The 72,089-nt window shown below is 35.2% G+C and overlaps 2 protein-coding genes across 3 annotated transcripts; both read left to right on the forward strand.

Moving 5' to 3' along the window:
• Positions 1-4,565: 4,565 nt before the first annotated feature.
• LOC114277335 (protein RTF1 homolog) lies at positions 4,566-32,886 on the forward strand. 2 transcript variants are annotated; one of them, XM_082888569.1, is made up of 3 exons: positions 4,566-4,816; positions 23,228-25,130; positions 32,489-32,886. In XM_082888569.1, the coding sequence occupies exon 2, from the start codon at positions 23,234-23,236 to the stop codon at positions 25,112-25,114; it is 1,881 nt and encodes a 626-aa protein (XP_082744695.1). In that variant the 5' UTR covers positions 4,566-4,816; positions 23,228-23,233; the 3' UTR covers positions 25,115-25,130; positions 32,489-32,886. The 2 variants fall into 2 exon arrangements, with proteins under 2 accessions (XP_082744695.1, XP_082744694.1); XM_082888568.1 differs by lacking the exon at positions 32,489-32,886 and adding an exon at positions 28,456-28,884.
• A 20,966-nt stretch (positions 32,887-53,852) lies between these two features.
• LOC114277353 (uncharacterized protein At4g19900) lies at positions 53,853-55,738 on the forward strand. Its single transcript, XM_028219246.2, has one exon. It carries the CDS (start codon positions 54,152-54,154, stop codon positions 55,499-55,501), a length of 1,350 nt encoding a protein of 449 aa, XP_028075047.2. The 5' UTR covers positions 53,853-54,151; the 3' UTR covers positions 55,502-55,738.
• The last annotated feature ends 16,351 nt before the right edge of the window (positions 55,739-72,089 follow it).

The raw sequence follows: 72,089 nt of genomic DNA on the forward strand, positions 1-72,089 counted from the left end.
CAGATGCCGCGCGCAGAGCTCCCTCATCCACAATCTTCACCAGGCGGTCGGCTCCCGCCCTGGCTGGGCCTTCTTCTCCCTCTAACCTTCCAGCTACCGCGCGCGCATGATAAATCGCCGTGGCCACACGAACCCCTCCTTCCTGGGGGTCGGGCCTCCTCTAGACCTGTTCCCTCCCGCTCGGCGCCACCTCACCCACCCCAGCCTCCACTTGTACTGGTGGAGCCATCTCCACAACCTCCACCGTTGGGATGATCTCCACCACCTCTAGGACGTCCTTTGCCGCAGGGACCTCCACATCCGTTGGGGCCACCTTCGCCCTCTTGGCCCCAGACTCCTCTGCAGCCTCCTCTGGGGCTCCCCTCTTCTTATTCTCCTTCTTTTTCTTCATAGCCGCCACCGCCTCTCTGGCCTTTTCTTTTACAGGGTCTACAGGCGGCGGCCGCGGCTCAAAGCTGCCTAAGTCTTTTTCCCTCAACGGCCTGGGGCGCGGTCGGATCCTCTCCCGCGAGATCGGTTCAGGCGGTCGGTCCCTCTGCGCCTCTATCAACTTCGCAGCCTTGGCCATAATGGCTCGATCCTCTACCTCCTGTGCTCTTCTCCTCTCTTCCAACTCCGCCCGGCCGAGGTCTCCACCTTTCGGCTGCGGTCCCAGCCCCGCCTCAAACAGTGCAGACGGTTGGACAAGATCGTCCCATCTGGCTTTCTCTCTCTCTTTCCACTCCCTCACTCTCTTCACCCTCTCTTCCGCCACCGCCCCCAACCTAGACTCCATCGACTGAGTTGGCACCTTCCAGATGGTGCGCACCCCCATCCCCCCATTAACTGGCACGAAGAACCACCGTGGCCGCCACCCCTTGATCGACGTAGGCAGCCCTGCCACCAACCCCCTGCCCATCACCGCCTGTAGGGTGACCCAAGTTTCTTGCTGCCCCGACGCTTTGTAACATGAGAAGAACTCGTCGATTGTCATGGCCTCCCCTCCATTCGCCTTAGGCCACGCACTCGCACAGGCCATCAGAATCTTCCACGCATTGGGCATCAACTGCCCCGGCGCTACCTCTAGGCGATTTAGCACATCAACCACCACTTGAGGCAATGGCAGCCTCAGCCCCCCTTTCAGCGCCTCCTCGTACAGGGAAAACTCCCCTGGCTTCACCATAGACGGCCTTTCCTCTGGTGTTGGCAACCGTAAATCTACCTCCGCCGGAATCTGGTACCGCTCCCTAATCGCCTCCAAATCCGCCACCGTGAGTGTGGATTTGTCCGCCTTAGTGTGCCACTGCTCCGACTCCACCTGGTTTAGTGGCTTTGGGGCCAATATCAAGGCCGACGCCTCCGTCCTGTACTGCGCTGCTAACTCCTCCCCATCATCATCCCCCAACGGGTCCACCCTCACATTAACTACTTCTTCTTGTGCCATTTATAGGGCTTGCTCACAAAACACTTCTGACGCAGACGCAAGGAAGTTGAGAGAATGCTACACAGATATGTCGCACGCCGTGAAGGAGTTGACACTTGGATATTTTGAGTTTTTGTACCAAGGTAGGTGAAACGCATTATACCCAAAACCTACGGTTTTACCTGTATTCCATGGATCCACATTAATTTTCGCCCGTTTCAAAACCTTTCAAATCAACCGCCAAAACCGCCTTTTCAAAACCCCCCGTGACCTATCGTTTCATTTTCTGCTCCAACGCTTCATTTCCCCCCACGATACTGCCACGTGTGTGGCCATGATGCACTGTCCCCTTCCCTTACCCTGTCATTTCCATTTTCACATCAGCACATTTTTTAGCCCCGCGCCGTCCTGGTCGGCACGCCTCACGGTCGACCCCTCCCGCTCGGCCACCCTCGCGGTCGGCACGCCTCACGGACGACCCCTCCCGCTCGGCCACCCAAGCGGTCGGCACGACTCACGGTCGACCCCTCCCGCCCGACCACCCTCACGGTCAGTTCCTCCCGCCCAGTCACCCTTGCGGTCGGTACACCTTCCAGTCGGCCTCTCCACTCGTTTCACACTTCTCTTCCTTCTTACTATTCCCTTCGTTGGTCTAAAGCTGCACTCGGAAATGGGGGACTACTGACATGGATAGGCCCACAAGGCATACGGCCCACAGTAAACCACCCCAAACTTATCGCTTGGGACCAATGGCATAACCCGGTTGGCAAAGCCCAAGACAGCTGGAGGCCATCTAGACATGAAGGGCCAATGGCATTTGGGCACATGGCAGGTGGGACACGGGCCACATCAGCAGACAAAGATCTGCAGAGTTATTATCACAACACATCACCATTAATGCATCCCATCACAGCATTTATTACGACAGCACCCCCCGCCGGAACAGAGCCTCCATCACCCTGAACAAGGTAAGCTACGGCACAGGCTTTCGGCGAAGGAAAGCACGTCACAAGAGACAGGAAAAATGATAACTAAAGAATATAAGCAAGGATAGGAGGACAAAAATAAGGTTAAGCTATCTCTCTCTCTCAATCCCTCTCTACACAGTTTTTCTCATACTCTACTCTACTAATTCTCACACCGGAGGGTTCACTGGGGGACTACCCCGTTCCCCTCTGGGCTTGCATGCAGGTCACCTGACGGAGTCATCACCCTGAGCCGGAGTCTGAAGAGCCTGGACCGGTCCGACCCATCCACCCGGGAACCAGAACCTTATCACACTCCAATAAAATCTTTCAAAAAAATATATATGCATGAAAAATTTATAATTTTATTATTAATATTTATAAAATTTCTTACTAATTTATAATTATTTTTTCAAAAAATTACTATTGTGATATTTCCTCAAGTTTAAATCCTCTAACAAATATTGTTAAGATTCATTTGAGAATTAATTATTTCAATTAATATTTTATTTTTTTATGAAAAACATAAACAATAAATAAAGAGAGCGATGTTACAAGACTTTTTTTTAAAAAAATTTTGGCTTCATTTGGAAACTTTATTATTTTAGGTTTTTTTTGGCAATTTAGTTATTTTTGTTTGGCTAAAAAAATTATATTTGAGATATAATTGATATTTTTTTTAATTGATTTGATAGTTGTGAGAGAAAAAATAAAATGAAAAGGAATTACAACACAGTGGGAATAAGAAAAAAATTATAAAAAACATGTGGGGTGTAAATGATTTTGTGATAGGGTGCAAGTGAAATATTACCCCTCCATGTTTGTGTAAAAAAAAACAAAAACTGTCATTCTAGGATGTAATTGCCTAAAATGATTATAGTTTGAATGTAATATTTTATTTTATTAACTATTGGAGCATATTTCATCTTTGGGTAAATTATATTTTTAACCTCTTTATGTTTGGTCACTTTTTCACTTTAGTTCTTAAAATTTATTTTTTTCTCACTTTGACTCTTCATGTTTCAATTTTTTTACAGTTTACTCTTAAAGTCATTTCTGTTAAAAATTTAACAAAAAATGACACATTGACAGTCACATGACATAAAAATATTTATTATATATAACTCAAATCTCTGACATAAATTTAAATCTAAATATAATAATTTTTTTTCTGTTATGTGACAATTATTATGTCATTTTCTATCTAATTTTGAACAGAAATTAGTTTTAAGAATAAATTGAAAAAACTTGAAATATAGAGGACGAAAGTAAAAAAAATATAAATAAATAAATAAATAAAAATTAAGAACCAAAATGAAAAAGTGATCAAATATAAAAGAGAAAAAGTATGATTCAAAATTTATCTTCATGGGTAAATCACGTTGACACCTCCTGAAATTTGGTCCAATTACATTCTGAGCTATTTTGGAAAGATGGTTTTAATCAGCTTTTTGTTGAAAAACTGCTTATAAACATTTTTTTGTGAGAAAGAAAGTGGGTTATAATCTTCCCAAAATAGGCCTCTATGCCCTAACATTTTAGAAATTATATTATCATATTTGTGATTAATAGTCTCATTTTACCAATTTTCTATTTATATAAAATGTAACAACTCTTAATAAAAAAAAAAAACATAAAAAATTATATTGAAAAAAAAAGCAGTGTGTTTGGTTTGAGTTTTTTAGATTAACTTTTTCGAAAATTGAGTTTTTTTGTTTTCGTATTTTTTTGTTTTTAGTGAATATTTTTAAAATTTTAAATATTTTTTTTTTATTTTTTTAGATGCACCTTACTTAGATGTATCTAAAAAGTAAAAAAAAAATTGAACATATATTTTAAAAAATTAATAAATACATAAAAATACAAAAAAATGTACTGAATTTTTTGTATTTTTTATATTTTTGGTATTTAGTGAATTTTTAAAAAGTTTTTCTCACAAATTTTTTACTTTTCAAGTATATTTATGTTAGGTATATCTAAAAATTTTAAAAAATAAGATCAAGAGTAATATGTATTAACTATTTGGAAAATGTTTGGTAATCCAAAATTTTGTAACTTAAATGACTCAAATCTATCAAAACGACATCATTTTACACTTAAAATAACGTCATTTTAAATGATTTAAGCCGTTTAAATCACGAAATTTTGAACCGCCAAACATTGTTGTAACTATTTTAGCCCTCCAAACGCGCGCCACAAAAAAAAAAAAACAAAACAAAAAGCCCATATCCCAAACAGGAACATAAACCTCTCTCACCAAACATGCCTAAACCCCCATCGAGCTCGCTTCGATTTTTCGGCTCTCTGTCACTCGTATTCTCACTCTCCTCAAAGTTCACTTCGAAACCTAAACTCTGATTGTTCACTCTCCGTTCTTCTTCTGCATTGTTTCATCTAAGTCCTTGTTGCTCTGTTCAACTTCACCGACTTCTCATCACAAATTTCTGGGGTTAGTTTACTCTTCTTTCTTTTTTTCTTTTTTTTTTTTGTTGATAAATAGGGGTTAGTTTACTTCTCTTGCCTTAGATTTTCAATTTCTATTTTGTTGTCATTTTACGCTGAAATATTTGGAAACCCTACCCTAATAATCTACATAATTCTCTCTTTAAACTGCTTTTTATATGATAGTATCGATAGTAAAGATTGTATAGAATGTAGATGTTGATTCCCTGTTTGAATGATGTTAAAATTGATATTTAGGTTTTATATTTTAAATTTCTTTGTTTGTTTCGTGTTCTCTCTCTGTTTATATGAATTCTGAAATTCTAAATTCTGAGGTGAAATTCATATTATGTGTTACATTCCGTTTGTTTGGGTGGGAAAAAAAAAATATATATATATATATATATATTTTTTTTTGTAATTTTTGATGTTTGGTACAATGAAAAATAAAAGTCTAACGGAAAAATGTTTTTCACTTTTAAGGCAAAAAATGTTTTACTAACTTAAAGTCTTACGAATATCACCGCAATACCACCACTCTCACCTCCACCACCACACCATCATCACCATGGCCACTACCACCGTCACTATCACCGCCGCTGCTGCCCTACCACCATGCCACAGCCTCTATGGATTTCAAAAATAAGAAGTGTTTTGAGGTTGAATTTTATGAAAATATAAGATATTATTATAGGTGGATTGAGAAACGAAAAGTTAAATGTGAATGAGAGATAGAAGATAAGTATTTTATTACGATGTGCTTGGTGCATGGATTTGGAAAGGTATAGAGAAAAGGTGTATGAAATGTAGGTGAAATGTATCTATATTTCATTCACATTTCACTCACTTTTTCTATTTTACTTTCTAAATTCCTATCCAAATCCATGAACCAAACACAATCTTAGGGTAGTTGTAGAATTACAACCTTTAACACAAAGGATTTTCAAATAATTACTTCTACATTGTTATTTCAAATGTGTCATGACAAACTCTCAAATTGAATCTTAAAATTCACATCTAAACAATCAAATCTAAAATTGTGGTATTCCCTTTGAATTAGTAGTGTCAAATCATTTCATTTCAAATTCATAAATCCAAACACAATCTTAACTTCTTCTTTTGTTTTTTTTTTCTTTTTTAATTTCATTTATTTGTGATGCATTTGATTATAAATGATGCACGACAGTGATTTTGAACTCATTAACGTATATTTGTGTAGTCTATTTGTATTTTTATTTTTGGACCTTTGCTTTTATTTGTACCAAAAATTGCAAAGGATGGATATTTTTCTTTTTATAATTTGTTTGCATCATTGTATGTGACGTAGCGGTAGTGTAGGAAGGAACTAGATATCGTTCTAGTAGATAAAATAGGGACTAAATATCGTTCTAGTAAATGAGAATTTTTGAATCCACAAGAACACCCTTGAATCCACAAGGAAGATAGAAGCAAAACTCGTTAAAAATATTATTGATTGAATGAATCAATTACAGATGCTTGTAGGCTTATTTATAATAAATTAAACTTAATACTTGTAGGAAAAGTAATTCTAAAATAAATTAGGAAATTTAAATCAACACAAATTAGGAAACCTAAGAGAATAGGAAACTAAAATTCTAAACTATTTAAAATTCTAGTCAAAATCTAATTCCATAATAATAAAATTAAGAAATAAAAAAAAATTATAGAATTTTGTTCTACATCATACTCCCCTTTGTAAAAAAAACTTGTCCTCGAGTTTCACAGGAACGGCAGTAGATGGAGATGCATGAAACTTGAATAGATCTTGAATGTTGAAAGTTTTTGAAATAGTCAAGTCTGCAGGAAGGTCCGCCACATAAGCATTATCATTAATTTTCTGCAAGATGCGAAAAGGGCCAATTTTCTTTTGTTTCAGCTTGTTGTATGTACCCATTGGAAACCTTTTGTTAAAACCTATCACCTACTTCACCCACTTAAACCTACTCCACTAAACCTAACCCACTACACCACTACCACCTCACCTACTCCACTAAACCTAACCCACTACACCACTACCACCTCCACTTCACCTACTCCTTACCTACTACACACTCACCCTCTTCTATATATAGGAATCATGAATCATTGTAATAAATATAACATTATATCAATCAATAATACATAAATTCTTACATGGTATCAGAGCTAGGTTAAGCACTTATTATTTTTCGCTTCACCGGCGGGCGGTGCCGCCCGCCGGACTTCAACCTATTCCGCTTATTTTCTACACATACCTGCCATCACGCAAATTGAAGAGCTTAGTCAACTTCCTCAATTTTGGGACCAGCACCACTACCTCCAGCAGGAGGAGCATCATCATCATCCATAGCAGCACCACCGGCACCCTGGTACATCTTGGCAATGATGAGGTTGCAGATGCCTTCCAGCTCCTTCATCTTGTCCTCAAACTCGTCCGACTCAGCAAGCTGGTTCGCATCCAACCACTGAATTGCCTGCTCAATGGCAGCTTCAATCTTCTTCTGGTCATCTGGGCCAAGCTTGGAACTGATCTTCTCATCCTTAATGGTGTTCCTCATGTTGTAGGCATAGTTTTCCAATGCATTCTTGGCCTCAAACTTTCTTCTTTTTTGGCAGCAGCAGTAGTTTTCCTCCTGCGACCAATGTCAACTCCATAGTGCTGAAGATACCATTGCTTAAATGAAGCTGCATCAACCTGAATAATTGCACTCTTCACCAATGTCTGGGTACGAACCAACTCATTATTTGATGCATTATAAACCACATCCAAAAGACGAGTCTTTCGTGTCACAGCCTCACTTCCCCAAGAGAAGTTCCCAGTTTCCACATCCTCTCAGTGCTGCGATATCTTCAATTCGCTTTTCGACAACAGCGGTGCCGACTGCCTCTGCTACTTTGTGCGGCAGCCTCTGATCCTCGGCTTCCCTCTCAACTCGATGAGACTTCTTTCTCTCTCTATGAGACTTTTTTTTTGGGTGGAAGGTGAAGAAACAAGTGGGAATATCTTGAAAGTGAGAAAGCGACAGAGAAAAGGGAATTGGGTTCTTGGAATGAGAGAGAGAAAGAGAAAAGGGAATTGGGTTCTTGGAATCGGTTCTTTCTTAAAAAAAAAAAAAAAAAAAAAAAAAAAAAAAAAAAAAAAAATCAGACTCTCTCTCTCCATGGACCCAACATCATCATCATGCACCCACTCAATCTCCCTCTCTCTCATCTTTTCCCACTTTCAAACCCACTTTAATCATATTTCTCCTTTCTCTTAATTTATTCCACCCATGTTCTTTCCCCCTTTTCTTTTGTTTTAATATATATATATATATATATATTTTTTTTTTATTATAATATATTTTCCCTATCCTTTGTTAGTGAGCATCACCCGTTTTCCATTCTCTTATTATTATTTATTTTATATTCCACACAAAAAAAAAAAAAAAAAAAACACCGCTGTTTTTCTTATCACCCATCCACAACTATTTTTCTCTATTTTCTTTATCCATTGTTTTCTTTTATTTTATTTTTCTTATTAAACAAAACAACACCACAAAATAACACCCACAACATGCCACCACCTTGTCATTTTATTCATATCAGGGGATCAACCCCGTTCACAATTTTACAACAAAAAAAAAAAAAAAACAAAAAAACAAAAAAAAAAACAACAACAACAAACAAACCGATTTGTTTTCTTTTCTGCAGACGGCCACCCACCGACCTCACTTCCTCTACTCTGCCGCTGGTCTCTTCTTCTTGCCTCCGTGTTTCCCACTCCACTGGGCACGATCACTACTCCCTGCTCCTCCACTACAGCATATGGTGGACCTCCAAATCGGAACATCACGGTGGCCTTCCGTTTCAGCTCCTTATTTTCTGCCTTTAGCACACTTATCTCTGTTCGCGCATCCTTATACATGCGTTGGAGCAGAGCTAGCTGAGAGTTTAACTGTTGCACCTCATTTGTTCTGCTCTGCAGCCGGTGCGACAAGTTTGTGACCGCAGTCATGGTTTCCACACATGACTTCAGAGTATACTGATTGGCCTCAATATCAGTTTGCACCGCCATTTTTTGCTCAACCGACCTCATCGGAAAGTTCAACGGAGCAAACACAGAGGTGTTTGGTTGAGGTTCACTGGCCACCGCACCAGTTCTCTCTCTTGTTGACTCATTGAGGTCGGGAAAGAGAGTGAGCAGCCCACGGGAAGACGAAGCCATTTTCTGGGCAACAGAGTGTTACAGCGTATTACAGAGTTTCTCTCTCAGCAAAACGAAGAATTTTTCAGAGGTTTCTCTCAGTTTTTTCTGTCTCAGCTTCTGCCTCAGCCTCAGCCTCCGTCTTGGTTAAATAGCCGAGGCAGCCACGCGTATCGCGCGCCACTTGACGCCAGACGACAAACGGGCGTGCCAGCCAAGGCACTCATGTGCCTCGCCATCATATCTGGCACGCCTTTTTATGGATTGGGCACGCCTTTTGATGGCACGCCTTTTGATAGATTGGGCACACCTTTTGAGGGTGCGACTTTTTAGGGGTCCGACAAGACTCTGTAAACTGTCCCGACATTGATTCCGGTTAGCTCCTTCATGGGTCCGACAAGACTCTGTAAACTGTCCCGACATTGATTCCGGTTAGCTCCTTCAAGGGTCCGATAAGACTCTGTAAACTGTCCCGACATTGATTCCGGTTAGCTCCTTCATGGGTCCGACAAGACTCTGTAAACTGTCCCGACATTGATTTCGGTTAGTTTCTACAAGGGTACAGCAAGACTCCGTAAACTGTCACAACAACTATCACAACATTGTCTGCTACAACGGTCCGACATGACCCCATAAACTGTCTTCTACATCGGTCTGACATAACCATCCAGTGTCCTCTACAACGTTATGACACCACCATACAGTGTCTTCACCATCGGTCTGACACGACCATACAGTGTCTCCTATCCTCTTTTCTTTTATGTATTCGTCTATTTTCTTGTTTTATTACTCTCTCCAAACTCAAGTTGGCTAGTTCCTATCCCCCTTGAGTTTGCGGGGGCTGTTAAAACCTATCACCTACTTCACCCACTTAAACCTACTCCACTAAACCTAACCCACTACACCACTACCACCTCACCTACTCCACTAAACCTAACCCACTACACCACTACCACCTCCACTTCACCTACTCCTTACCTACTACACACTCACCCTCTTCTATATATAGGAATCATGAATCATTGTAATAAATATAACATTATATCAATCAATAATACATAAATTCTTACACCTTTCCTTCCTTAGATGTACCATCACCATGTCTCCTACCTAAAAAGTTTGTTTCTAGCGATGTTGATTAGCAGCCATTTTATATTTATCAGCAGACTCTTCTAGCTTCTGTCTAACCTCTAAATGAATTTTAGCTACCTTTTCTGCCATATGATCTGCAATGATACTCATACCAGGAAGTTTGGGCAATGGAACTAAATCCAAGTTGTGCAAAGGCGGCCGAATATAAACAATTGCAAATGGGGATTTGCCACTCGATCTGTTAGGACATTGTTATAAGCAAATTTAGCTTGAGATATAGTGAAGTCCCATTGTTTTGGACTGTCTTGGCACAAACTGCACAAGATATTTCCCAAGGTTCTGTTAACTACCTGTGTTTGGCCATCAGTTTGTAGATGACATGTGTTACTGTACTGCAAAGTTGTATCCGGCTGCTTCCACAAAGTTCGCCAAAAATGGCTCAAAAATCTGCTGTCATGATCTGAAACTATGGTTTTGGGCAAACCATGTAATCAAACCACTTCTCGAAAGAACAATTGGGCAACATGAGTAGCATCAGATGTCTTTCTGCAAAGAATAAAATGGCTCATTTTGGAAGATCTGTCAACAGCCACAAATATAGAATCCATATCGCGCTGAGTTCTTGGAAGTCCTAGAATGAAGTCCATAGACAAATCTTCCCATGGTGCTTTGGAATGGGGAGTGGAGTATAAAGACCAGTGTTCTGTGCTTGTCCTTTTGTAGTTTGGCATGTATAGCAACGTTGAACATACTTCTCAACTTCACGCTTCAGTTGTGGCCAGTAATAACGGGATTCCACCAGTGCGACACTCTTATCCTGTCCCATATGACCTGCTAATCCACCAAAGTGTGTCTCACGAATAATGTACTCTCGTAGAGACCCTCGAGGAATACACAAATGACTCTCAAAGAACAAAAATCCATCTTGTAACTGTAATTTGTCTGAACTTGGCAACCCAGAGTTACACTTTGCCCATGCCTCCCTAAAGTCCTCGTCATCTACATAGAGCTCCTTTAGATAATTGAATCCATAAATTTCATTCCAAACAATGGTAAGCAACTCAACTCGGCGACTCAATGCGGCAGCTACTTTGTTCAATTGACCAAACTTATGTTTGATAGAAAAAGTGAATTTTTGAATGTATGCGATCAATCTAGCTGCATGCGGTTTGGTTTTACTGAATTTTGGAGAAATTTGAGAGCTTGGTGATCGCTATTCAAGATAAACTCTCGTTGTATTAGATATGGTTCCCAATAATGTAGTGGATATTTGATGAATGTATTCATTCATGTAAGACATGAAGGAAAGATTAATGTTACCTGTGTCATCAGATGTTGGGCCACGCCGGCGAATCCTTTTTCTAGGCAGTCGGTCTTTTGAACTGGAGGAGGCAGCGGTGGATGCGATTGGGCGCCGGAGTTTGTCGATTATGGAAAGGGGTCAGGGGCTCAGAAGGTCGGTCCTGCTTGTTGGCTTCGAAGTATGTTGGCTGGTGGCGAAAATGCGGAAGGCTTCGTTGGATCCCGAGACCCTTCGATTTATGGGACGGCTTACTAGCGGCTGTCGTAGTGTAGCAGTTTGGGTTCACGGCGAGGAAGAGGGTGGGTCATCCATCCAAATAGTGGTGACGGAAGGGAAGCGGAGGGCTCAGCTTTTCTTTCTGATGTCTGCCTTTGGCGATGGGTGGGGGGATTTGGCTTTGGTTATTGAAGGGTTTGGATTAGGTAATGGTTGGGTAAAGCATCCTGGTGGTGTGCGGGGGATGGGGCTACCTATTTCTACGCCTATGGCAGTGGCAAATCGCGGCATGGCTACAGTGGTTCAAGAGGTACACACAGCACTGGAAGGTGAGTGGTTTCAACTATTGGATAGGGCTTTGGTGGGCCATCTGAGGGGCGTGGGTGGTAAAGGCTTGAGTTTTGCGGCTATGTCAGACTGGGTCTGTTGATGGTGGAAGACGTCGGGGTAGGTGGAGGTGCGGCCACTTGGTGATCAGGCATTTCTGTTTGTTTTTCTCTTCTAGACGAGAGGTGGAAACTTTGTTACGTCGGCGATGGACTCTTGATGGTCAAGATTTGCTGTTGGAATGGTGGACACCCTTGGCCCTCTATGCATCGGGGACAGAATCACCACCAGGACCAACAGAATGGATCCGTGTGATGGGCTTGCCGCTTCATCTTCGTGGAGAGGAGGTTTATCGTGTGATTGGCGACCAGTGTGGTGGCTTTCTAGAGGTGGACGAGTCATTGGCGGATCTCGGCTCTCTTCGACTGTGTGTGAGGGGTTTGGAGAAGATGCCGACGACTGTCTCGCTCCGGTGGGGATCGTGGTCATATTCCTTACCAATATGGGTGGAGGTCCGGCCGTTGGTTGAGCCTGTGCCGCCGTCCGCCGGCGAGGGAGGTGGTTCTGGTTTGGGAATGGAAGGGCGTGATCTGCGGCGGAAGAATCTGCGAATTGCGAAAATCGTGGGGGTCAACGAATATAAACAGAGATTTGGGCGACCCATTAATTTTAAGGGTAAACCGGTTAGGGTTATTCCTAATACCCAAGGTGGCTTTGTAGTGGGCTCAATAAGGGATTTACAAGGTCCACAGTTGGGCCATTCTGAGGCCCAAAAGGCTGTTGGCGTTTCTTTGGGCCGGCAAAGGTGGGCTCCGGTCCATCACCATCCAGAAGTAGGCCTTGATTGTGGAAAGGTTATTTTCAGCCCCCTTGGGTGTGGTTTAGGCCTAGTGGAGAAAGATCCGGCCCTACCCAACTCAAGTCAATCCAATTCAGACCTCAGTCGGGTTTGTGCTTCCCTTCGCGACAGCTTGGAGCTTCATCAAGCCTATTCTGCCATGGAAGCGTCGCCGGAGTCTGTGCAACCTCAGGCGAGTGCTGATCTTGTGGCGGACGAACAACGTTTGCAGGAGTTGAGCTGCGGGGAAGGATGCGACACAGAGGGAACTGACGATAAAGGTTGTTGGGCCACAGAGGTAGATCAGCTGGCATTGGTGGTCCGACCTGAGGTGGTGAATGCTGAGGTAGACGTGGGTGATGTTGCGGTTGAGGAGGGCCTCTCTAGCCCAGTAGTGGATTTCTACGAGGATGTGATTCCGAGTTCCGATGAGGTATCGACGTGGGTCCTTTCTCGCATTACTGAGGTTAGCCATTTTTTTGGGGTATCTTTTAAAAGTCATGAGCATGAGGCTTTTGCTTTATTTTCTGCCATTGAGGGCTCCTAGAGGAAGAGTGCCCCGAATTGTCAAGTGGTGACACCTATGAAACAGAATGAAAAGAGTGTTAGGGAATTACGAAGATTGGAGTGTTCTATCAATTATGATCGGAGTGCAGATGGGGATGGACGGGCTGCTAGGAAGGGTCGTGGTACTCCATTGTTGTTACAATGTGGTTAAAAATGTTGTCTTGGAATGTGCGTGGTTTAAATGATAGGGGAAAATGGGTGATAGCGAAATCTTTGTTAAAAAGCGCGCGTGCGGATGTGGTTTGTCTACAGGAAGCCAAGTTGGAGAGTTTGGGGGCAGAGATGGTTCGGGAATTGTGGGGTGGTCGGTTTGTGGATTGGACTTTTTTACCTGCCCAAGGGGTGGCTGGGGGAGTTCTTCTTTGTTGGGATAGGAGGGTGTAAGTAAAGGAGGAGGAGGAGGAGGTGGGGGCTTTTCCCGTTTCTTGCCTTTTTCGATGTATTGAGGATGACTTCCGCTGGGCCTTTACAGGTGTTTATGGGCCGGTTCATGGAGGAGAGTGGATTGGTTTTTGGGAGGAGCTTCACTACATTGCCTTTCGGTGGGGGGTTCCATGGTGTGTCAGTGGTGACTTTAATGTGGTGCGGAGTTTGGAAGAGAAAAGGGAGGCAAGCTTGGTAACGGCTTCTATGCGGATGTTTTCATCATTCATTGATGAGGTGGAGTTAGTGGATCTTCTGATGCAGGGTGGTGTATTTACATGGTCTGGAGGTGGAGTGATATCTCGGCTTGATAGATTTTTGGTCACAGGGGACTGGGAGGAGCATTTTTCAAACGTCACCCAAATACGTTTGCACCGTCCAGTTTCCGATCATTGGCTAGTATTATTGGATAGTGGGGTAATCCGGAGTGGATCGACGCCGTTTCGGTTTAAGAACATGTGGTTGTTATCTGAGGGTTTTTTGGAGCGGATAAAGGGTTGGTGGGATTGTTATGTGATCTCCAGCTTGCCTAGTTCTTGTCTGGCACAGAAATTGAAACTTCTTAAGTTCGATTTGAAGAGGTGGAATAGGGAAGTGTTTGGACGCTTGGAGGTCCAGAAGGCCGACGTGCTTGCTGTGTTGCAGGAGTTGGGCGTCATAGAGTCCGAGGGGGTATTGTCTACGGCGGATCTTTGTCGTCGATATGATGTCCGCAAGGAGTTTGGCCAGATTGCTCGTATGGAGGAGATTAGCTTTCAGCAAAAATCTAGATGTCTGTGGTTAAAGGATGGGGATCGAAATACAAAGTTTTTTCATCGAATGGTGAATGCCCATCGGAGGGTGAATCAGATAGGTCGTATGCGTGTAGATGGTGTGGAGTTGTCTTCTTCAGATGCGGTCAGGGTCGGTATTGTGGGCTTTTATTAGCACCTTTTTCGGGATGAGGGGGAGGTGTGGAGGCCAAGGCTGGATGGTGTTTCTTTCGATGTTATTTCGGACACGGTTAGTTGTAGGTTGGAGCGCCTGTTCGTAGAAGATGAGGTGTTAGAGGCTTTGCGCAGTATGCCTGGGGATAAGGCGCCGGGTCCAGATGGTTTTACATTAGCATTTTTCTAGCATTGTTGGGAGGTGGTGAAGGCCGATGTAATGGCAATGTTTGAGCAGTTTCATCAGACTGGTGAGTTTGAGCGTAGTCTTAATGCCACGTTTATTGCTTTGATCCCAAAGAAGGGTGGAGCGGAGGATATTCAAGACTTCCGTCCTATCAGTCTACTGGGTAGTATGTATAAGCTTTTGGCGAAAGTGCTGGCTAATAGGTTACGAGGTGTGTTGGAAGGGGTCGTTTCTGAGTTTCAGAATGCTTTTGTGGGTGGGCGGCAAATTCTAGATGCGGTCTTGGTGGCAAATGAATGTGTGGATTCTCGACTCCGCCAAGGGCTGGCGGGGCTTATTTGCAAACTTGATATTGAGAAGGCTTATGATAATGTTAATTGGAAGTTTTTACTATATATGCTGGACAGACTCGGTTTTGGAATTAGGTGGAGGCGGTGGATCCAATTCTGTATTTCCACGGTGCGGATGTCAGTTCTTGTGAATAGATCTCCAGCGGGTTTCTTTCCTACTTAAAGGGCGCTCCGACATTGAGATCCTTTATCTCCTTTATTGTTTATATTGGTGATGGAAGCGCTGGGGCGGTTGTTATCTAGGGCGGTGCAGGGAGGACGGTTGCAGGGGTTTGCGGTGGGAAAGGCTCCTGCAATTTTGTCGGTTTCCCATTTGTTCTATGTAGATGATGCACTTATTTTTTGCGATGCGGATGTGGATCAAATTGGGTATTTGAGATGTGTGTTATTGTGTTTTGAGACTGTCTCAGGTCTTCGGGTGAACTTAGCAAAGTCAGAACTGATTCCAGTGGGGGAGGTGGCTACGATTTCGGTGTTAGCTGCTATTCTGGGGTATAAGGTGGCGACTTTGCCAGTTACGTATTTGGGATTACCTTTGGGGGCGTCTTTTAAGTCTAAAAGAGTGTGGGATAGGGTGGTGGACAGTGTGCAGCGGCGGTTGGCAGGATGGAAACGGCAGTATTTATCAAAAGGAGGGAGACTTACGTTGATTAAGAGTGTTCTCTCTTCCATCCCGACATATTTTATGTCCGTCCATGTGATCCCGGTGTCAGTGGCCAAGCGTATAGAGCAGTTGCAGAGGGATTTCTTGTGGGGTACTGGGGGGGAGGGTTCCCATTATCACTTGGTGGCCTGGGATCGGATTTGTCGTCCCAAGGTGCAGGGGGGTTTGGGGATTCGAAGGTTGGTCTTGTTCAATGTGGCCCTGTTGAGGAAATGGTTGTGGTGGCTTGTGGCAGAGCATGACCATTTCTAGAGAAGGGTGGTGGTAGCTAAGTTTGGTGAGGGGCATGGCGGGTGGTGTTCGGGGCGGGTAGGGCATTCTCATGGTTATGGTCTATGGAAGGGGATTTGGTTGGGGTGGGAGGAGTTTTGGAAGCGGGTAAAGCTCAAGGTTGGGTTAGGGGATAGGGTTCGGTTTTGGCGCGATCGGTGGTGTGGTGACCTCACTTTAGAAGAGTGGTTCCCTTTAGTTTTTGGTATTGCCGTTGACGCTGAGGTTTTGGTGGGTGCTGTGTGGTCTGGCCATGGGGTTTCGACTTTTTGGAATGTGGCCCTGCGCCGTGCTGTTCAGGATTGGGAGCAAGGTCAGTTGATGGAGTTATTGGCTTTTTTATATGAGTTGAGAGTGGGGGAGGTTGGACAGGACTCTTTGGTTTGGGAATGTCCTGGGGCTAAGGGCACTTTTTCCGTATCCTCTTATTATCGTGTGCTTGCTCATGTGGAGGAGGTTGTTTTTCCTTGGAAGTGTGTCTGGGTTCTGGGTACGCCATCTAAGGTGGCCTTTTTTGTGTGGACGGCTATGTTGGGGCGTGTTTTGACTTTGGATAATTTAATTCGATGTGGCCACATATTGGTTAATTGGTGTTGTTTGTGTTGTGGTGCTGTAGAGTCAATGGATCATTTGTTCATTCATTGTCCGGTATCTTCGCCCCTTTGGATGTTAGTTGTTGCGACTTTCGATTTGGCTTGGGTGCAGCCAGCGTCGGTTCAGGCAGTCCTGCATAGCTGGGCAGGGGGTCGAGTTGGGAGGAGACGTCGGAAGGCGTGGATGCTTGCTTCTCATTGTATTCTATGGTTGGTTTGGTTGGAGCGAAATAGACGTGTTTTTCAAGGGCTGTCTCATTCAGTCCTTTGGTTAGAACGGCGGCTTCTTACGATATTGTATGGTTGGGTGACTAGATCGGTTGATCCGGATGTTTTGGCTTTTGTCGAATTCGTGGAAGATTTGATTTGTTAGTTCATTAGTTTGTGAAGCCTCTTTGGCTTCCTTTATCGTATTCTTTGCATCGTCTTGATGCTTTTCAATAAAAATTGGTTACTTATCAAAAAAAAAAAAAAAATGGTTCCCAATGATGTAATGCTCGGACTATGTGGTCCACTTTTGTCGGGCCTCACTAAGTTTCTCACTGAAAAAAGTTATAGGTTTTCCTTCTTGAGGTAAAACGGCTCCGATGCCCATGCCCGAAGCATCACAGTCAACTTCAACTAATTTCTCAAAATCTGGAATGGCCAAAATTGGGGCCGTGATCAATTGTTCTTTAAGAATTGCAAAACTCCGATTTGCCTTCTCAGTCCACAAATTTATTTTGCTTCAGGCAATCAGTGAGGGGTGCGGCTATAGTGCTAAAATTCCGCACAAAACGCCTGTTGAATGTTGCAAGTCCATGGAAGTTGCAAACCTCACTGATTGTTTTAGGAGTTGGCCATTCTTGGATTGCTTTCACTTTGGCTTGATCTACACTTAGAAAATATGAAGAAGAAGAACTCCGAAAATATGAGGAAGAAGGAATATATTTCTGTTATATTCAAAACTTCTTATCTTACAAGACCAAATGACACTCCTTATATAGGAGATATTACAAACATCATCATAACCCATTATATGCCACTTACATATTATATATTACCACTATCTACCACTATCATATTATATACATGCCACTATCTACCACCAACACCACTATCATATTCTATACATGCCACTATCTACAACCAACACCACTATCATATTCTATACATACCACTATCTACCACCAACACCACTATCATATTTTATACATGCCACTATCTACCACCAACACCACTATCATATTATATGCATGAACACAATTTCCAGCACTCCCCCTCAAGCTGGTTTGAAGATATCTTCCATAGCCAGCTTGCTAGTCAGCTTATCAAATTGCTTCTTGTGTAGTCCCTTCGTTAGCACATCAGCTAATTGTTCACCTGTTGGAAGGTAGGTCATACAGATTATGCCAGCATTGATTTTCTCCTTGATGAAATGTTTATCCACTTCTATATGTTTTGTGCGATCATGTAGAACTGGATTATGAGCTATAGATATAGCTGCTTTGTTGTCACAATAGACCTTCATAGGTGTCGGGTGAGAAAGCTTTAATTCTTCAAGAATTCTTTTAATCCACATTACTTCACAGATTCCATGGGCAACAGCTCTGAACTCTGCTTCTGCACTACTAGCTACCACATTCTGTTTTTTACTCCGCCATGTAACTAGGTTCCCACCTACAAAGGAGCAGTATCCGGATGTTGATCTCCTGTCTGTAACACTTCCTGCCCAGTCTGCATCTGTGTATACTTCAACTTGAAGATGTCCATGTTTCTTGAATAGTAAGCCTCTCCCTGGAGTTCCTTTCAAATATTTTAAGATCTTATAAACGGCCTCAAAGTGCTCTGCCCCTGGTGAGTGCATGAACTGACTTACCATGCTGACTGCAAAGGCAATATCAGGCCGCGTATGAGACAAGTAAATCAATTTCCCTACAAGTCGCTGATATTGTTCTCTCTCTTTGACTTCTTCAGCCTTAGCAGCTTGTAACTTCAAGTTAGGCTCGATCGGAGTCTCCGCCATCTTACAACCAAGCATACCTGTTTCTCCAAGGAGATCAAGAACATATTTTCTCTGATTAACGAATATACCTTCCTTGGATCTTGCAAATTCCATTCCGAGGAAATACTTGAGGGCTCCCAGATCCTTAATGTGAAATTCTTTTGCGAGTTTCTCTTTGAGGGCTGCTAACTCTGCTTCATCATTACCAGTTAAAATGATGTCATCAACATAAACAATCAAAATTGCAATTTTACTGTTTTTTGAATGTTTATAAAATATTGTGTGATCTGCTTGACTCTGCGAGAAGCCACAACTGATAACTACCTTCCCAAAGCGTTCAAACCACGCTCTTGGTGATTGTTTGAGTCCGTATAATGACTTGTTCAATCTGCATACTCTGTCACTTCCAAGTCTCTGCTCAAATCCCGGCGGTAGGCTCATGAACACCTCCTCTTCAAGATCACCATTGAGAAATGCATTTTTAATGTCAAGTTGATGTAGAGGCCAATCTGAATTTACTGCAAGAGATAACAGTACTCTGATGGAATTTATTTTAGCAACAGGAGCAAACGTCTCCTGATAGTCGATCCCATAAGTTTGAGTGAAGCCTTTAGCTACCAGTCTCGCCTTGTATCTCTCAACGCTTCCATCTGCGTTACATTTTATCGTAAACACCCATTTACACCCAACTGTTTTCTTGTCTTTGGGTAGATCAACTATCTCCCAAGTACCACTTCTCCTTAAAGCATTCATCTCCTCCATGACTGCTAATTTCCAATTCGGATCATCCAATGCTTCCTGTATATTCCTTGGAACAAACAAGTGTGAAATCCTAGATGTGAAAGCTCTATGGTTTTTAGACAGTCTTTGATAGGAGAGGTAATTTGCAATAGGATGTTTAATGCAATTTCGGACACCTTTCCTAATTGCTATAGGTACATCAAGGTCGGAAATAGAAGGAATAGGATTACCTAAAATTTCGATGCCAGAACTCAGGTGGACATTCGGGTCATTAGGATGGACATTCGGGTCATTATTCCTCAGATGAAATCGCTTCCTAGTATAAACCTGAAGCTCAGGATTTAGATCATTTTGTAGTACTTCTCCCCCTAAACAAGAATCTTCTTGACTAGGCACCATAGAACTTGGTTCTCCTAAGTGATCATTATCAGACAAATGTGGTTTTTGTGTAGGATAAATGACATTGGGGAGCGGGATAGAAATATCCCAAAAACGGTCTTCTACTCCACTTGTCTCCCCCTGAAGAGAAGTGTTGGGGAAATAGGATTTTGTTTCCACAAATGACACATCCATACTCACATGAAATTTCTTGTTTTGAGGATCGAAGCACTTATACCCCTTTTTGTTTGAGGAATAACCCAAAAAAACACATTTTATAGCACGGGGGTCAAGTTTTGAACGAAATTGACTGCGAACATGAACATAGGCAGTACATCCAAAAACTTTGGCGGGTAAATCAGAAAACAACCTCGTGTCAGGAAAAAAAGTTTTGAGACAATCAAAAGGTGTTTTGTATGTTAACACCTTTGTAGGCATCCTGTTTATCAAATAAGAGGCTGTTAAAATTGCTTCACCCCATAAATATTTAGGAACATGCATGTAAAACATTATAGCACGTGCTACTTCAAGTAGATGTTTATTTTTTCGTTCTGCAATGCCATTTTGTTGAGGGGTATCCCGACATGTAGATTGATGAAAAATCTCATTTTTTTCCAAAAACTCACCCAACTGCTCATTGAAATATTCTGTTCCATTATCAGAATGTAAAATACCAATTTTGGTTTGAAATTGGTTTTCAATCATATTGTAAAAATTTGTGAATAAATTTTTCACGTCAGATTTTTTATTCATCAAATAAATCCAACATAAGCGGGTATGGTCATCAATAAATGTAACAAACCATCTTTTACCAGAAAGAGTAGTGATTTTAGAAGGGCCCCAAACATCACTATGAATCAAATAAAAAGGTTTTGAAGCCTGGTAAGGTTTTGGCAAATAAGTAGAGCGATGAAATTTTGCAAAAATGCAACTTTCACAATGAAAAGAAGAACAATCAATCCCTTTAAATAATTCTGGAAATAAATGTTTCAGATAAAGAAAACTAGGATGTCCTAGCCTATAGTGCCATAGCATTATTTTTTCTCGAACAGAGATTGAACTGGTACTATTAAAGCTCTGAGCTTTTTTATTACTAACAGGTACTTCATCAAAGTAGTAAAGACCTTCAAGCATCCTAGCACGCCCAATCATCATCCTCGAGTTCTGGTCCTGAAATTCACAATGGGATTCAAAAAATGTAACACGACAATTAGAATCCTTAGATAGTTTACTGACAGACAAAAGGTTACAGGCTAAGTTGGGGACGTGAAGAACAGCATTGAGATTAATTTTCTCAGTTAGTTTAATAAATCCTTTTCCTGCAATAGGTGAAAAACTACCATCGGCTATTCTGATTTTGTCATGACCAGAACAAGGGAAATAGGTACTAAATAAATGGGAAAAACTAGTCATGTGATCGGAGGCACCGGAATCTATGATCCACGGAGAGAAGTTTAGGCAAGAGAAGGTTTTAGGATTTCTACCTGTTTGTGCCAACAAAACACTAGGAGTACCGGTTGAGGAGTTGGATTTTATCAGCTTTAAGAGTTGATCAATCTGCTCTTTGTTGAAGGGACCTGAATCGGCTTCATTAGCGGTAGGAAAGCCACGATTCTTCTCTCCTTGTTTGCTGCTTTTCCAGTTGGCAGGTTTGCCATGAATCTTCCAACACGTTTCGCGTGTATGGCGAGGCTTGTTGCAAAAATCACACCAGACCCGTGGCTTATCATCAAACCTGCGCTGGTAACTTGCAGCCTTGTTGGCCGCAGCATCGCTAATTAAAGCAGAAATTTCAATTGATTCACCATTACCTTTTTTCTTAAGCATGACGCTCCTTCGGCTCTCTTCCCTTCTGACTTCGGCAAATACTTCGCCAATGGATGGGAGAGGAGGTCTGCCAATAATTCTTCCTCGCACTTCATCGAACTCAATGTTGAGGCCGGCAAGAAACTTGTAAATACGGCTGTCTTCCACAGTTTTCTTGTGGTGGTTGCAGTCGTCAACCGATTTCCATTCGTATGTGTTGAAGATGTCAAGATCCTGCCACAACCTTTTCAACGAATTGAAATATTTGGTGACGGAATCATCTCCTTGACGAATCTCTCCCAACTTCAAAGTTAATTTGAAAACTTGAGATTGATTTCCTAGGTCAGAATACATCTGACTAACATTATCCCACAATTCTTGTGCAGTAGTATAGCACATGTAATTAGAGCTTATATCCTCCTCCATGGAATTGACCAACCATGTCATAACCATGGAGTTTTCAGCGTCCCAATTGTCGAACAGCGGATCATTAACAGCAGGAGCCTTCTTGTCACCAGTGATGTAACCGATCTTTCCTTGCCCACGGATATACATCCGGACAGATTGTGACCAGCGGAGAAAATTATCACCATTTAGGCGGATGGTGGTGATTTGGACAGAGTGAGAGTTGGACGTTTTCACCGGAATGGCAGCGGCAGGGGTTGAAGTGGTTCCGGACGTGACTTCCGACATGGCTATGACGGTTTTAGGGCTGCTGTGTTTTTTGTTGCTCTGATACCAACTTAGAAAATATGAAGAAGAAGAACTCCGAAAATATGAGGAAGAAGGAATATATTTCTGTTATATTCAAAACTTCTTATCTTACAAGACCAAATGACACTCCTTATATAGGAGATATTACAAACATCATCATAACCCATTATATGCCACTTACATATTATATATTACCACTATCTACCACTATCATATTATATACATGCCACTATCTACCACCAACACCACTATCATATTCTATACATGCCACTATCTACAACCAACACCACTATCATATTCTATACATACCACTATCTACCACCAACACCACTATCATATTCTATACATGCCACTATCTACCACCAACACCACTATCATATTATATGCATGAACACAATTTCCAGCACTCCCCCTCAAGCTGGTTTGAAGATATCTTCCATAGCCAGCTTGCTAGTCAGCTTATCAAATTGCTTCTTGTGTAGTCCCTTCGTTAGCACATCAGCTAATTGCAAATCATGTGTACTGTTGCCCATGAACGCACATGTGCGTACTTTCTATGCTACTAAAATACTTCATTTAATATGATTAAAATAGAAACTTTTTAGTGAGACAGAAACATGCTTGTTCATGAAATCGGTTCTGTATTTCTTGGATACCATTTCATGTTATTGTTCTATCAAATCCGTCCTATCACTGCAGTTAGGGTGTCTGGATTGGTTATGTGGGCTGGGATTGTTATTCAGTTATGTTCCTGAAAATTCGGAAAACGATATGCTAGCTGCGTACATCCGTCTTTCTTTCTTTGGTATTGATTGATTGTTGAAACAACCAATTAACATAGCAAATTTTGCAGGAATTCATGGCGGACTTAGAAAAGCTGCTTCTGGAGGCAGCAGGAAGAACCAGTACAGTGGGTAGGAACCGGCATTCACATCCAGCATCTAGAAGACAACACGATGGTTCATATTCTGATGATGGAAGTGACTCAAAAGATGATGACTCAGATGAAGATCATGATTATGCAAGCAAGAAGCCCTCTGGATCTCAAGTTCCTTTGAAGAAGAGGCTAGACCCTACGGAAAGAGATGATGATCGTGATGATGATGATGATGATTATGACCATGATGGTGACAGTGGTGATGATGACTCTGTTGGGAGTGATCTTTACAAGGATGAAGCTGACAGGCAAAAGCTTGCAGGGATGACAGAACTTGCAAGAGAGTTGATTTTGTCAGAACGTGCAGTGAAGAAAAATGATAAAGAATGGCATGAGAAGATGAAATCAAAGTGGAATGACAAGAAGCCACGACCTAGAAAAGAAAAAGAAAGTCCACTTCACACAACTTCTCGTGGTGTGCGCTCCTCTGCCAGATCAGCTGACAGATCAGCTGCCAAAGATGATGCACTGAATGAGTTACGAGCAAAACAACGATTGAGGAATCAAGGGCATCAGGACTCGGAGGAGCGCACACCAACCAAGCAGAGAGCCTTCACAGCAGCAAGTATAAGTAGCTCGAGTCAGAGTGAAAGTGGGTCCCATAGTGAAGATGAAGGGGTAGTTGACAGCGATGAAGACAAGACATCACCCATGTCAAAAGTACCTACATTTGAGGATATAAAGGAGATTACTATTCAGAGGTCAAAACTGGCTAAATGGTTCATGGAGCCTTTCTTTGATGATTTGATTGTGGGATGCTTTGTTAGAGTTGGAATTGGGAAATCAAAATCCGGACCTGTCTACAGGCTCTGCATGGTCCAGAATGTTGATGTTGCTGACCGTGACCGACAGTACAAGCTGGAGAACAAAACCACGTACAAGTATTTGAATGTTGTTTGGGGCAATGAAAGTTCTGCTGCCAGGTGGCAGATGGCTATGGTTTCAGACTCCCCTCCTCTGAAAAACGAGTTTGACCAGTGGGTTAGGGAGGTGGAGCGTAGTGGTGCTCAGATGCCAAGCAAACAGAATGTGTTGGATAAGTTTGAGGCCATTCAAAAAACCAACGCGTATGTCTACTCAGCTGCCACTGTGAAGCAGATGGTGGAGGAGAAACAATCCGCCACATGGAGGCCGTTAAATGTTGCGGCGGAGAAGGATCGGCTGAGGCGGCAAATGGAAGTGGCAAAAAGTAAGAACAATGAGGCTGAGGTGGAGAGGATTGTGGCAAGGCTGAAGGTACTGGAAGCTTCCCGGCAAACTCAAGAGAAAGATGCAAAGGCTATAAGGCTGGCCGAAATGAACAAAAGGAATCGGGTTGAGAATTTCAAAAATGCATCAGAACTAAAACCCGTGAATACGAGTTTGAAAGCGGGCGAGGCTGGGTACGATCCATTTTCGAGACGGTGGACTAGGTCAAAGAATTACTATGTTTCGAAGCCCAGTGGAGGAGATGAGGTGGCAGAGGCAGAAGCAAAAGTAGCCAATGGTGATACTACTACAGCAGTTGGTGTGGAAGCTACGGCAGCAGCGTTGGAAGCTGCAGCCGATGCAGGGAAGTTGGTGGACACGAGTGCTCCGGTGGATCAAGGAACGGAGTTGAATACGATGCATGATTTTGAGCTGCCGATCTCATTGGCTGTGCTTCAGAAGTTTGGTGGGCCCCAAGGAGCTCAGGCAGGATTCATGGCTAGAAAGCAGAGGATAGAAGCGACGGTTGGATGCCAAGTGTTGGATGATGACGGAAGGAGACATGCACTGACCCTTTCTGTTGGCGACTACAAGAGACGCAGAGGGCTGCTTTGAAGTGAGCTGTTTCGAGGTAAGAAATTCTAACTTTTGCCATCATGAATCAAATTGAATTGAAAATGCTGGTTTTAAAGGGTAGGCTTCTTGTTCGGGACAGCGTAGCCTGTGAAAATTAAATTGTCTTCGACTTGTTATCTTTTAGTGTCGTTTAAATTTCTTTTGGAGAAAAATCCATGCAAATTTGTTGGGAATGTCAATCTTAATGGCACCACTTTGGCGAACATAATTACCCAATCTAATATGTGGTTATGCATATCTAGCCCAAGATTTTGTTGAATTCTAGTAGCGCTTGCCCTTCATCAACCAATGCCTTGACAGTGAACTCAATTTTGGCATCTTTTCAGTAAATCCAGTCCTTGGTAGTGTCTACAAATCGAATCATATATGTTTGCAGTGCATGCATTGTTTCAAGTTGTATATGATCAAACAGATATTTGTCCTTATCGCATTGGTTTATTGTCTAGGTTTTTTCTATTAATATATATAGAGAGAAGATTGGGGAATCGAATGTTCAGGGATAATTCCTGGAATAGAGTAGAAAAAAAACCCAAGCCCTAATCTTATTCATGAAACAAATGCGGCCTTAAATTTATGTATTGGAAGCCGCTTGGGCACCAAGTGATTAACCTGGTGGTTACTAGGTAGTGCCCTTATTCCGGGGCGTTGGCTTGGGTTCAAGCCTCAATGATCGTTTTGCGACTTCCTCTTCCTTCGCTTTGGATAGAGATATATCACTATTGTTCTTGCCCCTTCGGGTTTGGTCTATTTTTTTATGAGAGAAATTGTGAAAATTGCAAATCATGGGATCTGCAATTTCACTCACAAAAAATAATTGAACCTACAATCTCCAATCAATTGGATCATTGGGTAGAAACCAATCTCATTGTAAAATTAGAAGTATCAAAACTTTGTTATTAGAAGGCCAAGTCAACTGTTTAATTTTTTTATTTTTTCCTTTCTTATCTTTACTTTAAAAATAGAGGTGTATCGCACATAATATAGTTTACAAGAAATTTTCACTTTGTGACGTGATGCGTTTTACTATTTTTAAATATGGCCTCATTTGGAATCTAGTAAAAAAGTTGAAAAATCAAAAAAAAATATTTGTCATTCGTTAAAAAAGTCAAATGTTATATCGATTTTTCACTCAAAAAAAAACAAATAATCACTGTAACTTCTCAAACACATTAGTTTTTTAAAAAAATTAAAAAATAAATTCCAAATTAGGCCAGGCTTAATATACACATGATTTATTGTATGTACACGTTGGAGGTGACCTAAAATGCTGAAATAAATACAGCGAAATGAATTATCATTTCTATCTCATTATCTCATGAATTATCATCCCATTTATATTGTAGCTTTGTTATATTACAATATTTTAATATATTTTAGTTAGTCTACTCTATTACTGGTAGCAATTTTTTATGTTGTAAAAAAAAGTATAAATTATAAATACACTTTTTAAAAATATTTCAAAATATAATTTTTTTTTTTTTTCTATTTTGAGAAATTATAAAAACTTCATTATAAGAGTTTGACTTTTAACAGCATTAACATTAAAGATTATGTTGCCGTTTGGCTTGTGACTTTTTTTAGTTAGTTTTTTAACTATTTTAGTTTCAGTTAAAAATTTTGTTTGGGTTGATTTTTTATTTTTATTTTTTTGAAAAAATAAATAAAATGATTATAATTTAAATATGATATTTTATTTTATTAATTTTTTAGTCTAATTTATTTTTTGTGACTAATTTAGCTCAAAAAGTCAATGTCAAATTTGAAATTTTTGTGAGTTACAATTCATAAAAAGACAAAATAGGTTTAAAATAGTTAATAAGATAAAATATCACATTAAACTTATAATTATTATACTTTTTTATTTTTACAAACATCACATCTAATTATAAAAAAATAAAAATAAAAAATCAATAAAAAACTTTATTTTTATATCATTTCAAATATAAAAATTTTAATCTACTAAAATAATTAAAAACTAAAATAATTTATTAAAATAACTAACTTCCCTACGGGTCGAATAATACTTAACAAAATGACTACTACCTGCCTTCATCTTTTCTTATTGGTTTGTTTTTTTTCCTTTTTTCTTTATTTTTTTTTATTCTCCCTCATAGGAATCAATAATTGGGTTGTTTTGAGAAGTTAATTAAAATTTGACTTTTAACTTTTTGATTTTTTTTAAAATATATAAAAAAAATAAAAAAGTGATATAATTCAAAATAAATTAAAAGTCAAAAATTGACTTTTAATTATATTCCCAAAATAGTCCTGTGGCTACTCCGCTTCCACCTTTCAACCATGACAAACCATCTTCCTTACTCTTCTAAGGATTTGTTTGGAATGTTAATTATTTTAGTTGATTATTTGATTTTTCAATTATTTTAGTCGGACTAAAATAGTCGTGTTTGAGAAGTTGATTGACTTTTTTTTTAGCTGATTTTGAGAAAGAAAAAGTAAAATAAGTATAGGTTAGATATGATATTTTATTTTATTGACTATTATAGTCTATTTTTAACTTTTAATAGGTTATTTTAATTCAATCATCTTCTCAAACATCCCTTCACGAACCATCACCTCATCACGTCCTATTTTATTTTTTATTTTTTTTTTTGGTGCAGGGAAAATAGTATTAACTATTAAATAGTTATTTTAACACGTGAGGTTGTTGTCATTAGCAAAATCGTTAGTTGACGTAGCAGTTGATTAATAGGAGTATTTATGATGCGATTAAAAAATTGAAGAAAGAATTATTTTATATGATTGATTAAGAAAAATATCCCATGGTGGGAAGAAGGGATTGGAAAGCAAGTGTCATTTCTAATAGGAATAGTAAATAGTATTTTATAAATATTTTTTTGAGAAATTGGTTAAAAGTTAATTTTTTGATTTTTTTTTATTTGAAAAAATATTAAAAAAATAAAGAATTGATGTAATGCAAAAGAGGTTAAATTTTAACCTCTTTGTCAAAAGAGATGGAATTTTGATTTTTATCTTGATAAATTTGAAAAGGAATAAATAAAGAAGTTTTTTAAAACCAATTTGATTTTTACTATTTTTTTGGAAAATTTGGCAATAAATCCCTTTTACCTTCCTTTCATTGTTAAAACGATTAAGAAAAAAATTATACTTTCTAAACCCCCTTCATAATTATAAAGGCTTGCGTAAATGACAAAATTTATTATTTAAATATTTTATTAGACTATTATACCATCAACTAAATTTTTCTACCTTTTTCATCCACTCTCTCCCCACCTTCTCTGTCTCTCTCCTCCCTCTTTCCCTTCTGACTTTGTTCTCCGCCGACGTGCTCCTCCTTCCAGATCTGAAGTTCTATTTCTTGACAATTTTGGTAACTTCTTCTTCTCCGGCGATGATAGCAACGTCATCATCATTACTCTCCTAGCCAAGTCCAGTCAGTTATCAGACGAAACTCCGGCGATCAACAATGTCGAAACTGATCTCTACGATGAACTCATCAAGAACATCGGGAACGAAATCAACTACGGGCCGGAAAATTGTCCTCCGATGCCGGAATCGAAGGAGATCGTCTACGAGAAGAAACAGATCGTCTCTAAATTGAGGCATGTTTGGTGGAGTTGTTTGGTTATACATATTTTTTTAAACACAGATTTGAGTTTTGAATATATATATATATATGTGTGTGTGTGTGTGTGTGTGTGTGTATGAGTGTTGTTGAACACATGTATTCTTTTCAATGAGATTTGTGACTGTTGATCTAGTTTTAGAAATTTTTCTTCTCAATAAGATATGTTGATTTGTTGATTAATTTGTTTTGTTTTTGTTTGTTTGTTTGTTTTTTTTTTTTTTTTTTTTTTTGATTTATTGTTGTTGTTTTTTATCTAATTTCATTTGACAGAACCAGAATAAAATTTTACTCTGGTTCTATTGCTCTGTTTTTTGTTTCAGATAATGAGAGTAAAATTTTACTCTTGTTCTATTGCTCTGTTTTTTGTTTGAGAGAATTAGAGTAAAATTTTACTCTGGTGTTAGAATGATAGTAAAATTTTACTATTAAGAGGTGGTCATTGCCAAACACTTCAACCGTGACAAACACTGCCTTCGCTTTTTTACTTTTATGCAGAGTAACATTTTACTTTTAGCTTCAGAATCTCACAGTTTACTCGTTTTCAGAGTAAAATTTTACTTTTGTACATAATAAAATTTTACTTTTGTGTAGAGTCTAACATTTTACTAGTTTTTCAAAGTAAAATTTTACTTTTATACAGAGTAAAATTTTACTTTTAGTTTCAGAGTCTCACAGTTTGCTCGTTTTTCAGAGTAAAATTTTATTTTTGTGTAGAGTCTAACATTTTACTAGTTTTTCAGAGTAAAATTTTATTTTTATACATAGTAAAATTTTACTCTGAAATACACAGTAAAGATGGCTTAATAGGAGAGCTGATAGATATGAGGGTAATATAGTAAAAGAAATAAGTTTTAAAATATTAAGGGGGTTTTGAAAGTACTTATATAATTCTTGTCCTTTTGAAAGACAAATTAGATAGTGAGGGGCTATCACTAAATCCCCTTTTTCTTTTTCTTTTTGAAAATTATTTTTTTTTTTATTCTTATTTCTTTAGTGAAGGGATGTTATTTTACAATATTTTAATATATTTTAGTTAGTCTACTCTATACTGGTAACAATTTTTTATGTTGTAAAAAAAACGTAAATTATAAATACACTTTTTAAGAGTTATTTAAAATATGATTTTTTTTTTATTTTGAAAAATTATAAAAACTTCATTATAAGAGTTTGACTTTTAACAGCATTAACATTAAAGATTATGTTGCCGTTTGGCTCGTGACTTTTTTTAGTTAGTTTTTAAACTATTTTAGTTTCAGTTAAAAATTTTGTTTGGGTTGATTTTTTATTTTTATATTTTTGAGAAAATAAATAAAATGATTATAATTTGAATATGATATTTTATTTTATTAATTTTTTAGTCTAATTTATTTTTTGTGACTAATTTAGCTCAAAAAGTCAATGCCAAATTTGAAATTTTTGTGAGTTACAATTCACAAAAAGACAAAATAAGTTAAAATAGTCAATAAGATAAAATATCACATTAAACTTATAATTATTTTACTTTTTTATTTTTACAAACATCACATTTAATTATAAAAAAAATAATAATAAAAAATCAATTATTCATTTCAAATATAAAAATTTTAATTTACTAAAATAATTAAAAACTAAAATAATTTATTAAAATAACTAACTTACCAACGAGTCGAATTAATACTTAAGAAAATGACTATTACCTACCTTCATCTTTTCTTATTTGTTTTTTTTTTCCTTTTTTTTATTTTTTATTTTTTATTCTTCCTCATTGGAATCAATAATTGGGTTATTTTGGGAAGTTAATAAAATTTGACTTTTTAACTTTTTATTTTTTTTTAAGATGTATAAAATAAATAAATAAATAAATAAAGAAGTGATATAATCTAAAATAAATTAAAAGTCAAAAATTGATTTTTAATTATATTTCAAAAATAGCCTTGTGGCTACTTCGCTTCTACCTTCCCACTAAAGGTGTAATTTTTGCCCGCCCGGCCCATTCGAGCTCAGTCCGGGCTGAGCCCATGTCGGGCCTTGCGGGTTCCCTTCAAAAAATTGGGCCGGGCTTGCCCACAGACCAAAAAACCAGGCCCAAGCCCAAGCCCAAGCTCAGGCCTAGGGGTATTCAGGCTATGGGCGGGCCAGTGAGGGCCTCAGGCCGGGCCCCTGGGCTTGGGCGGGCCTAATCAATTTTTTTTTTTTTTAATTTTTTCTACTAAAATTTTATTATTTTTCATTAAAAATAATACTGGGCCTCGGGTGGGCCGGGTTGGCTGGCCTCGGGCTGGGCTTTTGGACGGGCCTTGAGCGGGCCCATGGGGCGGGCCAAGCGGTTTAGGCCCATGGGAAGGATCGGGTTTCAAAACGATGGCCCTGACCCAAGGCCTCAGGCTGGACTTGGGTTCGGGCCTTAACAGGTCGGGCTCACCTCGGGCCGCCAAAATTACACCCCTATTTTCCACCATGACAAACCATCTTCCTTACTCCTCTAGGGCTTGTTTGAAATGTTAACTATTTTAGTTGATTATTTGATTTTCAATTATTTTAGTTTGACTAAAATAGTTGTGTTTGAGAAGTTGATTGACTTTTTTTATAACTGATTTGATTGTTGAGAAAGAAAAAGTAAAATGAGTATAGGTTGGATATAATATTTTATTTTATTTTATTGACTATTATAATCTATTTTATCATTTAATAAGTTATTTTAATCCAATCATCTTCTCAAACGTCCCTTCACAAACTGTCGCCTCATCACGTCCTATTTTATTTATTTATTTTTTTATGGTGCAGGGAAAATAGTATTAACTATTAAATAGTTATTTTAACACATGAGATTGTTGACATTAGCATAATCGTTAGTTGACGTAGCAGTTGATTAATAGAAGGAGTATTTATGATGCGATTTAAAAATTGAAGAAAGAATTACTTTATATGATTGATTAAGAAAAATATCCCATGGTGGGAAGAAGGGATTGGAAGGCCAAGTGTCATTTCTAATACGAATAGTAAAGAATATTTTATAAATATTTTTGTGAGAAGTTGGTTAAAAGTTAATTTTTTGATTTTTTTTTATTTGAAAAAATATAAAAAAAATAGAGAGTTGATGTAATGTAAAAGAGGTTAAAAGTTAAAAGTTATTTTTAACCTCTATGTCAAAAGAGATGGAATTTGATTTTTATCTTGATAAATTTGAAAAGGAATAAATAAAGAAGTTTTTCAAAACCAATTTGATTTTCACTATTTTTTTTTTTTTGAAAATTGAGTTTTTTTTTTATTTCTTATTTTTTAGTATTTTTTAAAAAATATTTTGAGTATTTTTTTTACTTTTTAGATGCACTTAATATAGATACACTTAAAAAATATAATATTTGTGAATTTTTTTTAAAAAAAAAAGCTCACTAAATATTAAAAAAATACAAAAAATAGTATGTTTTTGTACTCTTGTTTATTTATTGATTTATATATATATATATATATATATATTGTTTCTTAAGTGTGTTTAAGTTAAATGTATCTATAAAGTAACAAATTTACCTAACATATTAAAAAAAAAAACTCACTAAAAATAAATTTAAAAAAAACTTAATTTTCAAAAAAGCAGTTTAAACCAAACAAGGTATCTCAACCCTTTCATGTCAGTGTTAGAATGATTTTAAAGTTTACCAATGAGATTTCAAAAGTTTATTTTTTCTCTCTTTTCTATTTAAAAAAAGAAAAAGAAAAAGAAAAAGAAGCAGTTCAAAACTAATTTTAATTGTGTTTCTCATATACAGGTAAACTCAAGCTCAAATGGATGTTTCAATGGTTGATCCAGGCAAAGTTTGTCATGGATTTGAATTTGGGGCTGGAATTTTGAGTGATTGCTTAAGCTTGGAAGCATAAATTTGGGTCAATTTACAAGGGTTCGCTATCCCGTAGAAGAGCATATCAATGGGTTTAAAATTGGAGTCAGGAGCCTCTCCTTGTAACCCCTCCTTGCGCTCCGTCCTTGCAGGCTTTCGGGCCTATTTTCAGGTCCAATTTTGATAATTCGAACTGTTTATATTTTAAGATTTATTCAGTATATTATACCTGTAAAAAATTAAGTTGATCGGATATCAGAAAGTATGTGTTTGAAAAATTGAACTAAAAGCTATTTTTTTAAAGAATTTAATAAACAGTTTTCCGAACATATGCTTTCTGATATCCGATCAATTTGATTTTTTACAGGTATGATATAATGAATAAATCATAAAATATAAGCGGTTCAGATTATCAAAATTAGGCCTAAAAGTAGGCCCGAAGGCCTGCAAGGACGAAGCGTAAGGAGGGAGTGCAAGGAGAGGATCCCAATTCTTAAAATTGAGTCAAATTCAGAGATGACTATGAATCTAGTTCAGGATGACACAAATACTAACTCATCCTATTGAGCACTAATATAAGACTCGAGGTTTTTATTAAATCTATGTTTGGAGTATGAATTTGGATAAAAAAATTAAAAAGGATAAAAAAAAAGTTGAGTGAAATGTAAATAAAATATAATTATATTTCACTTTTCTTTTTCTTTCTAAACATTTATCCATTATCCAAACATAATCTAAGGTGATGCAATTACCAAATGGGCTTTGTTTGGCAAGTGCGTATTTTAATTTAAAAGTCAAAAAGTTACTTAAAAAAATCAAAAAGCTATAACTTATACCAAAAAGTCAAAAATTCTTCTCTCTCTCTACGTTTTGCACATCTTTTCGTACGAAACAAAAAAGTTATTCCAAACATTAATTTTTTTTACTTCATATTTTAGCCAAAAAATTTAAAAAATTATTAACATAGCCTGTTTTCAAACAAGGCTATGCTTTAGTTAGTCCGGGATTAGAACAAACCTGTTACGATCCACTTAATTAGTTTGCAATTCTTAGATTTTGAAAAAATAAATAACAAATATATTTTTAAAAATAGATCATTTATTATTTTATTTTTTTGAGACAAACATAATAAATAAAAAAAATTACAATTATCAAATCAATTTATTTTATTTTTTTTATGAATGATATAAACAAAGTACCTTATAAAATAAACGCTTCAAATTATCAAAACAAAATATGTGAAATTCTGTGAGCCCTTCAAATTCTCTTTAAGTTCAATCCTGTAAAATAATTCATTTGACTTTGGGAGAGATGTGGACACGAAATGGCACAGCTTCATATATATTAGTACAGATTTGAGTATGACACTAATGCTAATTGATGAAATTGTATACTATGTGATCACACAATTGTTTATGCATATGACAAATAATTTATGAATTTGTTGTCAACATCCACTTGCATGTGGTGATACAATTGTTTATGCAAATATGACAAAGAGGTGGATATATAGAAAACAAAGCAAGGTTGAATGGATTTTGGGTACAAGACATAACAAGTACTTGTCCAAATTTATTAGTTTTCATAAAATAATCATTTAGACAATTTGGTCCTTGGATTAGGTGATTGCAATAAGTTGGATGGAAGTTAGCCTACCATTATCATGCACCAAATTATTTCCAATATTGTATTGTCAAGCTATGTTTTTCAATATTAAATGTCCCATTTGACATCAATTTTTCTAGTATATAATTCATGTTATGTACAGGATAAAATTTATTAACAGTAACGAAAGTAAGAAATTAGTGAAATATTTCTTTTTTAACTTTTGATAGTAAGAGAGGTCTAATATATTTTTTTTTATTAGTTAAGTTTTCTCAATAATATTATCAAATTTCTCTATGACGAATTAAGATTTCTTTGTAAAAATGTTGATGGACACCAATTATTGTGAAAATATTACATGTCATTTGTTTTATAAAATATTAATATGAGGGATTTTAAACTAAAAACTCCTTAAAAAATGAAATGATATTCACACTCATTTTTTTGATTGTCTCTTATAAATACAAATTTTATTTGTAAATTATGGAATTGTATAAAGTATAAAAAAAAATTGAGTAAAATTTAGAAAAATTTATCAATAAATCCAATCTTAAGGAACAGTGATCCATTTAATCCTAAAATTTTTCTTATAAACCAATATTCCCATTGATTTTAGAAAGGTAGATTTAATATATTATTTGAAAATTGATTTACGGTTATACCCTTATTTCTATTATGTTGCCTTCTCTTTTTTGTCTTTTGTACTAGAAAGGTAGTACACAATCTATGTGAATCAAATTTGAAATGATTTTTTATATGAGAATATTTTTTATTTAGAAAACATTTTAAAAGGAATCTAAAAATAACTTGAAATATGGGATTCTTCAAACATTCTAAAAGGATGTGGAATTTTTCAAACATTTCAAAAAGAGTACAAAAACTCCTTAGTAAGCTTTGGACAAATGTATAATTTCAAATAATAACACTGCAATATAACACTTATACGTAAAAAAAAAAATTATTGTATTTTTTCCAAAAATAACACTCTAAACCTCCGTTTGGGAAGAAAAAAGCCAGGCTTTTTTCGCTAAAATAATCACAAAAAATAAAATAGGCTATTTTAGCCACAAAAAACAAAACATCAAATCCAACCCATAATCATTACAATCCTCTCACAAAAAAAGCCAAAAAAGTCAAAAAGCCAAAAAGTCCTTCCCAAACCAGGCTAAAATAGCCCATGCTAAAATAGTCAAAAAGCCAACCCACTTCCCAAACGGAGGTTAAAAAAATTCTTAGTGTAACACTCTAATCTAACACACAAAATCTTTTTAGTGCACTTTTTTCAAACATAACACTCCAATATAACACTCTAAAAAAAGAATGTGTGATTTTTTAAATCATTCCAAAATAATGTGGGATTCTTCGAACCATTCTAAAAGGAGTACAAAAATTCCTTAGTAAGTTTTCGGCAATTATATAATTTCAAATTGTGAATGTTACATTTAGAAAAAATATACTAAGGAGTTTTTTTAATATTTTTGTGTATTACATTGGAATATGTTATATTGGAGTGTTATATATGAAATTACATTGATTGGGGTTTTACATTTGAAAAAAGTACACTAAGGAGTTTTTGTGTGTGTGTGTGTGTGTGTGTGTGTGTGTGTGTGTTACATTATAGTGTTATACTTAGAAAAAGTACATTAAAGAGTTTTTTTTTTTTTAGTGTTACACTATTATGTTAGAGAAAAGTATACCAAAGAATTTTTGAGTGTATTACATTAGAGTATTACGCTATTGGAGTGTTGCATTAGAGTATTTCGTTTTTGTTTATAATATGTGATTTGTTCCAAAAGGAGAGAAAATTCAAAACTTCTATAATGTCGATTGTCCAAATATGTAATTTTATATTTGGAGAAATCTAATTTTATCTCTAAAAAATTAAATCCAAATATGTAAGTGACTACCCTTTAGTGTAATTTTTACTTTAGTAAAACTTTTGGGTTCATAAGAAAAAATGAAAGACTAAACAGTTTATAAGATCACATTTTGAAATCTATTAGTACTTCACCCTAAAATTTAATGTCACGTGATTTTTTAATTTTATAGAATTCATAAAACAAGTTAATTTTCTCTCATCTCACCCAAAACAAATTTAATTATTAATTAATAGGGTTTTTTTAATTCCTTAAAATATATAATCAAAAAAAATTAATTTAGTTATTAGTCAATATATTTAAAAATAATAATGGCTTTTAATTGTCAATAATTCTGATGATTTGGTATTTTATTACACAAATGAAATAAGTACTCTTTTCTTTTTCTTTTTATGCAATATTTAGAATATGTCATATATCATATCAATGCAAGAGTAAAAAGAATACTAATTGAAATAATGTTCAATTATCTCTATTATCACCATCACATTAATTATCTTTATCTTACGATTTTGTAAATAAGATGACCACATCAATTAGCTCAAAACTTAACCATACATATTAAATTTTAAACATGCTTGAAAGTTACTAAATTTATATTCGCTTAATAAAACGAACATCAATTACGATAAAATAAATAAATAAATAAATAAAACATAGATTATCTAACTCTTTTTTTTTTTTCCTAGCATCTCATGCATTTACCTTAAATGTGAAGAATTTCTAATTTCTTCTCTCTTTATAAAGTGAGACATGAAATCTTTATGTGATATTATGAATCCAAGAAGTGAAAGGTGTGCGTTGCAAATATCCCTAAACATTTGCGAAAAAAAACCAAAGACAAATAATAAAACTGTTTCATTTTATTTGTTTACCACTTTACATTTAAAATGTATAATTGGAAGTAGGAAAAAATTTGAAAAAAAAAAATTTGTTGGAAATTGGGTCAGGTTTAGAACTTGGACCCAATTGGGTCGCCCCATGATCTGATTAGGAGAGATCTAAATAAAATAATAAATTATATTTCAAGATATGGATAACTGTCAATATATTAGATGATAAATTATTGATATGGAATAGATATTATTTGGGATAATAGGTCTATCCTATGGGTCTCCTAACTCTCATATATAAATAGACGTTGAGTTCTTTATTTCAATAAACAAAAATGATACGCTCTCTCTTTCCATAAACCATTCTGCCTATGTACTGTGAATAGTGTGGGTAGTTCTCTAATAGTTCTACTCCACTACTGGAAAATTATTCGAAGACATCAATGGAAGCACGTGATTCACTCAGATGATCCATGGATTCAACACGTAAAAAGTATGTCCGAATCCGTTTATTTCCGCTGATTATTATTTCTTATTTTTCCTACAAAAATTATACATCAAATTCAGCATACACAAAATAAAAAGATAAATAAATAACTAATGGCATGCAATATAAGTTAAATTTCCTAAATTAATCATTTCTAGAAGGAAAAAAAATATGATATTTCAAAAAATTCAACATTTATGAATCCCCCCAAAAAAAAAAGGACAAATCAAATTTCATAATCTTTCCAATAGTGAACTTTCGAACAACTTCCATCAATGCAAAAATGAGTTGTACAATCGAAATGCTCATCAACAAAAATTATATATAAATTGCATCAATTGCCCCTTAATAAAAAAATGATGAGATAAATTATGATAATTTTAAATTTGTATTTAAAACTCATAAATCATGGGAAAATTTATTTATAAATCTCATATTGAAGAATGGTGATCCAATTAGTCTCAAGAGTAATAATAGATTGTTTCACATATTCAATGGCCGTCAAATTTAAATTTTGAAATGGATTAGTTTCTTTTCTTTTCAAAGTCTTAAATCATAGGATATTAAATTTTTTTTTAATGCTTGGATGAGAGCTAGTCGCTAGAAAAAAAAAAAAAAAAAAAAACTATTTAATATAAAAAGGACATGAGGGTATTATTGGGCCAGTGAGGGTCCACCATAGGTCCTATTTCGATAATCTAAACCGCTAATGTGTAGAACTCATTGAGTACTATATGCCTGTGAAAACTTACATTAATCGGATATCGATAGCTACGTGATCAAATCAGTTTTGTATAAAAAAATAAACAATAAAAAAATAAACGATTGACCGAAATCTGATCCAATAAGATAGTTATCGATATCTGATCAATGTGATTTTTAATAAATATATAGTACTCGATGATTTCTACACATTGAACGGTTCGGATTATCTAAATGGGACTTGTGGTAAGTCTCCACAGACCCAACAGTACCATCTAGTCTAATCACAGACCGGAGGGAAGCCAAGCCCAAAATAAAAAATTTAGAAATTTTAGTCTGAGACATTAAAAGTTATGAGAGTTTTTTTTTTTTTTTTAATTTTATCGTAAAAAATCAGCAGTTAATTGTTAGATTAACTCATATTTTTTGGGCAATAATCCTAAGTTTTATTATTTTAGGACCAAAATAATAATAATAATAAATAAATAAAATCATATTTTCTTTACCCTATTTGTTTATCTATTTGTTGTCTATCAATACGTCCACTTGTCATCATTCTATATTTTACGTGTTGCCTATTTATCTATTTAATCTTCTTAATTGTCCATATCACTACCATGTTGGCCACCTTCGTCGAATTTTTTAATGAATTTTCTAACAATTTGTTTGACATTAGTGAATTTTCTAATGACCAGCCACCAACAGTCCAACGACAGTTTAGTGGTTGTGGGGTAACATTTTTTAAAATATATATATTTCAAAACAATAATCACCTTGTCAGATTCCAGTGTTTTGAAAATAGTTTTTTGTTTTTCATACTTTTTCTAGTGAATTTATTTTATTATTTTGTGTAAATTTTTTACTTTTTAGATGTAACTTAGATGTATCTAAAAAATAAAATATTTAACCAAGCCAAACTAATCCTTAAATCTCACCAAATGAGACCGGTTACGTGAATTATTCTTTTACATCGGACTCTATTATACAAAAATACGAAAATATATTGAATTTTCATATTTATTTTGTATTTTTTATATTTAGTGATTTTTTAAAAAAAAATCACAATATTATACTTTTAATTATATTTATATTAAATGTATTTAAAAGATTAAAAAAAATTTCTTAATATATTTTTAAAAATTTACTAAAAATAAAAGAACATGAAAACAAAAAAATTAATTTTTAAAAAATTAAATTCAAAAAATTAAAACCAAACAAGGTACATATATTTTTCATTACTCATGCATTTATTATTTTTTAAAAAAAAGATTTTTTTTAAAATTCCTAATATTAAAATTTTATAAAATAAAGAATATATAAAATTTTCATAATAGTAGTGGTTCTTCAACTTTTTTACCGAAAAAATTAAACACAAAGAAATTACGCCATGATATAGAGAAATTTTTTTAAGGGTAATGAAAAAAATATCACCTTGTTTGTTTCCACTTTTCAAAAAATACTTTTCAGAAAATTCTATTTTTTTTATTTTTCGTGTTTTTTTATTTTTATTGATTTTTTTTAATATGTTAAGCAATTTTTTTTTTACTTTTTAGACACACCTAACATAAATACACCTAAAAAGTAAAAAAATTATTAAAAAAATCTTTTAAAAATTCACTAAATACCAAAAATATAAAAAAAAATTAAAAGAATTCAGTTATATTTTATGTATTTATTAATTTTTAAAAATATTTTTTCACAAATTTTTTACTTTTTAGATACATCTAAGTAATGTACATCTAAAAAATTAAAAAAAATGTTTAAAATTTAAAAAATATTCACTAAAAACAAAAAAACATGAAAACCAAAAAATTCAGTTTTTAAAAAACTTAATTCAGAAAACTCAAATAAAACACACTGATTAGATTTTTTTTACTACTTAAAATTAGAGATGGATGTTTCACTATGGGTGGTTTGAGATGATCTAAATAAACCTCCCTTTGGAAAGTGGGTTGACTTTTTGACCTTTTGAATTTTTTGGCTATTTGAGTCTGGGCTCAAAAGCTTAGTTTGGGAAGGATTTTTTGGCTTTTTTGACTTTTTTTGTGAGAGAAGAGTGTAATGATTATGGGTTGGATGTGATGTTTTATCTGTTGTGGCTCAAATAGCCTATTCTGTTTTTTGTGACTCAAAGAACCAAAAGAGCCCAAATGAGCTCTTTCCAAACGACACCTAAGTATACTTTTTGAATTTTTATGAAAAGATGTGTAGAAAAATAGAGAGGTGATATGATAAAAAAAATATAAAAAGATAAAAAATGCGTACTTATTAAGGGTCCGTTTGGGAAGGGTTTTTCTGGGCTTTTTTTGGCTATTTTAGTCACAAAAGACAAAATAGGCTATTTTAGCCACAAAAAACAAAACATCACATCCAATCCATAATCATTACACTCTTCTCTCACAAAAAAAGTTAAAAAAGTCAAAAAGTCAAAAAGTCCTTCCCAAATTAAACTTTTTAGCCTAAACTAAAATAGTCAAAAAAATTAAAAAGTCAAAAAGTCAACCCACTTCTCAAACGGAGGCTAATACACTTCAAACAAGGCTAAAAATAATCAATTTTATAAAATATTTAAATCATAATTTTTAAAGGCAGGCAGATATGGTTAGTTGTACCATATTAATGGGGTGGGGTTGACCAGCTCCTTCTACGAGGGCGAGAATGACAATCGTGTGGGTAGTCTTATCTTAGTAGTTATTATGATGGATTGTACGAAACTACTTTGTTGTTTGTTTTTGTTTTTATTTTTGTTTTTATTTTTTTTTGGTTTTATAACTAAACAATAGATTTATATTTTTGAAGTTTCTATTGATGGAGGTAACTGAAATTATCATTACTGATGGGGAAATTTTAATATATATACCTTTAAAAAAAAGTGTATATGTATTTTTAATTATATTTTTTTTTAGTTATGATTAATTTTTTTTATTATGATATTATTTTAATTATGACTCATGAGTCTTTCAGTTATATCTTATATTGTATTTAATTATGATAATTTTTTTTAATTATAACTCAGAAAATATAAAGTTATACCATTTTTTTTTTTAAGATATAGTCTTTCCTATCAAACAAATATATTTTTGAATTTAGCTTAAAATACGAATTATTTTCTATAATTTGAAAAATTATAAATAGTTCTTTGTTATAATTTTTTATTTAACAATATTTATTGAAAAAATAAAATTTCTAACTACTCTCATATATAATAATAAAATTACTTGAATTATTAATTACAATAAATTTTTGATATCATTAAAATTTATTAATTAATTTAATGATTTATTAATAAAATAAATCATTTGTTATGAAATTAAAATTTTCAAGGAATAGGATGTAATTTTCATAATTATAAGAAATAATTTATATTTTAAACAAATCTTAAAAAATATATTTATAATTTATCCTTAGTTTATAACATCAAACTAAAGTATATCCATACATCAGTAAGGTTGTGCTAGTAAAAAAAAAAAAAAAATTAAAAGGAAAATTTTATAATACACACTCTTAAAAAGAGATGTATAATATGCCTAACTCTTATAATTTATTATGATATTGGTTATAATTTGATTATCATTCATTGTAGTGTTGATTTTTTTCAATTATGACATATTTATTTATGATTAAAATTGATTTAATTAGGATATTTTGTGATATTAACACCACAAAATATTATATGATACAACCCTTGGTTAAGGTGTGTATGGTAAAACGTCCGTATCAACTTTACAAACTTTATTTTTGTGCCCTTATTTTAGGCACAATTACGTGACTGATTGAATATTGACAATTTTTTTAGAGCAAAACGTCATAACAATGGGGTATTTTAGGAAGATGATTAAAAATTAATTTTTTAACTTTTTTTAAAAAATGTGTAAAAAACGTAAAAAATGATATGATCAAAAATAAGTTAAAAACTAATAAGTAACTTTTAACTCACTTCTCAAAAGAAGCCAACATTTAAGTGGTCATTATTTAGTACTCAAAGTATTATTTACCATTATTTAAGTGTATGAAAAATTTTATAAGTAAGATATGTTAATTTACATTTATGAAATAGTTAGTAAATAAATAATGACTCATAAAAGAATAGTAATTCATTTAATATGTTGCGATTTCTCATTAATTAGATGAATAATGTAAACAACTCTACTTAATACTTCCAAAAAAAAAAAAAAACTATAATTTTTTGATTTGAAGAGAGATGAGATGAATGAATCTCTCATATATTTCCAATTGGCATCTCCTTTATGGGTGCAATTCGGGTGGGTTCAGGTGGGTTGAGAGATTAATCAAACCCAGTCCAAGTTATGCTGAGATTTGTCCAGACCCGCCAAAACCCGAATTGTAACTCGAGATTGCCTATCCAAGCTCGACCCGAGTTAATCCCGAATTGCCCGAGTTGCCCAAATTGTTTTTTTTTTTTTTTTTGCAGCTACATTATTAAATTATTAAAATTTGATTCTATTTACATTTTTTATATATATATAGAAAATCATTAATACCATCAAATTAAATAATTTATATAATGTAAGAGATATATTACTACAGTAGTCTTTACAATTTATGAGTAAAAAAAAAAAACAGAGAGTAAGATTTTATATTATTTGTATATATAATATATATTCAATATGATTTTATAATCTAAACTACTTTAATATCATGTAATAGCTAATAATTTATATATATATATATATATATATATTTAATATTTTTATATATCTATATATGTATAATTTCGGATTCAGGTTATTCGGGTTGTTTGATGTCTTTGCTCAAGCCCGTCCAAATTAAATTCAGACTTCTGAATTTTTACCCAAGTCCGTACCGAATTTGAAAATATCTTGTTCAAGTCCTAAAAAAATTTGGGCTGAGTCCGAGTTGCTCGGATTAAGCTCGCCCAAGTTGCACCCCTAGTCTCCTTGTCATTTAGGCTATGACCTCTTTTGAAAAATGAGATAAAAATCACTTTCTAATTGTTAATTTATTTTGAATCATATTATTTATTATATTTTAACACGCTTTTTTTTAAAAAAATTAAATAAAAAAAGTCAAAAAAAATTAACTGTTACTCATCTTTTTAAAACACTCCCATGAATCATATCATTTGATGGAAGGACAACCAACGGATTAAACTCGTGGTGTCTAAGCTCATGGGTTATAATGACCTTTATTTTGATAATTAAAATTATTTATAAAATATTAAATTAATGGATAAATTATATTGACACCTCTTGAGTTTTGATCTAATTACAATTCATTCTTTGACGTTTTAGAAATTATATTTACATCCCTGCAGTTAATAGTCTTATTTCACAAACCTCTTTACTTATATAAAAAATAACAACTCTTAATAGAAAAACAGAAAAAATTACATTAAAAAAAATAAAGAAAATAGGGAAAAAAGAGGGAAAGTAAAGCAAAGCAAAACAAAAAAAAAAAAAAAAAAAGTATATGAGTTTAATATATTCATTCAGTCTAAATAATTTTATGATAAGAAATTAATATAATTTTTTAAATGTTAAGAAGTAATATATATTAAACTTAAATATCCGAAGGTGTAAGTATAGTTTATCCGAAATTAATTTAATGATCAAAAGTTGATATCGAGCAGAGTTGACCCGACTCACTAAGATGGTGCTAAAATCCACGCCATGCGTTTTTTTTCCGACGAGCTGAAAGCAAAATTCTAGAGCGAAGACCTACTCAATAAATAGGTTTGATTTGGACTAAAAACGACAATAAAAATTGAATGTGATAACGATATTAATGACGTTGTATCACTGATTATGACGGTGTTTTGGTAACTTGATTTTTATTTTATTTTTGTTTTTTTTACTAAAAAGACAAATTAGTTATAAAATTAAAAAAAATAAATTCAAACAAAATATTATATCAAATTTCATAATTATTTCATTTTTTTTCTCACAAACATTGCATTTAATTACAAAAAAAATTATTTTTTCAAATACAAAAAAAATTCTAATAATATTCTACAACTAAAAAAATTACAAAAAAACTTACTTCCCAAGCATCCACATAGTGGATTGTTTGGGATAAAGTAAATAAGTGCAGTTTTTAACTTTTTATGAAATATGAGTTGAGTTCGAAGTGATGTGGTAGAGAGATAATGTAACTTAAATAAAATGATTTAACTTAAATAGGATAGTGACTTTTTGATTTTTTTTAATTATGTCAAATCAAATCTAAAAGTATATGAGCGGGGAGGGTTAAATCCCATTTTCGGGTACAATGCTTTGTTAGGTATATATAAAGGGTAAAATTTAAAAAAAAATAAAATTGATTGGATTGTAATATTAATATATTTTGAAAAGTTAGTTAAAAAATAAGTTTTTGATTTTAAAATTTTTAAAAATATATATATATAAATAAAAAGAATAATATGACGTAAAATAAATTAAAAAATTAATTTTTGCCTTTTTATATCTTTCCAAAAAGAGGTCATAATGTCATTATTGTATTGCAATTTTTTTTTTTTTTTTGGCAATCCAACTACACTTAGCCCGATTTAAACCTTGGATAGGAACATTGTAAAGAATCATTTGTAAATGATTATGAATTTAAAAAAGTAAAAATTATCTACACCTCTGGAGTTTTATTTAAATTATAATTTTTTTTTTGAGATTTTAAAAATTACGTCATATCCCATTACAATTAACTCCGATAATAGAGATGGTAGATTAACTAAAATGTCCTTGGATAAATTACACTGACACCCCTTGAGATTTCTGTTTAATACAAATCTCTCCTCACATTTAAAAAATTACATTCCTTTCCCTGAGATGTGTAATTTCATCACAAATTCCCCCTAGATTACTAATATCATATCACTAAATTATATCTGAACATATTGTTATTGAGTGATGATATACGAACATAAATTTTATATAGATTTTTTAAACATAATAATATAGTTTAATGGTGACCTTTTATTTTGAAACATAGCATTCATAAACATGATTTATATATTTACAATAATATTACTATCACAATATTTTTTGTATAAATTTTTATATATGAATATAATTTTTCATTTTTATTTCTACCATTATATCTAGATTAGATCAATTTAATGTAAATATATTTAAAAAGTATAAAATTTGTGCAAAATTTTTTTAAAAAATTCATTGAATATAAAAAAATAAGATAATGTATTGGATTTTTCTAAGCTAATATTTCAATTTTAAGCTACTTAAGTGCTCTTTTTTCATTCCTTCCAGGTTGAAGAGGATTCCATGATACTTATTTATTACCTAGAAAATAACTATTCACAAAAAAAAAAAAAAAACTCAAAAAATAGCAAATTAATTGAATAAGTTGTGAATACAAAATTAATTAATTAAATGAGTAATGAAATGTAAAATTAAGATGAAAAAATACTTATCAGATAGTGAAAATATCATAAAATTAACAATTAATTAAATAAGTCACCAACGCAAAAAATGACTTATCAAAAGATTCTTATACTATGTTTGGTTTGATTTTTAGAATTTTTTTTGAAAAGTTAAACTTTAATTTGATTAAGAAATAAAAATAAAAAATAATTATTATTTTTATATAATTTTATCTTTTGATTAGTTAGAAATAATTTTAAATAAACTTCATTTTACCCTGTATTTTAAGCCAGGTGCGAATTACCCATAACATTGGGAAATCACCTCATAACCCCACCTAGATTATGGACTAAAACACATACCCACTTCTATTAACAGAACATGTAAATTGATCATTATACCGTCATCTTCTTACTCTTCTCTCTTTGAATCAAACCTGCAAATATATATCAACTATATATGTATATCTATATACGTTACGTCTCTGTAAATGAGTTACGGGAATTCTTATTCTTTCCTTTCTTTCTTCGTCAATATCAAATAGTTTGAAATCGATTCCCAAATCTTGATGCCCTAGTTTTTGATGCAATTGATCTGCTCAAATGGGGGCTACTTCATAGAATTTGATCTTCCTGTTAGTATATTATTATATGTTAGTGTTTAGCTTTAATAATTAGTGTCCCCTTGCTTTACGCTTTTCGGTGCCTCAATTGGCATCCTATGTTGTCTTTTCCTCTCTATAAATAGAGTGTACATCTCTTTGTAAATATACACAGGAATACACAGAAATATAGAGTTATTCATTTGCTCTCTCTTCTCTCTTTCTCAAACTATTGTTACATGGTATCAGAGCTAGGTTAACAACCTAGTCATTCTGCTTCACCGGCGGGCGGCAGTCTCACCTTGGCCGCCCGCCGGACCTTTACACATACCTTCACTCCGCTGCCACAAATTCCATAATTGAACTGAACTCTTGTCTCTCTGAGGGAATAATCAATACTTTCACACCAGTGAGGCCGTGGATATGGATCGCAGGTCCGTCTATGTTGTAGCTTTTATCTGCATTGTCATCGCCGACGTTGGAGGTCAATCTCCAGCCACACCTCCTGTGGTGTCCGCTCCGCCGATTTCAGCTCCACCACCGACCACTCCACCTCCGGCTACTCCATCACCAGCTACTCCGGCCGGCAACATTGCCTTCGCTGCCTGCTGGAGTTTTCAACACATACCACAAACACATACCAGAAACTCTTCTTCCTTGGCATTTTTCTTCTCATGATGCTCATGGAATGCATACCCACCAGATCCAACTGCAGCCTCAACTGCAATCTCTTCCTCTATCTTATGCTTGTGGGCATGCTCAGGGTCTTTCTTTGACTGATGCTTCTTATACAAGGCAAAAGTGCCAGCAGCTACAGCACCAAGCTCACCACGCTGCTCACGGTCGTCAGCTCCAAGATCGGCGACCTCCACTTCTGGCACCGACACGGCATCCCCACCGTGGGTGATAACAACACACCAAACAGCTTTTGCAGCTGGTTACCTTACCCCACTGGATTCCACCGTAGAATCGACTCCGACTTCGTCGAGTGGCAGAGCTTCGTCCCAGAACTTGGAGGTGGATTATGGCCGCGTCTACACAGTCGTCATAGTCAACTGCACCTTCCCTTCCTCCGTCTGCCACGGCGGCTCCGGCGGACAATTACTCCTCCACGCCTCCACCAACGGCGGCGGAGATCGAAACTCCAACGTTGCCGCCACCATTGAAGCATTATCCGACTCACCCTGGAAGCTTAAACCCATCTCTCTGGTGTACCGAAGGAATCAAGTCTGGTTCTAGAGAAGAGAGAGAGAGATACATGCTCTCTAGTGGCTGGCCCCAGTTCAAATAATGAACCATAAAACCAAAACCATGTGCTGGTTCCACCTACGTTATTTCACACTTTTCTTTTATTTTAATATATATATATATATATATATATTAATATATTTTCCCTATCCCTACCATTATGTCCACTTTTCAACGCATCATTATTATTTTCAACTCACGGCTTCAGTAACCGAGAGTCTGATCTCACTATTCCTACTTTTATTTTATTTTATTTTATTTTATCTTTCTTTTTCCATCAATATTTCATTATTATACAACTCAGTTAGTGAGCATCACCCTTTTTTCATTATCTTATTTTTTTTTATATTCCACCAAAAAAAATAAATAAATAATAATAAAAAAAAACCTTTCTACCATTTTTATTATTATTATTTTTTTTATAACATCTCCACTCTGTGATGCCCCGTTCTGCTCCACTTTATCAATCCCTTTGTTTCAACCTCCAATAAGTTTCTATCTTCAAACCTATTTGAGTTTGCGGGGGGTATTATACATATATCATGGTAAGCATGGTTATACACCATGCGAACCACCCAAGCCACCCCATGGAGCACTCTCTAAGTCGCCCCCTTAATGTACCACCAAAGTTTTCTACATCGGTCCGGCATGACCCCGTAAACTGTCCCGACATTGATTCCGGTTAGCTTCTACAACGGTCCGGTATGACCCCGTAAACTGTCCCGACATTGATTCCGATTAGCATCTACATCGGTCCGGCATGACCCCGTAAACTGTCCCGACATTGATTCCGGTTAGCTTCTACATTGGTCCGGCATGACCTCGTAAACTGTCCCGACATTGATTCCGGTTAGCTCCTACAACGGTCCGACATGACCCCATAAACTGTCTCGACATTGATTCCGGTTAGCTTCTACATCGGTCCGGCATGACCTCGTAAACTGTCCAGACATTATCTGCTACAACGGTCCGACACGACCATACAGTGTCTTCTCCAACGGTGTGACACGACCATACCGTGTCTTTAACAATGATTTGACACAACCATATCGCGTCTCCTATCCTATTTTATTTTATTTATCAGTTTACTTTCCTGTTTTGTTACTCTCTCCAAACTCAAGTTGGTTAGTACCTATCCTCCTTGAGTTTGAGGGGGGCTGTTAGTATATTATTATATGTTAGTGTTTAGCTTTAATAATTAGTGTCCCCTTGCTTTACGCTTTCGGTGCCTCAATTGGCATCCTATGTTGTATTCTCCTCTCTATAAAGAGAGTGTACATCTCTTTGTAAATATACACAGAAATATAGAGTTATTCATTTGCTCTCTCTTCTCTCTTTCTCAAACTATTGTTACACTTCCGAACCCTAGTTTCTGGAGAGAGAAATTATAGAGAGAGAAGGGGGACAAAAAGGGTTTGGGTTTCCACAACTTAGGGAGGTAGCAGTGGTGGTGGTGGTTCGGATGGGAAGAAGAAGAAGCCGCTGAAGTCCGGAGAGAACCAGGTGAAGCGGAAGATGAAGACTGCTTCTCGGTTGGAGATTCTCAAGAAAACTTATGAGGGCTGCTTCATAGACTGCTTTTTGGTGAAGTTAGCGCTTTTGGATCGACAGTTGCAGATTTGGTTTTGTCATAGGAGATTGACGGATAGGAAAACCCTAATCTATATATAGAGTTATATATATATATATATATATCACTAAACAGGGTAGTGATGTAAATCACAAATTAAATACACTAAAGAACTCAATTTTTGTAGAAGTTGAGCAGAAATTCAAGAACTTGATAAACAAAATCCAATTCAAATTCCAATTCCAAAATCAAGAAACTGATAAAGTGGGTCATGGTTGGGTTTTGATGAAAGTGAGTGGTGGTGGGTGTAGAAGCCCGGTTTTATTAAGGAGGGTTTGGTTTCCTTGTAATGTTTTTTTTTTTTTTTCAATGACTTCTTTGTTGATTTAGAGCTTATGTTCTCCAATGGCTGCCATTGCCAACTTCCAACCCACCATAGCTTATTATTATAATTAAATTAAAATTACTTTTATAACATTAGAGAGAGAAAATGTGGTGGCAAGATGATCAGTTAATGGGGATTTTCATAGGAGAGAAATAGTGAGAAAAGAGAAAATTATGGGTGGGCGCGGATTGGTTGCGGCCACAGAACCTTCAATCTGTTATCCGTCCGCCAGATTGGCGATCCGCATCCGTCCGCCAATCCGGCGGATGTGGATTGAGCGGATTGGCGGTTTGGCGGATGGATGCAAATCGGTTTTGCGGTTTAAAATTTTATAAATTTTCAACATAATTCGACTTGTGCACTTCCTCAAACAAAAAAAAGAAAAAAAAAAGTATTACAATCAATGACTTAAAAAAGTATTACAATCACTGTATGCCTTATCCAAAGAAAAAAAGTTTGAAACTTTAGAATATTACGATCACTGCATGCCTCATCCACATATTACAATCACAGCATGATTCATCCCCATAAAGTATTATAATCTGTGATTCTTAAAATATAATAACAATTCAAACCACCAAAACCATGAACAGAGCAGTAGTACAGATTGAATGTCTCTGTATTGTTACATCTACATATGTTTTTTAAAACAAAAACCAACCAGCATATATCATATTTTCTATTTATTATTTTTAGAGTTACATTTAAAAACTAAAAAATATATATGAATAATACGTTTATTTTTTTCAATTTAAAAAATATATTCAAGTTGAAAACTTTTTTTCAACAGAATATTTAAACTCTTTTTCAATTGAAAACACAAACATAATATTTAAACAAATTCAAAATACAAAGTCTTATAAATTACTAGGGGTGCTTGCGATTTGGCGGTTTAGCGGTTTGGTTGCGGCCAAAAAATCTCAAATCCGCCATCCATCTGCCAAATTGGCGGATTTGAGAAAATCAATCCGCAACCATCCGCTCGTCATCACACATCCGTCCAAAATGCGGCGGATCGGTTCGGTTCGGTCGGTTTTGACGGATCGGTATATCCGCTGCTCACCCCTAGGGAAAATGGTAGAGAGAGAGTGAGAAAGAAGGATGGCAAGTTTTTGTAAATTTAAAAATGTACAAAGGGGTATTTTGATCTAAAAATGGAGCTTACTTTCTCCATCAGCGTGTGAACTTCATAGCTTGTTAATTTGGATGGAAAAATGGACGATGCACTTTGGTCTACAAACCACGTGGGATTATGTGCGCGATTTTCAAATGTTAGGAGGTAAAATTCGCATCCAGCCCAAAACACAGAGAATAAAGTGAAGTTTACAAATTAAATATATTTTATCAAAAAAAAAAATCTGAAAGTTTTTTCTAAACAACAAACCAAATATGGTTCTAAAAATTTAAATTTTTTTTTCCATCTAACGTAATTGTAAATTTTATTAACTTATTAAAGGGATTTCAGGTTAAATCAGGTTGTTTGGTGCTTTGGAAAGATATCAAGGGCAATATCATCTATCAATATATATTTTGGTGATGTCACCATACTTCTGTAATCATTCTTGACGTTTAGTTCAAGGTAAGGGTCAAATTATTATGCGAATATAAATATGGGGGGCGAAATGTAATTTTTGAAGTCTCAAGCAAATCTATAATTTAACTAAACTTTAAAAGGGTTGTAGGTAATTTGCTCTTAAAAAAAAGAAAAAAGAACAATAGAGCATTTTATTTAAACATTTTATTTTCATAAAAATAATGTAAGAAATTAAAAATAAATGTACATATCATTGTCCTCGATGAATAAAGGTGTAGAAGCTAATTAGAAAGCCCAATACATGTCCTTAGAGCAACTTTTAAGGTAGGAGGTAAAAGTGTATCCTGAGATATTTTTGTTTATAATTGGTTTTCTCCTTTTTTTTTTTTTTTTTTTTTTTTTAAGGGCTCTATATTAAAAGAGGTAAAATGTTCATTTTAATTTTGAGTTTTCATAAGAAGTTAATTTTGACTTTTTTTTTAAAGGGTTGTATATATTTTTTTAAAGAACTCTGTTTGGTGAAGCTCTGAAATGTTAGTTTTAGAGTTTGATTTGAACATGATGTTTATTTTTTATTTTTAAAAATGAATTCCACACTCACTTTTGAAAACGTGGCCGAAAGCGAAAAAATTTAGATTTACCGATCGTCCCACCGGTCGTTCAGCCGGTTGACTGGAATAGTATAATTTTTTTTTTACAATTGACATATGTTAATTTTTATATATTCAATAAAAAATATTTTTCAATTTTTTTAAAATTTTTTTATGAATTTTAATAGAATTTTAAGTTGTGTATTTAGTTATGAGTTGTAAGTTTTTGTATCAAATATCATATGTCGCATTAAAAATTCCCCACTCAATTGAAGACTCTTTCACCAAACAAATTTTTCACACTCAAATCATAATTCCAGAACTCACAAACTCAAAATACAACTCTATTCTCAAATCATATTTAAAAAATTCTATTAAACACAACCAAAGATTTTTTGCTAAAATTACTTACTCCCTCCATCTGAAATTGCTGCCTCTATCATTTGAAAATATTTTTTTTAAATAATTTAATTATATGTATATATAATATTTACAAATATCACGTCAACATATGTAACATATTATAAAAAGATTATTTATTCATTTATTTATATTTATATATTTTTGTTTTAAAAATTAATTAAATTATTTTGATTAGTTAACTAAAATAAAAAGCATAGTTAAAATACACGCTAACTAAACTGGTTTGATAAAATGAAAAGAATATATATATATATATATATATTGTTGGCTATGTTATTATCATCCCATGTGAGTGGCTAACCCACCTTAGAGAGAGTGGGGTGGTTGGAGACCACTTTAGAGAGAGTGGGAGTGGCACCTCCCCACTAACCAATCCACTCACCATTGCTGTCCAGCTACCTTCCCTCATGATATGTATAAATAGAGGTTGAGAGGAGAGTAGACAATGAGTGAGAACCATCAAAAATTGGAGAGTGAGAGCTGTGAGTTGAGTGAGTTTCATCTCCTCCTCTGTAATTGTATTTTTGCTCCATTTTAGTGATAATTCTCATTTCTGTCCGTGGATGTAGGCATTGGGCCGAACCACGTAAATATTGTGTTCTCTGTGTGTGTGAGATAATTCTCTGGGTGTCTTTGATCCTAACATATATTTTATGTACTTTTACAATGCATTTTGTATTTTACCCTTAGAATTGCTTTAGTGTTAGGAAATTAAAAACATACCAAATAAAATAAAGCAGTATATAGTTTAGATCTATTCAAAATATAAATTCCAATATACAACTATTGATTTTGCGCTTCCTTTATTTAGGTAGAAAATATTTTTATAATTAACAAAAAATAAAATTATATGAGTAGAAAATAAATTTTACTTTTCAAATATGAAACATATTTTTTGAACTAAAATTTTATCAATATCAACGCATTATCACCACCATGCTACTGTCACTGTTACCGATGCTGCCCACCACGATGTCACTACCTCCCGGTCCAGCTCCACATTCATTCCACTACCTAAGAAAGTATTTCTTATCCTCAAAAAAAAGAAAGTATTTCTTCAAAAAAATATTTTTTTTTTAAAAGATGTTTTGCATATAAAATTTTAGATAAATTACAAATACATCCTTTAAGGTTTAATTAAAATACGAATCACCCCTATGTGATTATGAAAATAATATTCCACTCCTGAGATTTTTAATTTCATAACAAATCGCCCTTTTATTAATAAATTATCAAGTCAATTAACAAATTTTAATAATGTTGTAAATATGTTTCAATTAAAAATGGGCAAATTACACAAATAGTCCCTATAGTTTGGGACTCGTGTCACTTTGGTCCCTGACTTTTCAATTGTGACACATTTGATCCTGAATTTTGAATCTTGTTCCAAACAGGGACAATTGAAGATACCATTATTCAATTTCAAGGGCAAAATCATCAATTTAATAAAATCTAAACTAACTTGACAAAAATAAATGTCAAAAAAATATTTTTAATTTTTTAAAAATTATTTTTATCAACCAATGATAAAATTATATAAAATTGATAAAAATTAATAAAAATTAAATGATTAATTTTTTAAAATTAATTTTACATGATTACAATCTGAACACATAATAAAAATTAATTTGGTAAAAAAAAATATCTAAAAGATTTATCAATTTTACATAAATTTATTTTTAGTGGGTAGAAATAATTTTTAAAAATTTAAAAATATTTGTTTGACATTTATTTTTGTCAAATTAGTTTATATTTTATCACATTGACGATTTTACTCTCGAAAAATCTAATGATATCTTCAATTGTCCTTATTTGGAACAAAATTCAAATTCAGGGTCAAATGTATCACAATTGAAAAGTTAGGGACCAAATTGACACAAGCCCTAAACTGTAGGGACTATTAGTGTAATTCACCCATTAAAAATTTAGATAATTTTATTATTATATAAGAAAATAGTTATAAATTTTATTTTTTTATTAATTCTATTAAATTAAAAATTCTAATAAAAGATAATTTATATTTTAAACAAATCTCAAAAGATATATTTATAATTTATCCTAAAATTTTTCCATTAAAAACTATTTTTCATCAAAATAGACATCTTCTTTCTCTATATACTCCTACTTTTCTCTCTAAAAATGTTCAAAAAAAGCGGTTCTCTTCTCTGATAGCAACTTTCTTTTTATATATTTTGGGAATCCAATACCAACTTCAAAAAAGTCCAAAATCCCCACTTTTTTGATTTCATTTGCCGCTTCCGCCATTGCTATGCTCTGCAACCTCCTCCTCCTCCCTCCTCTTTCTAGAGAGAGAAACACCACAATAATGAAACTACCAACCACAAACCAAAAACACCCCCACTAGATTTCACTACAACTAAACATTCATGAACACCACCAACAACAAAAACAACCACCACCTTCTTCACTCTCTCTCTCTTCACCACAGTTTGCAGAAAAGCAAGAGATCTGTGCTTGCACTTCTCTCTCTTCTTCTTCTTTTCCTCTTAGCTTACAATGTTGCCACTGTATTCTCCTTTCAAGTCCCTTTTCTGCCCAGAATCCCGCCGGAATCCGCCAGTTTTTCCCCGGAAAATGTCTCTGGAAAATCAGCGAAATGGCGGTCTTCTTCGACTAAGCTCTCTTCTACTGTGATGTATGCTGTCAAGGAAGAAAACCCACCATCTATCCCGAAGAACCACTTGCCGATTTTACAGAAACCGCACGATTTGGTGGTTCTTCGAAACGATTCTGTGGTGTTTTCGCCGAAAAGGATGCGAAGATTCAAACTGGTGCTGAAGATTCTGCGTTCGGAGGTTCGGGCAAAGCTGTTTTCGACGAGAGTGAAAGATTTTTTGGATTCGAATTCATGTAAGTTACGGTTTTTCATGACTTGGATTTCGTCATTGGATTCATTTGGAGACAGAGAATTGTTAACAATACAGAGTCTGTTTAAGTTTCACCCAAATGCTTGTTTGATAATCGTATCGAATTCGATGGATTCAAGAAGAGGAATGCAAGTTTTAAGACCCTTTTTGGATAAGAATTTTCGTGTCATTGCTGTTTCACCTGATTTTAATTATTTGTTCAAGAACACAGTGGCTGAAACTTGGTTTAATCGGTTAAAAAAAGGCAACGTTGACCCCGGTGATGTTTCGCTAGGCCAAAACCTCTCAAACTTGCTTAGACTCGCTCTGTTATATAAATATGGAGGTATTTATATAGACACTGATGTTCTAATTCTAAAGAGTTTCGCGAAATTAAGTAATTCGATCGGTGCACAAACGATTGATGTTAAAACGGGTAATTGGAGTCGATTGAACAATGCTGTGATGATATTTGATAAAGGACATCCATTACTGTACAAGTTTATTGAAGAATTTGCGCGAACTTTCAATGGAAACAAGTGGGGTTACAATGGGCCTTACTTAGTTTCAAGGGTTGTTTCGCGGGTTGAAGGAAAACCCGGGTTTGATTTCCATGTTTTGAATCCAATAGCGTTTTATCCAGTTGATTGGAGTAGAATTAGTGGTTTGTTTCGGGGTCCAAGGAACAAGGCTCATTCGAAATGGTTTGGTGATAAGCTCAATCGCATTCGAAGCCAAAGCTACACGGTGCATCTTTGGAATAGGCAGAGTAGAAAGCTTGCAATCGAGGAAGGAAGCATCATCGGTCATATAATGTCCGACTGTTGTGTTTTCTGCAATTCTTCGGCGTCAAATGTTGTAAGTACATAATAATAAGGGTGATAAATTATTCATCTTCCATGTTGAAGACTTGTGTATGTGGTTATGGACTAACTCAGTCCATTCCACCAATTTACTCACTATTCACGAACAAAAATGCAGGGAAAAGAAAATCTATTGTCCTCTCAATGGTTGTAATTAAGATTTTCATCTCTTCGAAGTTGTTCCGACTTGTATCTTTTGCAAGATCTGAATGAAATGGCAAATAGATGAATAGATTATTCAACATCTTCTTTGTTTGCCGGTCTTTTATGGGATAAGATAATTTTGGTTCTTTAAACTATTGAACCCATTGTTCAAAGTCAGTGTTGAATTATATGAAATTATGAGCAGTAGGTTTAGGAACACAAAAACTAAACACAGAACTTGGCACAAAGATTACATTGATGGATTCAATTTTCTTAAAGTGAGATATGAAGTTGTTTTTCAAACTTAGGATTAGGACAAGGTACTTAGCCTTTGGTCTTATCTTTGCAATTACATCACTTGTGCATGTTTTTCTTGTTCACATATCTTTGCAATTTATTCATGCTAATGGCATAAGTAATTGCTTTCTTGATGTGATGTGTGTTGAAAGTTCAAAACAAATTATGTCCCTTTCTTCATCTCATTTGCAAGCTTTATTGAAAATGTGTATTTCGAGAACAATCAAGTCATTGAGAACTAGCCCATTAATGTAGTTGCTTGTGAACTAGTGACATATCTTTTTGGGAAAAGACTCAATTTTACCCTTTTGATTTATGCTTATATTTGATCAAAGAATTTGATGGGTTTTGGGAAGTCAAGGCATTCAAATTTGATGATTGAACTACGTTTAGTTTGAGTTCAATTAGTTGAACATGAACAATTTGCTGAATCTCAGGAGCATGATCATCTTTAGTATGGATTGATGTAGCAAGGCTTTTCTCTGTTCCTTTCATAGACAAATTTCATGTGTTCAAGCTGTAACACAATGAAATAAGCACAAAAGGGGGAAAAGAATAATAATTATTGGATAGAGACATCCCACCTTGGTCAATTGCTTCTTGCTTTTTTTATTCTCTTTTATTCTGTTTTCTTATGACATTTCGTGTTAGTTTCTGCTGAATGCTGATTAAAACGGGGGTGGCTAGTATTCAAATGACTTCTTTTTATTTATTTTTCTTTATTTATGTTTTTATAACATTTTCAATTGTTTTTTCTGATTCAAATGTTTTAACAATTCAACTTCTTGGAATAGTGACTACTCCAAACGACTAGCGATGATATGTTTGCAAGCTCAGATGTGAATGCAACAAAAATAGAGCACAAAGATAGGTGTAGAAGTTCTTAATTTCTACCATTTTTTTTTTTGAGTTTTGTGAATTTAGGCTCATCCGGCATTTGAAACTTCTAGGCTTGCCCGGAACCGACTCTATTTGACCGCCATCCTTGAGATATTTCTTCACACCAATTTTTGCCAAAAAAAAAAAAAAAAAAATTCATTCAAGGGCGTTCATTGTTGGAGATAAAATTATACAGTCAAAAATATCATAATATATGGGATATGTTTGACACTATAATCTTATTTCCGACATTCATCGTATATAAATGGGTATTGTTAAGGTGTCTTTTGGACATGTGTTAACAACTTTTAAAATGGTTGTACATTTTTTAAATTTTTATTTGATTTTTTCAACCAAAAAAAAAAAAACTATGGCTCTGTTTGGTGGAGCTCTGGAATGTTAGTTCCAGAGCTTGATTTGTGCATAGTGTTTGTTTAGGATTTTCAAAAATTAATTCCACACTCATTTTTGAAAACGCGGTTGAAGGCGGGAGAATTTGTGCTAACTGGTTGTCCTATCGGTCATTCGGCCGGTTGACCGAAATAGTGTATTTTTTTTTGTTGGCAATTGACACATGTTAATTTTTATATATTCAATAAAAGATATTTTCTGAATTTTTAAAAAAAAAATTATGAGCTTTAATAGAATTTTGAGTAGTGTTTTCGGTTACGAGTTGTAAGTTTTTATATCAAATATCATATGTCACATCAATAATTCTCCACTCAATTCAAAAAAAATTTCAAAATTCATTCACCAAATAAATTTTTCACACTGAAATTATAATTCCAAAACTTATAAACTCAAATACAAGTCAATTTTCAATCATATTTAAAAAATTTTACCGAACGTAACCTATATCTTTTTAAACTATTGCCAAATAGTGATTTGAGAAATTTTATCTAACCAGTAGACAGACGTGGTGTACCGGATCTCTCACACACACTAGTTACACATATGTGTGAAAGAGAGTTGATAGTATACTGGCTAAACAAAATACTACCTCTTTCCATGGATTTAGGGTTGGTTTGTGAAGTGGGTTTGCTTTTTGGCTTTTTGGCTTTTTTGGCTATTTTAGCCTGGGTTAAAAAGCTTAGTTTGGGAAGGGCTTTTTGACTTTTTGGCTTTTTTAGCTTTTTTTGTGAGAGAAGAGTGTAATGATTATGGGTTGGATGTAATGTTTTGTTTTTTGTGGCTAAAATAGTCTATTTTGTCTTTTGTAGCTAAAATAGCCAAAAAAGCCCAAAACCTATGTTGCCAAACAGAGGCTTAATGGTGTTGACTACACTAAAGTCTTGGTTGGTGATAAGGTGAGTAATTGTCTATGGGTAACATGGACTTATTCTCTAGATCATATATGCCATGTGCTCCATGGTCCATGATGGACCTCTACAATGTTTTTTCTTATGTCTTTGCGTTATTCTTCTGTTATTTCTGCTAGGTGAGTTCGGTACCTTATGCCTACTTGAAAATAAAATAAGGGGCAGATAATCCTCTGTTCTCTTTATCATATGATCAGAACTAGAAAAATCAATCGTGTGGTGAGGGGAATTTGGGACATGAGAAGAATAGTTTTTGGACAGAAGATCATGTCTCCAAAGGGAGATTGGTAAAAAAATCCTAATTAACAGAAATAAATTACAAGTATTTATAGCAATTTTAAATTTTAATCAAAAAGTTAAACAGTCATTATAAGTTACTATATTATTTTTTTATTTTTTTATATATTTTCATAAAAAAATCAAAAAAATTACTAAAATAATATACCTCACACAAGGGGGGTGTAGTCATTTTCGAGTTTTATGGTGAGCTGGCCTTTGTCTCTATATCTTCTTGTTTTCTAGTGCATGTGGCTTTTAATGGGCTTTTGCTTTTGGCATTTTCTTTTTCACTATAGCCTACCCTTTTGGAGAAATTTCCCAGAGTTTTCGTGTATGTTTTGACAAAACATGCCTACTTACATTTGAGCATGGAGATGACCAACTCTGCTTGGTTTGGTTGAATTTTGCACCTTATAAGTTGTAGGTTTATTATTTGGAAGTTTGTATCAAATTGTTTGGTACAACTTCTACTTATAGTTTATTAGACAGAAATAATTTAAATAAATCGAAAAAAAAATTAATTTCTAAAAATTAGATATAAAGTGCTTTTGACTTCTCCTTTTAGATTATCAGTTTTTAATTTATAATAAATTGTACCAAATAATATATATGTCCCAAACAAAGTTTAGCGAAACAATGACAAATAACCAATATTGTTGATATTGCAGAAATTTATGAAGCACGCAAACACATTTACACTACTTGTTTTAGACAATATTTTTTTGCATTTTTTTGGGGGTTAAATTTGATATGACAAAAAATAAAAGTTAACCGAAAGGTGCATCGGTCTAAATTTTTTGGTTTATTGCAATGAAATCTATAGTGGCCTACAACTTATAGTAGAAAAAAAACCCTAATTAATACATTTCAGAAACATGTAGGGGAGAGAGCAGAATAAAACTGAAATCTTATTACTATTGGTGAATGTCAAATATTTTGAACTCAATCTTTACATGTTTTCAATGTAGATGAAATCTTAAAAGAGCAAACGTACTGATTAACTGTGGACATGTAATGTGTAATGTTAAGGATGACTCATTATATGAGATTCATATTAAAATGGGCTTGGGAAGGATAAGATGTACACAACTTTCTCTTAATTTTTAGAAAGACTATTTTCTGACTCAAACTCGAGTCACAAAAACTCTTCAAAAATGAGAGCGAGTATGAAACAAAATCTAACTTGGGTGTAACAGCAGTATTTTTTTTACCTTTAGCATTTTCTGCACTAGATGTTCTACATCTCCAAGCTCCAATTGACCGACCTTCCGTTGTCTCTCATTCTGAAATAGCATTCCAGTCTGCTCTAAACATTTTCCCTTTGTTTCTGGAACACAATTGTAAGCAAAATCAACTGCACACAAGCTGAAATTGCTGGAAAAAAAAATAAAAATAAAAAAGAAACTGTAATTGCCCGAGAAATAGAAGAACCGTTATTCACCGTGGCAGGCAGCAATGCCACAATGAGATTTGTGGCAGTACCAATGCCGCAAAGAGATTTATGGCAGTGCCACGTGCCGCAGCGAATAATTTTGGGAGAAAGCGATGAGGCTACTACCGACCCTACACTACTGCCCGAGAGGGGAGGGATTGGGCTTGTACAGTGACACTAACTGGACCATCCTGCAGTAAAGATAAGAGCAAGGCCTAGACCACACAAAACAGGTAGTCATTCCAATTGTGCTCTTATGAAGCACTGGTTTTCTACTCACTAGAGAAATATAGCCGCCACCACCACTAACCTAAAGGTAGAGTTTGGCTAACTAAAATGGAATTATTATTTTATCAAAATATCCATTTCTATGTTTGGTTGATTAATAAAATAATAAAAAAGACATTCCACATGAAAATATCATTCATTATAAGAGAATAACTATTCTGTAAGAGAGCCTGACGAATGATTAATAATCACTCTATTTCATTTCAGTGAATCAAAAAAAACATAACGGGTTAGAGCAACTCCTATGATAATATCAAAATGACTTTGTCAAAGTTAATCTTTGACTTGTCACAGTTCAACAAAGTAAATTTTTTATTATACTACTCCAACAAGTTTCGCACTACCATTATTTAATTAATTTTTGCATTCTCTATTCTAATAAATCGAATCCTTTCTATCCCATTGACTTAAATGAATATCAAGTTTTTGATTTTTTGATGTCTAGATATCTTATTGTTTGATGATGAAGATGGATAAATTATAATTTTTGGGAAAATTTATTTTTTGTAATCAGGGAAATTCTAGTGGTGAAAGTTAAAATGGCTTTTTTTAAATTATTTTTTTGGCTTACTACGGTGCAAAAATATCATTTTTAGGCTATACCATTCCAATGTTTCACATCTATTTTGGCACAACTAATTCTTATATTAAATTTTCGCTACTGAATCTACTTTTTAAAAAATCTTTTGTGATCATGATGATGTGGTAAAAATGGTTTTGCTAAACTTCAAGTTAAATTTAGTACAAGATATTTTTGTCATTTTTTTAGTGAGGCATTTGACACATTATTGGAGCACGATTTTTGACATGTCTAGCCAAAAAATACCTTTTGGCAAACTTAATACATTTGGGGTGTGTGGTAACCTTTACGTTTTCAGTTTATATTTATAAAAATTTTATAAATTGATTTTTCTTTATTTTTTATTTATTTTTAAAAAAACATAAACTACAAACGCGTTTGGTAATTGACAAAATGTTTAAAAATATTTAAAAATATAAAAAAGAGTGAGAAATGGCAAGTGGTAGCAAGAGGCGACGGAAGACGGTAGTGGAAAGTGGTGACGGTGGGTGGTGGTGGGTGGGTGGTGGTGGTGGTGGGTGGGTGGGTGACGGTGGCAGGTGGTGGGTGGTAGCGAGTGGGTAGTGGTGGTGGTGGTGGTGGCAGGTAGTGGGTGGTGGATGGCAGGTGGTAGTGGGTGGTGGTGGATGGCAGGTGGTGGTGGGTGGTGGTGGTGGTGGCGTGCGGTGGGTGGGTAACGGTGGCGGGTGGTCGGTGGTAACGAGTGGGTGGTGGTGGTGGTGGGTGGCGATGGCAAGTGGGTGGCGGGTGGGTGGCGGGTGATGGTGGTGGTGGTGGTGGCTGGTGAGTTGGCAGGTGACTGGTGGTGGATGGTGGTGGCAGGTGGGTGGTGAGTGGTGGTGGCAAGTAGGTGGCGGGTGGTGGTGGCAGGTGGATGGCAGGTGGGTGGTAGGTGGTGGTGGTGGTGGTGGCGAGGGGTGGGTGGTGGTGGCGAGTGAGTGGCAGGTGGGTGGTAGCTGGTAGGTGGTGGTTGGTGGTGGTGGTAGGTGGGTGGTGAGTGGTGGTGGCAGGTGGTGATAGGGGGTGGGTGGTGGTGGCAGAAGACGGTAGTGGAAAATAGTGGTGGGTGGTGGCTAGTGTTGGGTAGTAAAAAAAAAAAAAACTCAAAACGAAAACACATTTTTTGTGTTTTCATTTTTTTGCCAAATTTATAAATTGAGACCACTGATTTATAAATCAAAAATTTACCAAACAAGCTTTTATTTGAGTTTTTAAAATTTTTGTAAATATAAACAGAAAACTGAAAACGTAAGTGTTACCAAACAGTACCATTGTAATTGGAGTTGCTCTTTGTTAGCAGTCATCTATTCCTGTTATACTTAGGATTCTTGTATTCCTATACACCTAGGTTTTTTAGCCTATATATACAAGCTTCCCCTATTGATTCATTGAATATATAATACATATTATTTTTCTCTCTCTCTCTACTATCATAACATGGTATCAGAGCTTAGGATTTTTTCCTAGCCTCCTCTTCTTCTTCTTTAAGTTTTTTTGATCTCTTTTGTCTGGCAAATTGATTTCTTTTCACGTTGGTTTTTTTGGGGGTCTCTAAACCTATCATGTTTCACGGATTGGACTACACCATTTTCTTCGTCTCTTCAAGACGAAGCCAACACCATCATAATCATCTTCATCCGCCTCCACAGGTGCCGTCACGCGCCGCTAGAAGATATACATACGCTGTGCCGTTTTATACGTGCCTCTGCCCCTGTCTGGCGCTATTTTGCGCCGCGGACTCACCTACTACCGTGAGCCGTGTGTTTTGACGTCATCGCTGACATCAGCCCTGACTGCCTGTGCGCCACTGCTCTTCTTGCTATCATGCGCCGCGCGCCATTCTACTATCGTGCGCCGCGCGTTTTGACATCAGCCTCCTTGCTGTGATGTTAGTCCTACTACTTGGCTCCCCTAGTTGGTCAAACACCTTTGACCAGCCACTTTGCCACCTTCGGGGCAATGTTTTTGGCATGTTCAAATCATATCCCACCTGTTTTCGGCCTCCTAAATCCGCTGGTGTGCTCTGTTTTGGCAAAATCAGCCTCTACAAAGCACCATCTTCATTTTTTTGGTCCTATTTGCGCATCATGGATCGTACCGACCACATCCACTCTGTTTCTGTTATCCTTGATGGGTCAAATTATGTTAGTTGGACCCAAGCTCTCTCTAGCTTCATCAAAGGGAAGCGCCTTTGGCAGATCATTACTGGTGCTCTTCCGAAACCCAACCAGAAGGAGGATGAGACTGACTCTGCCTTCGATGACCGTCTTAACGAATGAGAAAGTAAGAATTATCAAATTATCACCTGGTTCTGGGCTACCTCCGTTCCCTCCATTCATCTTCAGTTTGGGCGGTTCCAGTATGATACTCAAATTACTTCCCCTGCCAAAGCAATTTGGGATTTCTTGAGGGACCGTTATCAGACCACTAGCCATGCTCATCAATATCAACTGTTGCAGACTCTTCATTACATGCACCAGGCACCCAGTCAGTCTATCAATGAATTCTTATCCCAGATGTCGTCTCTTTGGAACTAGCTAGCTCTTTCTAAGCCTACATGGGCATATTCTGAGGATGCGCAGTTGTTTATTACTTATCGGAATCATCAGCGACTATTACAGTTTCTTATGGCTCTCCATAGCACTTTTGAACCCGTACGTGCTTCATTACTCCATCGTTTGCCCTTGCCCACTTTAGAGCAAGCCATTACTGAACTTTTATCAGAGGAGACTCGTTTTGGGACTCTTAAATCTCAGAATATGGATTTTGTTCTTACTACGCCATCATCCCAAAGTTCCTTATCTTCACTGCTTGCTCGTTCATGCTAGTATTGTCTCAACCGTGGCCTGCCTGCCACTCACTCTTTTGTTCAGTTCCCGGTTCGCGAATGCTTTACTTGCCATAAGACTTCTCCCGGTCATCTCCAACGCCATTGCCCTCGAGACTCTTCCAAGAAAGGGTCTTCTCGTTTTGGGTATCAGCCCAAATCTGGCCAAGGTTCTCGCTCTGCTACTGTTGCCTCTGAGGGTTCTTCTTCTCCCCACTCCACTGCTTCCGTTACTCCTTCATTCTCTATGGATGATGTTGAGTCCCTCATCCAACATGTGCTTTCCAAAACCGGAACTACTCCCTCTACTGCTCTTTCAGTGACTACAGGTAATTCTCCCTGGTATTTTGATTCCGCATGCTGCAATTATATGACTTCTGACTCCACTATGTTTTCTTCTATATCATCATCATCTTCTGTCCCCATCATCCACACTGCTGATGGTTCTCATATGATTGTTTATCACACTGGCCACATTTCTACTTCTACTATGTCTCTTTCGGATGCTTATCACATTCCTGCTCTTTACTTGAACCTTATCTCTGTTGGTCAGTTATGTGAACTTGGTCTAACCGTTACCTTTTCTGCTAATGGTTGTTTGGTGCAGGACCCTCAGACGAGACAGATCCTTGGGATAGGCCATAAGCATGGACGTCTGTTCGAGCTTACCCATCTTCACATTCCTCACAAATCATCTACTGATGCTCCCATTGCGTCCTCTGCTACATCTACTTCTGCCTTGTCCTCTTTATGGCTTTGGCATTGCCGCTTAGGACATGTCTCTTTTAGTCGTTTGAAAACTTTAGTTTATAGTGGTCAGTTAGGTTGTGTCCGTCTTGATGATGTCGATTATTTATCTTGTCAAATTGCTAAACAACCTGCTTTATCTTTTAATAATAGTACTTCTATGTTTACTGCTCCTTTTGATCTTGTGCATTCAGATATTTGGGGACCATCCCCCACACCGACCATGGGGGGGTCAAGATATTTTGTGATTTTTATTGATGATTTTTCTCGTTATACTTGGTTTTTTCTTCTCAAAAATCGATCTAAACTTAAACAGATTTATTTTGATTTCTCTGCCATGGTCCGCACTCAGTTTTGTTGTACTATTAAATCTTTTGTTCTGATAATGCTCAACAGTACTTGGATTCTGAATTTCTATCTTTTCTTTAAGCTAATGGTACACTCTCCCATCGCTCTCGTGCTGGCACGTCCCAACAAAATGGACGCGCCGAAAGGAAGCATCGTCATATTCTAGACACTACCCGGGCTCTTCTCATCTCCTCTTCTTGTCCTGAACAGTTTTGAGAGGAAACTGTCTCCACTGCCATCCACACCATAAATCGTGTCCCTACACCTGTCATAGCTAATACTTCCCCTTACGAGCGCTTGTATGGTTCTTCTCCTGACTACACCACTTTTAAAGTTTTTGGTTCTACTTGTTTTGTTCTACTTTAGTCTAATGAACGCACTAAACTAGAACCTCGCTCTTGTCTTTGCTGTTTTGTGGGGTATGGTATAGAACATAAAGGGTATCGTTGTTGGGATCCTATCTCCAAGCGACTTCGTATTTCCCCTCATGTGGTCTTCTGGGAACACAAAATGTTTTCAACCCTTTCCAAGTTCTACTTACCACAGTCCACCCACTCACCATTCTTTACTAATCTCTCTATAGACCTATTTTCTGATAACTTTGATGCAGATTCTGACTCCATGATTCCACAGCCACCTACGCCTATTGTTCATCCTAAGGATCCTGTGTCTGCTGATGGCCCTACACCTTCTCCTGTTGAGGTTCCTCTTCCACCAGAGCGTCATTCCACATGGGTACGACAACCTTCTGTTCTTCTCCGTGATTATATTGTTGGTTCCACTGCCTTTTCCTCTCATGAACCTACTTCCTATCAAGAAGCTTGTTCTAACCCTCTTTGGCAACAAGCTATGACTGATGAACTGCAGGCTTTCGATAAAACTCATACCTGGAATGTGGTTGATCTTCCTTCTGGCAAGAGTGTTGTTAGTTGCAAATGGGTTTACAAGCTCAAAACTCATTCTGACGGTTCCATTGAGCATTACAAAGCTCGCCTTGTCGCTCGAGGGTTTTCTCAAGAATATGGCATTGACTATGAAGAAACCTTTGCTCCTGTTGCTCGCCTTACTTCTGTTCCCAGCTTACTTGCAGTGGCTGCTGCTCGCCACTGGAGTCTTTATCAGATGGATGTTAAGAATGCATTTCTCAATGGTGATCTCACTGAGGAAGTTTATATGCAACCTCCTCCTGGTTCTTCTGTTCCATCAAACAAAGTTTGGCAACTTCGTTGTGCTTTGTATGGTTTGAAACAAGCTTTGCGTGCCTGGTTTGCCAAGTTTAGCTCTACCATTCGTGACTTTGGTATTTCCTCCAGTGCCCATGATTCTGCTTTGTTTATATGTAAGACGGAGCGTGGTACTGTTCTCCTTCTCCTCTATGTGGATGATATGATTATCACTAGAGATGACCCCGCGGGTATTTCCAGTCTCCAACAGTTTCTTCATCACCAGTTTAAGATGAAAGATTTGGGTTTGCTTAGCTATTTCCTTGGTTTGGAAATTTCTCAAGATTCATCTGGTTACTTTCTTACACAGGCCAAGTATACTTCTGATCTCTTTGGCTCGTGCTGCCCTTACCAATTGCAAGACTGCAACTACTCCTATTGATCTTCAGACTCGTCTTACACCCCTTGAAGGTTCCCTATTGTCTGATGCCACCAAATATCGTCAACTAGTTGGCAGTCTTGTCTATCTCACGGTTACTCATCCAGATATTGCTTATGCTGTTCACATCGTCAGTCAATTCATAGTTGCCCCCCGTTCTCCACACTATAATGCTCTAATTCGCATTTTGCGCTATCTTAAAGGCATTCTATTTCATAGTCTTCACTACTCTGCCCAGTCTTCTCTACAGCTCCATGCTTTTTCATGGTCTTATAATTGTTATTTAGTATTTTTAAATTTTTGTAATTTATACATAAAATAATTTTACCAAACTTTGAGACAAATTTGAAACAAAATTTACCTAAATCAATTTTCGATAATGGATTTAGCTCACCATTGAAGAGGAATTTTTGTGAGGTCTAACTATTTTTTACCGTTGGCAAGCTTTTATGGTTTGACTGCTGAAGTTGCTCTTGGGGTTAGGTGAGAGGGGTTTGTATTGTCTTTGCCCCTACCTCATTTCAAATTAGATTAGTGACGAGGTGAGGCAACAAGTTAAGTTTGTAAATTTTAGAATTACAGTATTAATAAAAAATGAGAGATGATATAATATATTATGCATAATGATTTATAGGTGATGAAATGAAAAATACAAAAAATAATAAATAAATAAATAAAAATGAATGAATGTTAAATATAATATTTTAATATTTAAAAGTTGTTTGGGATGAATTATATAAGTGTATTTTTTGAATTTTTGTCTAAAAAATTAGAGGAAAAAAATATAGTTATTTGGGATAATTTTTTAACTTTTTACGAAAAAATATATAGTAAAATATTATATAAAATATCAAAATTACTTTCTTATCCCTCTGCGTACTAACATGCTTTCTGTGTATGTCAGTATGGTTGCATAGTTGAGAGTTGTTTTTTATTTTATTTTATTTTATTTTAAATTTCTTTGCATGTTAGCAAGGGCTTTTTAGTCTTTTTGCCCTCTGTGTATGTTGACTTTTTTTCTTGCCCAACTGATTAGTGAATAGTATTAACTTTTTTACTTTTATAGTAATTTTTTAATTTTAATTTTTTAAAAAAATCCCAAACAAGCACTTAATAAATATAATTAGGAACGAAAGCACAGTAGGGATAAAATAGGATGAGACGAAAATATGTCCCCACTATGCTTTCTTATCGGAAGAGGAAAATTCGCACGGTGATTGAAAATTACCCGCCTTTGTTTGGATGAGTTTTCATAATTTATTTACTAAAAAATTTACAAAACTAATGCCTCGTTTAGGAATTGAATATTTTACTTAATTTTTTGATTTCTTATGAAAATATATACAAAAAAATAAAGAGAATAATGTATTAACTTATAGTGGCTTTTCATATGATTTTCTTTTTTGAGTTTTTTTTTTTTTTTTTAGAAAGGATTTTCTCTTTTGAGTTGAAATAATTTTTGTAATTTAAAAATATGTATTTTTTGTTTTTATTTTTATCAAACTAATTTTCTAATTTCTCAAGTGATCAATTGTTGTCCCATCTAAAAAAAAAATGTGATCAATTGTTGAACCCTAATAAAAGTTTTATAAAACAGTGGTCATCATTATTTTAAATAAATCACACTGACTCATTTTAGAGGAAAGTATACTATTTGGCAATGCGCCCAGTACATTTATTTGTTTATTTATTAGGAGTTGTCATATTATTTTATATATATATATATATATATATATTTGTAAAAAGTCACTAAATAAGCAAATTTCAAACCACTTCTCAGAAGTTTGGCCGAAATATATCACTAAAGTTTTAATTCACGTAATACTTATCTTATTCTAATTTCTTTTTTGTTAATTATATAGATTGAAAAATAATATTATTATTAAATTTTCAAAAATGAAAAATGATATTATTATATCTTTTATATTGAAATGTATATGTTATCTTATTTATCATTGTGTATTTATATCATCTGCTTTAATTCCGATTATTTTAGCTTTTCTAAAAAAAAAGTTAGAACATCCCCAATGGTCAAAGCCATTTTTTGGCTTATTACAGTACACTAAAACCAATTTTTGGCTATACCACTCCAATAATGGAGACTGTCATTTTGGTACAATCATTAGCCAAATTTAAGAAACAGTGGTGATATATACCACTAAAAAGAGAGCACTAAGCCAGCTCTAATGAGCTGGCAGTGCAGGAAATAAAAAAATAAAAAAAAAAACAAAGAGCAAAACATCAAATTAATTGGAACTACAATGTATTTAGAGCTATTAGAGCTCATTGTTTTAGAGCTCTTAAACAATTTTCTTTAAGTAATTTGTGTTGACGTCTTGGAAATTGAAATGATTTCAACCCAACCCAATCAGATCCAACCTTTGGCAGGAAGATGACTTTGCTAAACCTTGAGCCAAATTGGCTTTGCCATTTTATGGGTGGAGCAATCACACATTGGAGTACTAATTTTGTGAAGTAAAGCCTTTTTTTTTAGCTTTGGCATGATCAATAGAACCATTGAATATGCTCTTAGTATAGTTATGTCAAAATTGTGAGATTTATTATATTTTTTTAAATTTTTTTAAAAAAATGTTTGTTTAATTAATTAATTTATTTACTTTGGATTGTTTTAATGGGTCCTACCCATTACAATCCTAAGGGTTATTGATAAATAATACTCCATTTGTCCCAATTTATTTATCCATTTTGAGCTATCTAAGTGCCGTTTTGGCAACTTTCCAAAAACGCAACGTTTTGAGCAATTTTCCCAAAATGCCACCCTTGCAAAAACGCCACTATACCCATTTGGGAAGACCCAAAAAAGCTACTTACAAATTTACCAAACTACCCTCTGAAACATTATAATTAATTAATTCAAAAAAATGTTGACATGCAAAAAGTAAGGATATTTTGGTCATTTTAGAGTGATGTGACACTTTTAAAAAATATTAAACCAAAAAGTAAAAAAAACTAGTTTTTTACCAACTTTCCAAATCACTTCAAAAAAAGCCAAAAAGCTTGGTAAAAAGTAAAAAGTCAAAAGCCAACTTTTTACCAACTTCCCAAAACACCCATAACCTATTAAGGAGACAAACAATCATTACACATCAATTCAAAATTTAAAATATTTTTACCATAATGCCCTTTAATTTTGAATTTTAAAATGTTTTTGTACTTGTGTATAATGAGTAATTTTAGAAATTTAAAAAAATTCAATACACAAAATAAAAAGTGAATAAATATTTTGAGACGGATCAAAATAAGAATGCAGACAAAAAAAAAAAAAAAGGGATGGAGGAGCACATAATACCAAAATCTTCACAATCCCAACACACTTGTACACATTTTAATACATTTTTTTACTAAATTTTCAATATTAACAATAATCCTTAGGGCTGTTTTTAGTTCTTCAATCCGGAACCGAACCACAGATTCAAAAAACCAATCCAAACCTATCAAATTAGACTAGACTGCATCGAATTACAATTTTTACGAATTTCTTGCTCAGCCCTAGTCCGCTCTCCTTAAATGCCAATTGTCTTGAGGTTAGGGATTGTTGGGTTGACAATACTGAGATCTTAGCTCACTTCCTTTCGAACTCCCTTCCCCCATTATGCACAAAATTCTAAGCTTGACTCTCCAATGGCACACCAGCAAAGAGGGTTGCATCGCTTGGAATCACTCCAATGATGGCAATTTTTCAAATAAATTAGCCTACCATCTTGCTCGCAAACCTCTGGCATCCAAACCTATTGACAATTGGACTTGGATTTGGAAAACCCAAGCAAACCCTTGTATTCATCACTTCCTTTCTAAACAACCATCATAGACTTCCCATAAAAGCTCTTATCTTCAACTAATTTGTGCCCTATTTACTGTTGGAACAATCTTCTGTGTAAATAAAATAACTTGAAATAAATTCAAACAAAATAAATAAATAACATACCAGATTTATTTATCGAACCGAATTAAAATTAAGACCAAGTCGAGTGTATGGCACTCTGTCCTTAAGACAGATTCACCCCGCTACGGTACTTACGGTTGAGTGGCGTCTATCTCCCAAGGTACAATGATCTTCACAAATTATAGTAGTACACCAAACAATTTGTTCGGTAAACCAAATCTGTATTCTAACTCTCTGAATATTTTTTCTAAATCTAATATATGAAGAATATATGTACTTAGAGCAAAATGGACAGCAATATCAGAATATACGGACTGAATTTTTTCCGGGGCTTTAACATTGCTGGAATGTAGTATTTATAGGCAACAAAAAATGACACGAACAGGTGCATTAAGGAAATGAATAGGTGCAAAACTGTAGTGAACAGGTTCTGCTTGTATCACATTCAAATAAAGTTGACCGAGGCAAATTGAAAACAAATTTGAAAAGATCCGTTGGTCAAACAACCTGTTTGGAATTCAAATTTATTTTACCTTTATTAAATAAACTATTTTGAATATATATAAATATATTAAACTATTGAATATATTTATATATTAAACAAATTGAATAGTTTAATAAATAAAGTAAGAGGTACAAATTTTAGAAAACCATTTAGGAACCCAAAATTTGAATTTATAATTAAATTAAATTCCCATAATAATTTTTTATTGAAAAAATTCAAAAGAATTTTTATCTAAAAAATTAATGTTAAATCCGAAAACAACGTCAACTTCCCATTCACTCATAAATGGTTTTGACGTTCCGTCTTCACCGTGTGACTTGCCACGCGGCAAGGAACACATCACTTCTTCGGACCCACGTGTGACTTGCCACGCGGCAAGGAACACATCACCTCTTCGGACTCACCCCAAAAGACGTTTGGGGCCCACTCAATTTTGAGCTAAAAAATATGCCTATATTAAACCATATTTCTAACAATCCCCCACATGAATAGAATTTGACGGAGAGAAAATGCAACAACATGATCTAATTACAGAGAGTACAGAAATTGGAAATATTCTGCAAAGGATAGGTAGCTTTTGGCTTTGAACCTTCCCTTGTGAGACACTATCGGATTTACTAGCTAACCAGTAAACATGATGTCTTGAACTGTTCAGCCGTTTGTGTAAACCAAGACAATAGAACTCACACAGTATATTCCCAGACACAGTTTAGTTCTCACTATTGTGTTCATTTTGGCCCTGAACAACCTGGTCTTTCATGAGTGCTCTAGAGAATTGTAGCCCTTCACAAATCTCATAAAACTGGCCTAGTTCACACTCACATAGATGATTCTTATGAAGAGTATCTTGCCATACTCCACTAGGTTTACCTAGATATAAGAATCATTAAAATTTTACTTAACCTCAAACGCTGCAGACATCACTACTTTATCAAAGAAATGGGTAGGAGTTAAACTCCACAGTGATCCTTTTGAGTTATTCACAACTCGGTTGTCCCTCTGAACCTAGATCTCGGGATCTCCAGTCAGCTAGGTTGGGTTGCCGTTGTGGTAACTCTTATTTAATAGGCTTTAGTCCCATTCCCCTCGATGAATTCTCAACTAACTCTCTTGCTAACCCTTTGGTTAGTGGATCCGCTATGTTATCTTTAGACTTAACATATTCTATGGAAATAATTCCATTAGAGAGTAGTTGTCTTACGGTGTTATGTCGACGACGAATGTGTCGTGACTTATCGTTATACATATGACTCTGTGCTCTACCAATTGCTGATTGACTATCACAATGTATGCATATAGCAGGCACCGGTTTTGGACATATTGGAATATCTTCAAGGAAGTGGCGAAGCCATTCTACCTCTTCCCCTGCTTTGTCTAAAGCTATGAATTCAGATTCCATAGTAGACCTAGCAATACAAATCTGTTTGGAAGATTTCCAAGATAC

The sequence above is a fragment of the Camellia sinensis genome, chromosome 9, assembly GCF_055761805.1.
Source record: "Camellia sinensis isolate YWXY chromosome 9, ASM5576180v1, whole genome shotgun sequence".
Taxonomy (NCBI): Eukaryota; Viridiplantae; Streptophyta; class Magnoliopsida; order Ericales; family Theaceae; genus Camellia; species Camellia sinensis.

Excerpts from the sequence above, each read along its gene's own strand:
- LOC114277335 (XM_082888569.1), top strand. The coding sequence starts at position 23,234 with ATGGCGGACTTAGAAAAGCTGCTTCTGGAGGCAGCAGGAAGAACCAGT.
- LOC114277353 (XM_028219246.2), top strand. The coding sequence starts at position 54,152 with ATGAACACCACCAACAACAAAAACAACCACCACCTTCTTCACTCTCTC.